At 34.6% G+C, this 53,850-nt stretch overlaps 5 protein-coding genes across 6 annotated transcripts; 2 read left to right on the top strand and 3 right to left on the bottom strand.

The window, feature by feature from the left end:
• Positions 1-19,930: 19,930 nt before the first annotated feature.
• SWA1 (transducin family protein / WD-40 repeat family protein) lies at positions 19,931-22,519 on the top strand. 2 transcript variants are annotated; one of them, XM_086656582.1, is made up of 2 exons: positions 19,931-21,858; positions 22,271-22,519. In XM_086656582.1, the coding sequence occupies exon 1, from the start codon at positions 20,246-20,248 to the stop codon at positions 21,827-21,829; it is 1,584 nt and encodes a 527-aa protein (XP_086512708.1). In that variant the 5' UTR covers positions 19,931-20,245; the 3' UTR covers positions 21,830-21,858; positions 22,271-22,519. The 2 variants fall into 2 exon arrangements, 1 of the variants encoding a protein (XP_086512708.1); XR_015231373.1 differs by having other exon boundaries at positions 20,170-21,901.
• A 1,153-nt stretch (positions 22,520-23,672) lies between these two features.
• On the bottom strand, positions 23,673-32,994 carry SCC3 (sister-chromatid cohesion protein 3). The gene is made up of 22 exons (XM_086656576.1): positions 32,674-32,994; positions 32,336-32,546; positions 31,311-31,423; positions 30,918-31,010; positions 30,625-30,788; positions 30,279-30,515; positions 30,047-30,191; positions 29,540-29,718; positions 29,310-29,446; positions 29,080-29,207; positions 28,736-28,909; positions 28,259-28,420; positions 27,966-28,169; positions 27,753-27,890; positions 27,465-27,668; positions 27,240-27,384; positions 26,894-27,000; positions 26,328-26,468; positions 25,287-25,549; positions 25,072-25,196; positions 24,478-24,777; positions 23,673-23,897 (listed from the first exon to the last, which is right to left on the bottom strand). Exons 1-21 carry the CDS (start codon positions 32,716-32,718, stop codon positions 24,506-24,508), a joined length of 3,387 nt encoding a protein of 1,128 aa, XP_086512702.1. The 5' UTR covers positions 32,719-32,994; the 3' UTR covers positions 23,673-23,897; positions 24,478-24,505.
• A 1,555-nt stretch (positions 32,995-34,549) lies between these two features.
• On the bottom strand, positions 34,550-37,064 carry LOC147570011 (Peroxidase superfamily protein). Its single transcript, XM_086656583.1, has 4 exons — positions 36,609-37,064; positions 36,331-36,522; positions 35,809-35,983; positions 34,550-35,307 (listed from the first exon to the last, which is right to left on the bottom strand). The coding sequence occupies exons 1-4, from the start codon at positions 36,942-36,944 to the stop codon at positions 34,907-34,909; spliced, it is 1,104 nt and encodes a 367-aa protein (XP_086512709.1). The 5' UTR covers positions 36,945-37,064; the 3' UTR covers positions 34,550-34,906.
• A 1,381-nt stretch (positions 37,065-38,445) lies between these two features.
• Positions 38,446-41,035, top strand: LOC147570010 (protein FAR1-RELATED SEQUENCE 5-like). Its single transcript, XM_086663722.1, has 3 exons — positions 38,446-40,623; positions 40,707-40,835; positions 40,916-41,035. Exons 1-3 carry the CDS (start codon positions 38,446-38,448, stop codon positions 41,033-41,035), a joined length of 2,427 nt encoding a protein of 808 aa, XP_086519848.1.
• A 3,708-nt stretch (positions 41,036-44,743) lies between these two features.
• On the bottom strand, positions 44,744-47,014 carry LOC147570009 (peroxidase 27-like). The gene is made up of 4 exons (XM_086672537.1): positions 46,641-47,014; positions 46,334-46,525; positions 46,047-46,212; positions 44,744-45,378 (listed from the first exon to the last, which is right to left on the bottom strand). The coding sequence occupies exons 1-4, from the start codon at positions 46,878-46,880 to the stop codon at positions 44,963-44,965; spliced, it is 1,014 nt and encodes a 337-aa protein (XP_086528663.1). The 5' UTR covers positions 46,881-47,014; the 3' UTR covers positions 44,744-44,962.
• Positions 47,015-53,850: the final 6,836 nt, after the last annotated feature.

Here is a 53,850-nt window from a genome sequence, read left to right as displayed (position 1 = left end):
ATATTGCTACAAACTTCGGTTAGAAATTGATTTTCAATTTCTTTGATTTTTAGTTTTATTTCTGGGGAGTTCAATTTCTCGGAAATATTCAAATTATGTATTTCTTCTTGTAAGAAGTTTAAATGAGCAGTTTTAGAATTAATTAAATATTCTAACTCATTTAAAGTCCTGGTTTCAGGGCTAGTAATAAATTCAAAATGTATTTTATGATTCTGAAAACTAGCATATAATCCGGTTTCATCTATCTTGTCATAAGGGAAAAATAAATTAATAAATGGAGTTCCCAGAATAACTTCTTGAGATAAATTTCGGATTAAAATAAAGGTTTGTGGAATACAGATTCCTTTATTACAAATATAAGCTTCAGGTAGCTTATAATTAATTGGCATTCTATCTCCACTTGCAGAATGTAGAGATTGTACGGTTTTTTCGAAGTATTTAGTCGGAACTAAACCTTCTCTAATACAGTTCATGTCAGCTCCGCTATCCACCAATGCTACTGCATTAGTAATGGTATATTCTTTGTTGATAACAATATTAATACTTATATACCATTTCTGATAGGTAATTTTCTGCATAGTATTTAAAAAGATAAGATTATTATCTAAAATACTAGATGGTTCTGTGTTTAGAATAGCAATCGATTTATCTTTTGATTGATGTTTTTCAGCTAGACTTTCTAATTGAATAAGTCTGATATTCTGGTTATCTAACTCTTTTCTGATGAGTTTTATTTCAGATTTAACTATATTTACCTCACTTCTTAAATCTTGAGAAGTAGAAGGTTTTAAAGAAGTTTCTGGTTTTCCTTCAAGTCTTTGAAGTACTTCTTTCATACTGTAATGTTTAGTAATATTCGGTTTCTCAAAGGAACTAGGAGAGTTTTTTGTCTGTTCTAAGCAAAATTGTAATATTTTACTTTTTAGCAGAGGGTCTGTTACTTTATCTATCATAGATATTATTTCTGATTGAGTATCCGTTAAAACATTAATACTCAAGCCATTCATTTCTACAATGGCTTTCCAATAGTCTTGGTTTTTAGAACATTGTCCTGCACAAGGTTCCTTTTCAGATATATCTTCTGATTGGCTAGAAGATAGAAAGTCAATTTCATTAACATCCTCAGAGTCACTAGAAGATGAAGATTCTTCTTCAGTATTAGAGGTCAGGAAAACTTTGCTTAATTCAGCTTTTAGATTGTCATCAATTTTTAATTCATTCAGTTTTCTTTTTGTAGAACATTTATTAGCATAATGCCCTATTTTTCCGCATTTAAAACAAGTTTTATTACTTGTTTTTTGTCCTGATTTTGTTTCAGATTTATTAGGAATATAATTTCCTTTAAATCTTTTCTTATGTCGAGGCTTCTGATAATAAATTTCTTTATTCTGTTTGTATTTTCTTCTTTTCTTATAATAAGATTTTCGAGAATACTCTTTCGAATCTCTAGAATTCCTTTTATGAGATTTTGGATAATCAATTTTCATATCATATGCAAATTGACTACAGAATTCACCAATTTCTTTTTTCCCATGCAAATTCTGTTTTTTCAATTGGTATTGTAATTTCATATCATTACAAATTTCTAATCCAGTTTGAACACAAGTAGTAATTATATGTCCATAAGTTAGATAACTATAAGAGATGATGTTTTCATTATTTTGATCTCTTAGTCTTTGTCTAACTTTTTCAGCAAAAAGAGGAGGAAGTCCATCAATGAACTTAGCCTTCCAATATTCAGAATTAGCATCATTGCGTTGCATAACTTTACAGATAAAGACATCTTTATACCATCTAAAATGGGTTAAAGATGGACATCTAAGGTTCTGTAAAAGTTCTCGACTTTTCTCTTGCCTTTGAGGATGACTCCCCACAAAATGCAAAAGAATAGTCTGAAGTAAAGTATAAACTGCATCAGGTTTAACTTGTGCAGTATTTGGTTCAGGTTTTGTAGCTGTGAAAATTTCAGTCTGCTGGGCAACAGTGAGAACATTATCCCACCATCCTTTTAAGGCACCAACAAAACCAGTAACAATGAATTTAGCCACAGCCGAATCATCATTACCACTAGCTTTGCAAATGCTGGCATACATTAACATTTTATGAACAACTTCATAAATTTGATATTCTGAAAGACCATCAATATTCCATTCATAAATGGAACGACCATTATAAGAATTCTGATTTTGATAAAAGTCTTCCTCAAAGAGGAGATCTTGAGGAGTAGGTCTTTTATAATAGGTCTTAAAACCTGTATTAGGTTCATTACCAAGTTTATATAACATGGTTTGAACTTTACTGATATCTGGTCCAGACTCAAGATCAGAGTTTTCAGTACTAGAATCTTGGCTAATAATATTAATCTTTAAATTTTTCATTCTTTCAATGATTAAATTAGCAAAGTCTATATCCTGTTTATCAGACAGTTTAAAGTCTTTGATTTCTGGACTAGGTTTAACATCTACTTCAACAATTTCTTTGTCTTTATTTTTTGAAGTGGATTCAACCTTGGTAGATAAAACTTTAGGTGTATCCTTAAGTTTTTCTTCAATACTACTCAATTGATTATGAATAGTATTTTCAATTCTGATTAATTGACTACCAATAGTCTGAAGACTTAGATTGGTATGATTGTGCTGTTTTATGACGGTAGTTACTGATTCACTAGGTATAGCATATGGAACTGCTTCTAGTGCTTTACTTTCATTGTCATTTTTAAGAGTCAAGGCTTCAGGTGGAGGATGAATAGAATTAATCTTAGTTCCATCACTCTTAGTCCACATTTTTGTATAATCTTCTATAACATGGATAGTTTTCTGATTAGGGTACCAATTATGAAACCAAATAGTAAAGGTTGTCATTTTTTGATCCCTTTCTAACTCTTGATAATAAATATTTTTAATATTTTCAAGAGTCCTACTATTAAAGGCTGCAAAAAACCAATTTCGGAAAGCTTCATGTTTTGTCATCATGAGCTCCTGATTAAGCCACTGTCTAGGTATTGATCCTGGACTATAATCCATAAAATTTTATAAATGGAAACTCATTTCAGATTGAGTCGGAGAAGTCCTTTGTTCTTTCTCCTGTTCAGTTGTCTGTTCAACATAGACTCCATGTGGAATTTGTTGATCAGAAATCTTTAATCCTCGGATGATCTGCTCTTTAAGTTCATCATTTGATACAGAGTATCTAGATAAACTACTAGGATATGAGACTTTATAGTCTTCTATCCTTTTGGCGGAAGAGCTTCTAGTTAAGCTTAGTTTACTGATTTTATTAGGGGCAAATGTTATTTCAACATCTCCCTCAGGTGTTTGGGTTATTTGATTTAAATTCCTGTTCATAATATTGACAGGTGGTACAGCATCCTGTACAACCCATTCATGTGGAAAGTCAATTTCTTCCCATTTAATTAACTTCGGAATTGCAATATTAGTAGTCAAGCAATTACTATCTATTACTATAGTCTTGCCTGGTTCACTACGCAGTATTGCGTTAGGAGTCAAGGTATTCATTACCTTATAATGAATCCTATATATTACTGATATTGTCTCAGATCCAGGGAGATAATTATATCCCTGTGTTTGAATATGCAGGGACACTGCCTCAAACAGATTTCTATCTGTCAAAGATAAGGTCAAATTCGGGTAAACATTAAAATAAACCGGTCCATGGCATAAACTAGTTTGGATTATTCCCATTAAAGATTGTAAGAAATCCAAACACCTAGCATCTCGCAAATAGGATAAGATACTGGCATTTAATCCGGCCAAAGTCAAAGGTTTGAATGCTATTTGAATGCATCCAACGTGCAGGTAGTTGTATTTAGATTTTAAATACTTTTCAATATCTTTAAGACTCAAAAGTCTAAGGGTTTTGACTTCTTGGTCAAGTCCGATTGACTGTTCAAGAGTCTTGATATTATTTTGACTAATGAAATCAAAAAATCCTTTTTTATAGATTTTATTTGATTTTATTGCGGGTATGGTCCATTGATTTAATTGTTTAGTTTGGTCAAACTCTTCAATTACGGAGTTCTTTATAGAACTTTCAGTTAAGTCTCGAGAATCCAATTGATTCATTGAATTAAATTAGAGGAAATCATATAGACTTAGCATAAATAGCAGATTATGATTTTTAGTAATTTCCTTTAAAATTATATTCTTAAAAATATTTATATATAATTATTAAATTACACGTCTGTCAACGGTTTAAAGGGTATCAAACGATCCTCAACGCCTACCCGGCAACAACGGATCTAAACCCATACGCGACTTGGGTGACGTACCATAATTCAAGGATTATAATAAATTATTTTTAAGAACAAATTTCTAAAAGGAAATTTCTAACTATCATAATTTGGATTTAGTCTATATCTACATATTCTCCTCTAATTCGGATTTAAGCTATCATGGCTCTGATACCAATTTTAAGAAGGATCGTTTAACATAAGAGATAAAGAGAAAACTTACAAAGATGGGAGAGCAGAAACCAGACTTAATCTTCAAAATACCGATAAAGAGAAAACTTACAAAGATGGGAGAGCAGAAACCAGACTTAATCTTCAAAATACTTCGGCTTTATTAATCTTCTAGCTTTAATTACAAACTACTATTACAGAGCTTGACAGAGAAAGAGAGAAGAAACTAAAAACTTGAAAAGGAAAAACTTAGAAGAAAAAACTTAGGTTCAGAATGAACCAACATTCGGAATTTATAAAAATTTTTAGATGACCGGAACAGTTCCGGTTTCCAGGTCTACTTTGTCGTCTTCTGATGAATAGTGAATAGTAAAATTGACTTTTACTATTTGCCTTTTACTATTTGTCACAGTAAGCCGCCATCTACTGTTGGCACAGTAAGCCGCCTTCTATTGTTGAGAATAGTTCTTGACTCTTCCTGTCGAAATAGTTCTTGACTCTTCCTGTCAAAATAGTTCTTGACTCTTCCTGTCGAAACAGTCTTGACCTTTACTATTTAAGCTGACAATCACTATTTTGAATAGTGTCTTCTAGATGCTGATACTGTCGAATAATACTGAAATACGGATTTACTGTACAATTGTACAGTAACTGTAGCAAACTACTGATCTTTTTGTTTGCCTTTTGCAGATTTTAGTAACTTCTGAGAATGCACTTCGATGATAGCATCCCAGTAATCTGCCATTGAGGTATCCGATTTTGCTGATTTTGAGTCATCGAAATCCTCATTCGGATCTTGGCTTTCTCCAGCCAATACAGCATACTGATTTTCTTGAGATGACGAGTCATCTAGAATTTCAGTCTCTATATCTTGCTTCTGATGATGAGCTAGGAATTGATTTTTAATTATTTCCATAGCTTTAATCTGTTGATCTACAGATGAAAGGTTCGGATATTTTTTCTGAATATCATCCAATAAAAATTGGAAAATATTATCAGAAGGTGAAATAGATACGGATTTTTGAGTAGCCTTATAGGCATTTTCATACTCAATTACAGTTTGACAAATGAGTTTATGGGTATCTGTAATAGGAAATCCATCCCACCATTTGTAATGAAAAGTTCTGCTAATACATGGAATTAAGAGATCATCAAAGTGAAATTCTAGATCCCATCTCCATATCCATGGTATTTTGAACTCTGCCATATAACAGAGTGCTGATAACCCTTTTGGGGTTTTTTCTGCAGTTTTTCCCTTGAGCTTTGGATGATACTCATACCATTTTAGCCAAGGGTCTTTCAGTGTATCTGGTAAGAAACTCAGTTCTGGACCGAATTTCTCCCACCAATGCAGAAACCAGAGAGGGAAACCTTTTCCTTTAACAATTTCAGGGTTAATACTGATAAACCAGGAGTGTTTCCTGATCGGATTCTGATAATAGAACATGAATGACCATGCCAAAACATAATCCCAATAATTATAGTTTTGACCATTCAATTTCAGGCTTCTGGGTCTTGAGGGGTCAAGAGCCCATTCTGTTATATGTAAGACTTTTACTATATAACACTTAGAATGTGTTATAGGAGACTTACTGTCTTTCAGATTATAATGGTGGTGTACCATTTGTACAGATTCTGTTTCATTCAAAATGGCTTCATAGATATATCTATGCTTGCCATCTTGGATAGGATAGTTTTGTACTCCTAAGTACCGTTCTTTGATGTGCCATGGATCATGTTTCCACTGGACATCTTCTAAGGATACAGATAGAATTTTTTCAGTTATTAACTTTTTAGCATAAATGATTTCTTTTTTTAGGATATCTTTAGCAGTTAGTTTCGGATTGGGTTTATCCTGAGAGGATGATCCTACTACAGGGAATTCTGATAGAGAAGAAAACTTCCCTTTTTTCTGATTTACTTTCTTCGGATATCTAGATCCTCCTGCTCCTTTATCAGGTGGTTCCATCTTTATCCTGCAAAAATTCACGGGTTAAAAAATCAGGAAGAGAGTTCTGATTTCCTTTAATATATTCAATTTTAAAATCGAATGCAGATAATTCAGATTGCCATCTTGCAAAAATTTGTTTAGAAACTAAATTTTTAACATCCTTTTGCAAAATATCTTTTGCAGCACTACAGTCAATACGGAGTAGAAAAGATTGATTTAATAAATCATCTTGAAATTTAGAAATGCATTTGACTATTGATAACATTTCTTTTTTGATGGTGGAATAGTTTTTCTGAGCATTCTTCCACATTCCAGATGCGAATCTAAGTAATTCATCTTTATTAGTAGAAGGGTTTTTCTGTTTTAGAATACCTCCATAACCAATATCAGAGGCATCCGTTTCAACAATTTTGAACCATTGAGGGTTTGCTAACCCTAGACATGGTAATTGTTTTACTCTAAGTTTGATTTTTCGGACTGCTTGGGTATGCTGATCATCCCAAGGTAATGGATTCTTTTTAAGCCTATCATATAAAATAGCACTATCCATTGCTATATTCTGGTAGTAGTCTGCTATATAATTAAGACTTCCTAAAAATCTTTGCAATTGATTTTTGTCTCTAATTTCATCAGGAAATTTAGAGGCAAATTCAATGCTTCTGTCAATAGGGATTATTGTCCCTTGACTAATATTCTGTCCTAGAAATCTAACTTCAGTTTGAAAGAGTTTCATTTTAGGTGCAGATATGACTAAACCATTTTTTCTGATAACATCTTTTGTAATTCTAAGATGTCTAAAATGTTGATCTATATTAGATGAAAATACTAATATATCATCTATATAGACAATAGTAAAATTTGAATACTGAATAAAAATATCGTTCATAATATTTTGAAATTCTGAAGGGGCATTTTTTAAACCGAATGGCATAACATTCCATTCATAATGCCCAAAGGGTACAGTAAATGCAGTTTTATATCTATCTTCTTCAGTTAGTTGAATCTGATAGTATCCAGATTTAAGATCAAATTTAGAAAATATTTTTGCAGAATGCAATCTATCTAAAAGATCTTTTTTGTTTGGAATAGGATATCTAATCCATTTCAGAGCATCATTCAAAGGTTTGTAATTTACTACAAGCCTTGGAACACCTCTTTCCTTTTCAGCTGCTTTATTCACATAGAAAGCGGTACAACTCCATGGTGAATAACTTTTTCTGATAAGCTTCTTTTCTAATAAATCTTGAATTTCTCTCTTACAAAGTTCAAGATATTCAGCATTCATTTGACTAGGACGAGCCTTAGTCGGAATCTGAGTTTTTTCATCAAATTCAGGTTTATAAGGTAAAGATACAATATATTTTTTCCTTTCCCAAAAAGCATTGGGAATATTGCTACAAACTTCGGTTAGAAATTGATTTTCAATTTCTTTGATTTTTAGTTTTATTTCTGGGGAGTTCAATTTCTCGGAAATATTCAAATTATGTATTTCTTCTTGTAAGAAGTTTAAATGAGCAGTTTTAGAATTAATTAAATATTCTAACTCATTTAAAGTCCTGGTTTCAGGGCTAGTAATAAATTCAAAATGTATTTTATGATTCTGAAAACTAGCATATAATCCGGTTTCATCTATCTTGTCATAAGGGAAAAATAAATTAATAAATGGAGTTCCCAGAATAACTTCTTGAGATAAATTTCGGACTAAAATAAAGGTTTGTGGAATACAGATTCCTTTATTACAAATATAAGCTTCAGGTAGCTTATAATTAATTGGCATTCTATCTCCACTTGCAGAATGTAGAGATTGTACGGTTTTTTCGAAGTATTTAGTCGGAACTAAACCTTCTCTAATACAGTTCATGTCAGCTCCGCTATCCACCAATGCTACTGCATTAGTAATGGTATATTCTTTGTTGATAACAATATTAATACTTATATACCATTTCTGATAGGTAATTTTCTGCATAGTATTTAAAAAGATAAGATTATTATCTAAAATACTAGATGGTTCTGTGTTTAGAATAGCAATCGATTTATCTTTTGATTGATGTTTTTCAGCTAGACTTTCTAATTGAATAAGTCTGATATTCTGGTTATCTAACTCTTTTCTGATGAGTTTTATTTCAGATTTAACTATATTTACCTCACTTCTTAAATCTTGAGAAGTAGAAGGTTTTAAAGAAGTTTCTGGTTTTCCTTCAAGTCTTTGAAGTACTTCTTTCATACTGTAATGTTTAGTAATATTCGGTTTCTCAAAGGAACTAGGAGAGTTTTTTGTCTGTTCTAAGCAAAATTGTAATATTTTACTTTTTAGCAGAGGGTCTGTTACTTTATCTATCATAGATATTATTTCTGATTGAGTATCCGTTAAAACATTAATACTCAAGCCATTCATTTCCAATGGCTTTCCAATAGTCTTGGTTTTTAGAACATTGTCCTGCACAAGGTTCCTTTTCAGATATATCTTCTGATTGGCTAGAAGATAGAAAGTCAATTTCATTAACATCCTCAGAGTCACTAGAAGATGAAGATTCTTCTTCAGTATTAGAGGTCAGGAAAACTTTGCTTAATTCAGCTTTTAGATTGTCATCAATTTTTAATTCATTCAGTTTTCTTTTTGTAGAACATTTATTAGCATAATGCCCTATTTTTCCGCATTTAAAACAAGTTTTATTACTTGTTTTTTGTCCTGATTTTGTTTCAGATTTATTAGGAATATAATTTCCTTTAAATCTTTTCTTATGTCGAGGCTTCTGATAATAAATTTCTTTATTCTGTTTGTATTTTCTTCTTTTCTTATAATAAGATTTTCGAGAATACTCTTTCGAATCTCTAGAATTCCTTTTATGAGATTTTGGATAATCAATTTTCATATCATATGCAAATTGACTACAGAATTCACCAATTTCTTTTTTCCCATGCAAATTCTGTTTTTTCAATTGGTATTGTAATTTCATATCATTACAAATTTCTAATCCAGTTTGAACACAAGTAGTAATTATATGTCCATAAGTTAGATAACTATAAGAGATGATGTTTTCATTATTTTGATCTCTTAGTCTTTGTCTAACTTTTTCAGCAAAAAGAGGAGGAAGTCCATCAATGAACTTAGCCTTCCAATATTCAGAATTAGCATCATTGCGTTGCATAACTTTACAGATAAAGACATCTTTATACCATCTAAAATGGGTTAAAGATGGACATCTAAGGTTCTGTAAAAGTTCTCGACTTTTCTCTTGCCTTTGAGGATGACTCCCCACAAAATGCAAAAGAATAGTCTGAAGTAAAGTATGGGTTTAGATCCGTTGTTGCCGGGTAGGCGTTGAGGATCGTTTGATACCCTTTAAACCGTTGACAGACGTGTAATTTAATAATTATATATAAATATTTTTAAGAATATAATTTTAAAGGAAATTACTAAAAATCATAATCTGCTATTTATGCTAAGTCTATATGATTTCCTCTAATTTAATTCAATGAATCAATTGGATTCTCGAGACTTAACTGAAAGTTCTATAAAGAACTCCGTAATTGAAGAGTTTGACCAAACTAAACAATTAAATCAATGGACCATACCCGCAATAAAATCAAATAAAATCTATAAAAAAGGATTTTTTGATTTCATTAGTCAAAATAATATCAAGACTCTTGAACAGTCAATCGGACTTGACCAAGAAGTCAAAACCCTTAGACTTTTGAGTCTTAAAGATATTGAAAAGTATTTAAAATCTAAATACAACTACCTGCACGTTGGATGCATTCAAATAGCATTCAAACCTTTGACTTTGGCCGGATTAAATGCCAGTATCTTATCCTATTTGCGAGATGCTAGGTGTTTGGATTTCTTACAATCTTTAATGGGAATAATCCAAACTAGTTTATGCCATGGACCGGTTTATTTTAATGTTTACCCGAATTTGACCTTATCTTTGACAGATAGAAATCTGTTTGAGGCAGTGTCCCTGCATATTCAAACACAGGGATATAATTATCTCCCTGGATCTGAGACAATATCAGTAATATATAGGATTCATTATAAGGTAATGAATACCTTGACTCCTAACGCAATACTGCGTAGTGAACCAGGCAAGACTATAGTAATAGATAGTAATTGCTTGACTACTAATATTGCAATTCCGAAGTTAATTAAATGGGAAGAAATTGACTTTCCACATGAATGGGTTGTACAGGATGCTGTACCACCTGTCAATATTATGAACAGGAATTTAAATCAAATAACCCAAACACCTGAGGGAGATGTTGAAATAACATTTGCCCCTAATAAAATCAGTAAACTAAGCTTAACTAGAAGCTCTTCCGCCAAAAGGATAGAAGACTATAAAGTCTCATATCCTAGTAGTTTATCTAGATACTCTGTATCAAATGATGAACTTAAAGAGCAGATCATCCGAGGATTAAAGATTTCTGATCAACAAATTCCACATGGAGTCTATGTTGAACAGACAACTGAACAGGAGAAAGAACAAAGGACTTCTCCGACTCAATCTGAAATGAGTTTCCATTTATAAAATTTTATGGATTATAGTCCAGGATCAATACCTAGACAGTGGCTTAATCAGGAGCTCATGATGACAAAACATGAAGCTTTCCGAAATTGGTTTTTTGCAGCCTTTAATAGTAGGACTCTTGAAAATATTAAAAATATTTATTATCAAGAGTTAGAAAGGGATCAAAAAATGACAACCTTTACTATTTGGTTTCATAATTGGTACCCTAATCAGAAAACTATCCATGTTATAGAAGATTATACAAAAATGTGGACTAAGAGTGATGGAACTAAGATTAATTCTATTCATCCTCCACCTGAAGCCTTGACTCTTAAAAATGACAATGAAAGTAAAGCACTAGAAGCAGTTCCATATGCTATACCTAGTGAATCAGTAACTACCGTCATAAAACAGCACAATCATACCAATCTAAGTCTTCAGACTATTGGTAGTCAATTAATCAGAATTGAAAATACTATTCATAATCAATTGAGTAGTATTGAAGAAAAACTTAAGGATACACCTAAAGTTTTATCTACCAAGGTTGAATCCACTTCAAAAAATAAAGACAAAGAAATTGTTGAAGTAGATGTTAAACCTAGTCCAGAAATCAAAGACTTTAAACTGTCTGATAAACAGGATATAGACTTTGCTAATTTAATCATTGAAAGAATGAAAAATTTAAAGATTAATATTATTAGCCAAGATTCTAGTACTGAAAACTCTGATCTTGAGTCTGGACCAGATATCAGTAAAGTTCAAACCATGTTATATAAACTTGGTAATGAACCTAATACAGGTTTTAAGACCTATTATAAAAGACCTACTCCTCAAGATCTCCTCTTTGAGGAAGACTTTTATCAAAATCAGAATTCTTATAATGGTCGTTCCATTTATGAATGGAATATTGATGGTCTTTCAGAATATCAAATTTATGAAGTTGTTCATAAAATGTTAATGTATGCCAGCATTTGCAAAGCTAGTGGTAATGATGATTCGGCTGTGGCTAAATTCATTGTTACTGGTTTTGTTGGTGCCTTAAAAGGATGGTGGGATAATGTTCTCACTGTTGCCCAGCAGACTGAAATTTTCACAGCTACAAAACCTGAACCAAATACTGCACAAGTTAAACCTGATGCAGTTTATACTTTACTTCAGACTATTCTTTTGCATTTTGTGGGGAGTCATCCTCAAAGGCAAGAGAAAAGTCGAGAACTTTTACAGAACCTTAGATGTCCATCTTTAACCCATTTTAGATGGTATAAAGATGTCTTTATCTGTAAAGTTATGCAACGCAATGATGCTAATTCTGAATATTGGAAGGCTAAGTTCATTGATGGACTTCCTCCTCTTTTTGCTGAAAAAGTTAGACAAAGACTAAGAGATCAAAATAATGAAAACATCATCTCTTATAGTTATCTAACTTATGGACATATAATTACTACTTGTGTTCAAACTGGATTAGAAATTTGTAATGATATGAAATTACAATACCAATTGAAAAAACAGAATTTGCATGGGAAAAAAGAAATTGGTGAATTCTGTAGTCAATTTGCATATGATATGAAAATTGATTATCCAAAATCTCATAAAAGGAATTCTAGAGATTCGAAAGAGTATTCTCGAAAATCTTATTATAAGAAAAGAAGAAAATACAAACAGAATAAAGAAATTTATTATCAGAAGCCTCGACATAAGAAAAGATTTAAAGGAAATTATATTCCTAATAAATCTGAAACAAAATCAGGACAAAAAACAAGTAATAAAACTTGTTTTAAATGCGGAAAAATAGGGCATTATGCTAATAAATGTTCTACAAAAAGAAAACTGAATGAATTAAAAATTGATGACAATCTAAAAGCTGAATTAAGCAAAGTTTTCCTGACCTCTAATACTGAAGAAGAATCTTCATCTTCTAGTGACTCTGAGGATGTTAATGAAATTGACTTTCTATCTTCTAGCCAATCAGAAGATATATCTGAAAAGGAACCTTGTGCAGGACAATGTTCTAAAAACCAAGACTATTGGAAAGCCATTGTAGAAATGAATGGCTTGAGTATTAATGTTTTAACGGATACTCAATCAGAAATAATATCTATGATAGATAAAGTAACAGACCCTCTGCTAAAAAGTAAAATATTACAATTTTGCTTAGAACAGACAAAAAACTCTCCTAGTTCCTTTGAGAAACCGAATATTACTAAACATTACAGTATGAAAGAAGTACTTCAAAGACTTGAAGGAAAACCAGAAACTTCTTTAAAACCTTCTACTTCTCAAGATTTAAGAAGTGAGGTAAATATAGTTAAATCTGAAATAAAACTCATCAGAAAAGAGTTAGATAACCAGAATATCAGACTTATTCAATTAGAAAGTCTAGCTGAAAAACATCAATCAAAAGATAAATCGATTGCTATTCTAAACACAGAACCATCTAGTATTTTAGATAATAATCTTATCTTTTTAAATACTATGCAGAAAATTACCTATCAGAAATGGTATATAAGTATTAATATTGTTATCAACAAAGAATATACCATTACTAATGCAGTAGCATTGGTGGATAGCGGAGCTGACATGAACTGTATTAGAGAAGGTTTAGTTCCGACTAAATACTTCGAAAAAACCGTACAATCTCTACATTCTGCAAGTGGAGATAGAATGCCAATTAATTATAAGCTACCTGAAGCTTATATTTGTAATAAAGGAATCTGTATTCCACAAACCTTTATTTTAATCCGAAATTTATCTCAAGAAGTTATTCTGGGAACTCCATTTATTAATTTATTTTTCCCTTATGACAAGATAGATGAAACCGGATTATATGCTAGTTTTCAGAATCATAAAATACATTTTGAATTTATTACTAGCCCTGAAACCAGGACTTTAAATGAGTTAGAATATTTAATTAATTCTAAAACTGCTCATTTAAACTTCTTACAAGAAGAAATACATAATTTGAATATTTCCGAGAAATTGAACTCCCCAGAAATAAAACTAAAAATCAAAGAAATTGAAAATCAATTTCTAACCGAAGTTTGTAGCAATATTCCCAATGCTTTTTGGGAAAGGAAAAAATATATTGTATCTTTACCTTATAAACCTGAATTTGATGAAAAAACTCAGATTCCGACTAAGGCTCGTCCTAGTCAAATGAATGCTGAATATCTTGAACTTTGTAAGAGAGAAATTCAAGATTTATTAGAAAAGAAGCTTATCAGAAAAAGTTATTCACCATGGAGTTGTACCGCTTTCTATGTGAATAAAGCAGCTGAAAAGGAAAGAGGTGTTCCAAGGCTTGTAGTAAATTACAAACCTTTGAATGATGCTCTGAAATGGATTAGATATCCTATTCCAAACAAAAAAGATCTTTTAGATAGATTGCATTCTGCAAAAATATTTTCTAAATTTGATCTTAAATCTGGATACTATCAGATTCAACTAACTGAAGAAGATAGATATAAAACTGCATTTACTGTACCCTTTGGGCATTATGAATGGAATGTTATGCCATTCGGTTTAAAAAATGCCCCTTCAGAATTTCAAAATATTATGAACGATATTTTTATTCAGTATCCAAATTTTACTATTGTCTATATAGATGATATATTAGTATTTTCATCTAATATAGATCAACATTTTAGACATCTTAGAATTACAAAAGATGTTATCAGAAAAAATGGTTTAGTCATATCTGCACCTAAAATGAAACTCTTTCAAACTGAAGTTAGATTTCTAGGACAGAATATTAGTCAAGGGACAATAATCCCTATTGACAGAAGCATTGAATTTGCCTCTAAATTTCCTGATGAAATTAGAGACAAAAATCAATTGCAAAGATTTTTAGGAAGTCTTAATTATATAGCAGACTACTACCAGAATATAGCAATGGATAGTGCTATTTTATATGATAGGCTTAAAAAGAATCCATTACCTTGGGATGATCAGCATACCCAAGCAGTCCGAAAAATCAAACTTAGAGTAAAACAATTACCATGTCTAGGGTTAGCAAACCCTCAATGGTTCAAAATTGTTGAAACGGATGCCTCTGATATTGGTTATGGAGGTATTCTAAAACAGAAAAACCCTTCTACTAATAAAGATGAATTACTTAGATTCGCATCTGGAATGTGGAAGAATGCTCAGAAAAACTATTCCACCATCAAAAAAGAAATGTTATCAATAGTCAAATGCATTTCTAAATTTCAAGATGATTTATTAAATCAATCTTTTCTACTCCGTATTGACTGTAGTGCTGCAAAAGATATTTTGCAAAAGGATGTTAAAAATTTAGTTTCTAAACAAATTTTTGCAAGATGGCAATCTGAATTATCTGCATTCGATTTTAAAATTGAATATATTAAAGGAAATCAGAACTCTCTTCCTGATTTTTTAACCCGTGAATTTTTGCAGGATAAAGATGGAACCACCTGATAAAGGAGCAGGAGGATCTAGATATCCGAAGAAAGTAAATCAGAAAAAAGGGAAGTTTTCTTCTCTATCAGAATTCCCTGTAGTAGGATCATCCTCTCAGGATAAACCCAATCCGAAACTAACTGCTAAAGATATCCTAAAAAAAGAAATCATTTATGCTAAAAAGTTAATAACTGAAAAAATTCTATCTGTATCCTTAGAAGATGTCCAGTGGAAACATGATCCATGGCACATCAAAGAACGGTACTTAGGAGTACAAAACTATCCTATCCAAGATGGCAAGCATAGATATATCTATGAAGCCATTTTGAATGAAACAGAATCTGTACAAATGGTACACCACCATTATAATCTGAAAGACAGTAAGTCTCCTATAACACATTCTAAGTGTTATATAGTAAAAGTCTTACATATAACAGAATGGGCTCTTGACCCCTCAAGACCCAGAAGCCTGAAATTGAATGGTCAAAACTATAATTATTGGGATTATGTTTTGGCATGGTCATTCATGTTCTATTATCAGAATCCGATCAGGAAACACTCCTGGTTTATCAGTATTAACCCTGAAATTGTTAAAGGAAAAGGTTTCCCTCTCTGGTTTCTGCATTGGTGGGAGAAATTCGGTCCAGAACTGAGTTTCTTACCAGATACACTGAAAGACCCTTGGCTAAAATGGTATGAGTATCATCCAAAGCTCAAGGGAAAAACTGCAGAAAAAAACCCCAAAAGGGTTATCAGCACTCTGTTATATGGCAGAGTTCAAAATACCATGGATATGGAGATGGGATCTAGAATTTCACTTTGATGATCTCTTAATTCCATGTATTAGCAGAACTTTTCATTACAAATGGTGGGATGGATTTCCTATTACAGATACCCATAAACTCATTTGTCAAACTGTAATTGAGTATGAAAATGCCTATAAGGCTACTCAAAAATCCGTATCTATTTCACCTTCTGATAATATTTTCCAATTTTTATTGGATGATATTCAGAAAAAATATCCGAACCTTTCATCTGTAGATCAACAGATTAAAGCTATGGAAATAATTAAAAATCAATTCCTAGCTCATCATCAGAAGCAAGATATAGAGACTGAAATTCTAGATGACTCGTCATCTCAAGAAAATCAGTATGCTGTATTGGCTGGAGAAAGCCAAGATCCGAATGAGGATTTCGATGACTCAAAATCAGCAAAATCGGATACCTCAATGGCAGATTACTGGGATGCTATCATCGAAGTGCATTCTCAGAAGTTACTAAAATCTGCAAAAGGCAAACAAAAAGATCAGTAGTTTGCTACAGTTACTGTACAATTGTACAGTAAATCCGTATTTCAGTATTATTCGACAGTATCAGCATCTAGAAGACACTATTCAAAATAGTGATTGTCAGCTTAAATAGTAAAGGTCAAGACTGTTTCGACAGGAAGAGTCAAGAACTATTTTGACAGGAAGAGTCAAGAACTATTTCGACAGGAAGAGTCAAGAACTATTCTCAACAATAGAAGGCGGCTTACTGTGCCAACAGTAGATGGCGGCTTACTGTGACAAATAGTAAAAGGCAAATAGTAAAAGTCAATTTTACTATTCACTATTCATCAGAAGACGACAAAGTAGACCTGGAAACCGGAACTGTTCCGGTCATCTAAAAATTTTTATAAATTCCGAATGTTGGTTCATTCTGAACCTAAGTTTTTTCTTCTAAGTTTTTCCTTTTCAAGTTTTTAGTTTCTTCTCTCTTTCTCTGTCAAGCTCTGTAATAGTAGTTTGTAATTAAAGCTAGAAGATTAATAAAGCCGAAGTATTTTGAAGATTAAGTCTGGTTTCTGCTCTCCCATCTTTGTAAGTTTTCTCTTTATCGGTATTTTGAAGATTAAGTCTGGTTTCTGCTCTCCCATCTTTGTAAGTTTTCTCTTTATCTCTTATGTTAAACGATCCTTCTTAAAATTGGTATATATATATATAATTTATGTATATATAGTTATATATATACATTATATAATACTATAACTTAATTATAATTACTTAATATGGATCGTAAACTGAGTAATCGATTTTTTAGGTATTCAAATTGTAATAGTTTAAAGAGTGAAATTGAATTTTAACTTTCATTCTTCTTACTTAAGTTCATTGTTTTTATGTTTGATTTTGTTAATTGAGTTCGACCGGACCGACCAATCGAATTCAATCGAGTAAAACCAAACCGGATCGAAAGAAGTCGGTTGACGATTTAATCGGCTCGGCTTCGGCCGATGATTTAGTCAAACCGTCATTGATTGGTTTGACTTCAACCCGACCTTAAATGGTCGGCAACCGACAGCTGCTTCCCCTACTATTCTTCTTCTCTTCTTCGTTTGTTATTCTCTCTCTTCAAATATCTGTGCTTGCTTCGTTTCTTCTTCTTTTCTACCGGAAAACCCAAATCAAAATAATGTATAATCTTAAAAATGAATTAGAAAAATCGAAAACGAAGAACTCTAACTTTCGAAAGGCAGGGTTGTGACTGAGAACATGGGGACTTGTGCAAAATTTGAACCTGGGCTTTTCGTGCAATAAAGTTGCAACGAGAATTGAATAAGATGCAAGATAATGGGTAAATGAAAGCTATATGTGATTGCAATTGCATATAGAAAAAAGTTGTTGTAGGAAAAAAGTTTCATTTTGAATTTGCATTTTTAATACTCAGTAAAAGAATTAGTTTAAGAATCCCCAATCACTTGTGCGCAAAAGAATTTGTTCATTCTGTATTAGAATATAACTTTATACCTACAAATAACATAACGAGATTTTAAACTTTTATGGAATTTTAAGATCTTACTATATTATCATTGAATATTCAGTTTTGTCACTTATCAAACTTGACTAGGAGTGGCAGAGTGAAGAACACATTTAGTGAGCGTGGTTAGCCTAAAATGATAGAAAGAAGATAAAATTCTTTCTACAACGTATAATTTAGAATATAAAGAAGATTTTTTTAATGTGGTATATTTTATATCATGATTTTCACACACACACACATATATATATATATATATATATATATATATATTTATATATTGTTGGAAACTATTTAAGAACTCTTAGATATTTATTACTTATAAACACTTCAAAAGATGAAGAAATGCACCCAAAAGTAACAAAATGTCTACAAAAAGTGTAACGGAATATAAATAAAGATTCATTTAACAATTGGACTTTCTTTTTTGAATTTTGATACAATGGTCATTACAAACGCATTGAGTGCATCGATACGATGTGATAAGCAAGATAGTTGCTGAACTACTACTAGCCTAAAGTTCGACGAAATTAAACGACCTAAAGGCTGACGAAATTAAATGGCCTAAAATCCAGATAAACTACTTTATTTACACCCAAGTTCAATATTCCTAGATTTGCACTTCCATGAGATCGAACCTGAGACCTCATCACTGCGAAGTAGATGCACATACCAATTGGGTTACCAATTGTTGGCACAATTGGACTTTCAACCTTAGAGCAACTCCAACCCTAGCTTGTCTTAAGAAGAAAAAACCACTTTTCACCCAAAATTTCCAGTCCCAGTTCAGCCTCAAAAATTCAGCTGAAACTCCAGCCTCTCTTAAGGCCGAAAATTTGTGGATGTGGAAAACGCGTGTGTGGATTTTTTGTGGGTTTGCGAAAAACGTTTGTGATCTTGTGTATGTGTCAAACATGTGTTTGAACTATCTTCGAAATAATATTTTTTTTCAAAGTTAGAGAATTATTCGGGGACCGACACGTTAGTGAGATGTATTTTAATTACTAATGTGTGAGTAACAATCGTCCTTAAAAAAAGTAACTAAATTAGGATAAGTATTAAACAAAATAATAATAATTTGAACCGTGGGATGTGATCCAACGATTGGATTTCATCCCCAACACGACTGTTGGGATGTCTCCACCGGTCATGTTGGGGACTTCAACCGATCCTAAACCCTGAGTGGGATGAAGTGGTCGGTTGGGACTGAACCCCAATCGACACAACTTGGACCTCCTCCGACTGAGGCCAAAATTTTGGCCTCAATCGTCGGAGGATGGAGATGCTCTTACAAAAACAGAGAAAGCCAAGGGAAATTATAAAAACGCCCCATATAGCTGTTTTTTGCCCCAAATAAGTTTGCCTCTTAAGAGCGGGCAAAAACTAAAGAATGTAAGGTTGAGCATCTTGAACTTGCGTCCATGGCATGAAACTCACATTCCTTACCAACTAAGCCAATACCAATTTGTGTTTAAAGGAAATGGACTCCTCGTGGTCGGCCAAACTCATTCTCCTTGTGGTGACAGGCCGAATGAGGGCGGCCTACTCGCACCCCTCACCGCACACCCATATAGAAAGGTAAATTAACATTAAAGGGAGAACGTGGGAGGGACCTCAAATTTGAAAAGAACCCTAACCCAAAGTGGAACCAAAGAGAATTAGCGGTTAGACCCAAAACTAAACTGTTAACTGATAGCTTAAGATGAACGAGAGAAAAAGGATAAAAAGACAAAATGAAAGGCAGATGAAAACCCAAAACCGAAGAAGATTAGACATCTCATTAGACAAAGGTAGAGAAGATGAACTTGACAATGGATGAGAAATGAACGAGAGAGATCTATACGAGATAGCTTGATCTGAGCTTGAAGATGAGACTTGAGGGGTCCGACTTCCGAGATCCTCATACTGGTCGGTCCGAGACCCTCAGACTAGTCGGTCCGAGTGGGGGGCGCCTATAGGTGGCAAGAATTGCCTAATGGTCAAATACTCTTGGGTCCCTATAACAATTTTAGGGTGCGCCTATAGGATGCACACTAAACCTAAACCCTAGTTTCTCACAAGACGAAGAACATAAAACCTTGTTGTCTCTCTCACAACCATAAACCCTAATTTTTCAGTAGAGGAAGAAGAACGTAAACTTTTTTTTTGATTTCAATGGAAGAAAATCAGATAGGTAAGACTTTTCCTGTAAAATCAAGACTCAAACCAAAATCAAAGAAACCCTCAAAAACTCCAGAATCGAAGTACTGGAGATCTTTCAAAACCCAACAAATTCCTAACCTAATCTACCCAGTCACCTCCATTGATTTCTCCCCTTTATCTCCAAATGATTTTGCTGCAACTTTTTCAGCTTCAGTAACTATCTACAACTCCCAATCATTTGAACCCAAATCTAAAATCTCCTCATTCTCCGATATTGCTTACTCCGCCACATATCGTCCCGATGGAAAACTTCTCGCCGCCGGTGGAGAATCAGGTCTTGTTCAAGTTTTCGATATCAAAACTCGATCTTCTCTTCGAAAACTAAGAGGTCATTATCGTCCAGTTCGATTAGTTAAGTACCCTAAATTTGATAATCTTCATTTATTTTCTGGTGGTGATGATTCTCTTGTTAAGTATTGGGATGTTGCTTCTGAAACTGAACTTTTGAATTTTCAAGGTCATAAAGATTATGTAAGATCTGGGTCTCCTTCTCCTATTAGTTCTGATTTGTTTGCTACTGGTTCTTATGATCATACTGTTAAGTTATGGGATTCTAGGGTTTCTTCTATGAATAATGTATTGAATATTAATCATGGAAATCCTGTTGAAGATGTAATTTTTATGCCTTCTGGTGGATTAATAGCTACTGCTGGTGGTAATACTGTTAAGATTTGGGATGTAATTAGTGGCGGTAAACTTGTTTATTCAATGGAAACTCATAATAAGACGGTAACGTCGATTTGTGTTGGGAAAGTTGGGAAAAATGGGATTGAAGAGTCTGATCAATTTAGACTTCTTAGTGTTTCATTAGATGGGTATATGAAAGTTTTCGATTATTCAGCTTTAAAGATAACACATTCAATGAGGTATCCTGCTCCATTATTATCTATTGGTTTTTCGCCGGATTGTTCTGTTAGGGTTATTGGTACTTCTAATGGTATCATTTTTGCCGGTAAAAGGAAGAAGAAAGGCGAGGATAATGGTGGTGAGATAGGAGGAATAGTGGGTTTCGGTTCTTTGGTAGAACCACGTACGCGAGTTTTAAGACCCACACATGTTCGTTATTTTCAACGAGGCCAAACTGAAAAACCTTCTGAAGGAGATCATGTGATTAAGGAACGACGGAAAGTGAAAGTAACAGAGCATGACAAACTATTGAAGAAGTTTAGGCATAAAGAAGCTCTTGTATCTGCATTGAGTGGGAAGAATCCACAAAGTGTTGTGGCAGTCATGGAGGAGCTAGTAGCAAGGAAGAAATTATTGAAGTGTGTGACGAATTTGGACGACGAAGAACTAGGGTTACTTTTAAGTTTCTTGAAGAAGTACTCTACTGTGCCTAGATACTCTGGGTTCTTGATTGGATTGACGAGAAAGGTTCTCCAGTCACGAGCTGATGATATCAGGAGTTCGGATATCTTGAAAGGACATGTTAAGAATCTTAAGAGTGCAATAGAAGAGGAGTTACGTGTACAACGTTCGTTGCAAGAAATTCAGGGTATCATTTCTCCTTTGCTTAGGATTGCTGGAAGAAGATGAATTAAATGATCGTCCCGTTCTTATATGAGGTACTTCTTTTGTGCATCTACCTAATAAGGGAAGATTATTTTCGTGAGTTTGCTTTCTGAACAGTCTTATTTGTTTCTTTTGTGTTTCATTATCTACTTGTGATCAACTAGTTTAGAAGATTTCGACAAAAAAAACTAGTTTAGAATTTTTCATTTTCTAGCTTGCTTAGATTTTAGTTAGATCTAGGTTGTTTGTTTGTTCAATTTTCAAGTAGATAAACCGTAATACCACCCCACAATTTTGACACTCTTTTACACTATTAGCAACCTTTATAGGTAATGATAGATCTCAAGGAAAGGTTGGCCTCTGTACAAGGAAGCGTATCCCGTTGAAATACTAGTCTGAGTATAGTTTGTCGTTTCAAATTGTAGAATAGTACTTCTGTAACTTGTCGAATATTTCATTTTGCAGGACCTATTTGGAGAAACTGTTCTGGTGACATAAGGATGCCCTTTTGTTCGACAAAGAGCTCGGGTTGCTCAGAGATTAGGAGCTAGAAGATGTTTACCTTAATTTTTGTAACAAATATGTAGGGCGAAAGTCATCGCCAATGAGTTTATTAATGCAACTCTCGACTTGGAGAGGTTTTGCAAACGTGTTTTATTTATCCGAAACGGTTTTTTCTTAATTTGATTAATGTAACTCATAAGTTCCTTGTTAGTTACCAACCTCGGCTTTCTTATATCAAATTGGAAACATGGGATTTTAAAGAAAAACAAATTTGATTCACAGACTTGTAGAACTGGATTTTAATGTTAATAAAACTGGATTTGTTGGCCACCTTTGAGGGTTAATCTTCTCATATACCCTAGGAGTCCGCAGGTACCAATTATTTATCTTGTCGGTGAAGACCAAAGAGGGGCTCAGACTCGGATTAGTTGGTGACTTGGTGAGCCAATAACTTACTAAGGTGTTTTGTTTAGGGGGAATTTAACGACACCCTCTCACCTTTAATGTCCAATTGTAGTCTTTTTTTTTTTTTTTTTTTAATTGAATATAAGTGAGCCCTTTTTGTATGTTCAAGTGCGAAATAGCTCTACATTTATTAATTTTTTTATATAGCCGACATAGCAATCTAATTTCGTTTTACCCATGAAATTTTCTATCTGATGTGTAAGTCCATGACTAACAAAACACTCTAATTTTGGTCTTTCCATAAATTTTTCTATCTAATTTAGAAGTTCAATTAATAATTTCTGTTCTAACTTTTCAATTTTCGTTCAATTCATGATTCCAATTTGCATTTGTATTTTGTGAATGTATACGAAATATAACTAATGGAAAGAACAACATATGTCAAGAGGTCTTCTTCAAATTGGTTACCGCTGGAAACGTCAATTTTAACGTAAAACAAAAAACAATTTAGAAGTTCAAATTTATTTTTTGAATTTTACGATTTTTTGCAAATTGTTGTGATTTATTAATTTAAAATTTTCAATAAATATTGTTAGTAAAGTAGAAAGAAGATTGTTAAGAGAAAAAAATATACATGTATGAGAAATGAAGATTCATTGGCAAAGAACACAAGATATCCAAGAAAAAAAATAGCAAAACAATAACGTTAAGGGTATTTCCGTACTTTTAAGTGCAAAAAAAATGGAGTTTCACTACTATCGAATTAAAAAGAGGGTATCTCTAATTGGACATTGGTGGTGAGAAGGTATCACTAAATCCCCCTTTACTTTTTTGTTGTCTTCCCACTATGGTCTGATTCGCCTGAATTCTATATGCCCAAATTCCACTTGTCTGAATTGTAGATGTGAATCGTCTGATTCAAGTGGACCTAAATGTCCAAATGAACAGTTTAAAGATATTGGACAAAAACCAGAAACAAGCTTACATTAAAAGTTAGAAATAGAACCTGTACAGAAATAAGTTGGTGCAGATGAACAAAAGGTGCACAGCACAGATTGAGAAGCAAATATAATTCATCATGTATTAACATATGATAAAACTAACTTATAATTCATCCGTCTTCTACCTGCAAGATCCTAGGTATTACCTGCAATCCGATTGAAGGATCACAAGAAGGTACTACCTGCAAATTAAACAAGACTGTAAGATTCAAGCCCATGTTTATCTTCAAGATCGTAATCTAGTAATGTCTGATTGTTTCAGTTATGCCTTAGCCATGTATTTGGAGTAACATGCAAGGAGCTACCATGAGAAAGCGAAATTTGTTAGCAGAATCAACCACAGTCAAGAAGTTCAGTTACTCGGCCACTGGCATCAAGAGAGTTTGGTTCTCGCCCTCTTATTAGGGTTGTGAGATAACTTTGACTGATTGTTATTGTGGTAAAAAATATTTTGGAGTTGACAGTATACCCGTACCGCTGTGTCGCAGGTGAATGAATAGAATCCTCACCCTCTAAATGAGGAAAGGGCTAGCTCAAGTACCAAAATGTAAAAAATGCAACCATAGATTGCATTTAACTCCAATTAGTCAAATTGAAAGTGTATCAGAAATGATAGGTCAATTTGAGGCACAGCCATTAGGGGTAAATATACAATACGATCAGACTATATATGTCTTAAATAGTTTCATATCTCAAATATGAAAACATCCCGTTCAGGATTAACTAAAGCAAAGTAAGATGAAATTTAAGGTGATTTCGTACCTGACATTCTAGAGCTAGATAAATCATTTTAAGTGGCTTTTCCAGAATCCTTAGACCTTGTCTCCCCTTTCTTTTCCTGTTGTTGAACTCTCAAAGACCTCAACTTGGCTGCAGACTTGAATGAATGTATTAAAGGAGCATTCTCCTCCTGATCCTCATCTTCTTGAGCTTCCTGGTCCGATGCACTAATAGAATCCTCTTCTTCGGATGAATCTTGTTCATCAAACAATTTCTTTCCCTGTATATTACGCCTCTTAGGTTGACGTCGTTGGCCACGTGCAGCAGTTCCCTCTTTCTCATCTGAGAATAAGAGCCCTTATTAGCTCTTCATATACATAGACTAAAAAACAAATTTAATTAACGTCCTGATCAGCACGTGAAAGACCGAGTTAGAAACATAACTACAATTAATACCCAAAGATAGTAATAGTAATATGTCGCTTCGCCATAGCATCTCAAACACAAAATCTTAGCATTAAATTAGGGCACTGATATCAGTTGTGTATTAGAAAGATTAAAGAAAGACAAGGTGCTTCAGAAAATATGCATTCACAGTAAGATGTTTATGAAATGAAAGCAAAGTTTCAGTAGTACCATCAAGGCCGTCATTCTTTGCATATTTCTCGCGTAAATAATCAACAAAGGTGTGATATGGTCTCCACCCTGTAGGGTCTTCATCGGTGTTCATATTCCCTATTCGCTTCTGCACATCCTTCAGACTGCTCACAAAAGAAAGAGATTTTACAGAATGCTTTTGCAATTGCTCGCCAGTAAAATGTTTAAATATCATAAGAGAGAAGTTGCCTTACATGTCTATGTTATCAGATGTTGGAAGTTTAGATACAAACTGCAGTACAGATTCCAAGAAGTGTAGTTTCTCTGGAACCTCTTCAAACGCAAAAGCTATGCCATCCTTGACAATCTTAAGAATATCCGACCGATGCTTTTTCTGGGTGGCACGTGGAAATGTTCCAGATAGCCGAGAAGCCAGATCCTTACACTGTTCAAGAGGCTCGTTTGTCGAGGATTCATCGTCACCCCTAGAAGCTTCCATCATATACCGATTGTAGGCCTGATTTCAAACCCAAATGAGAGAGGGTCTAAATACTTCATACCAACTAAGTAGAAAAAGATTACTTGAAATCTGTCAAGACTTTGTGACCCACTAGAGTGTATCCTCATTAAGCCTAATATTAGCATAAACGAAAGCCAATAAATACTAAAAGATGGACGCTACCCTTGCTGCCACACATACGTTTTCATAGATATGGTTATCATAGGTTTATAATCTTGTCTTCAGGACAATCTAGTCATAACTAACATTACTATACAGACTTTTGTGGTTTGCGTAAAGGTAAGACGTTTTAATGGAAGGCAGAGTGGTAAAAATTAGAATTACTGTGTATTAATTATTCCAGTGAACAAGAAAGAACGTTCTACCTTAAAGTGCTCGCAAACATATATTATTTATATGGTCATTTCAATATTCAGTCCGTAAATTTCGGATTTCAGTAGCAACTAGTGTTCAACAAACTTACGAACAGACATGAAACACCCAAAAAAGGAAGAAAATATTAGAGGAGTATGCACAAAGGGAACTAACCAAACTATACATCTGACACTAATTACATGTGATTAGTAGTAATTTAGAGAACTTTCTGTCAATAGAGGACCATAGGCCAGCTAAAAGTATCCACGTTTATCACGCTACAGTGGACGCAATCATGGAAGGGATCACTTAAAAACATAGTACATCAGAGTTACATATAGTATAAGTTATAACTCCTAAATAACGCGAGGATTTCTTTTTAGCCGCTTGACGATAATGAGAGAATGTTTAGAATCCATACCCTCTTTAGTGCTTCTAGAAATATATCAGGAACATCCTCACTCGTAGTTTTCTTTAGATGAGTAATCAAATGCTTGATGGTCTCCCCCACATGTGCTCCATGCATCGCAAAATGTGAAATTATCTCTGGACCAAGATAGTCCTGCATGACTTGTTATCAATAAAATTGCAACTTCCCTCAAGGGCAGTTCTCTAGTAAACGTTATAGTTTGTAACATCTATTATAGTGAGAAGCGACTCAAAGGGGGATGCTGGACGAACTCCAGCGAATTGAGGAAAACAAAATTGATATACTTCATCAACTTGATATACTTAGGAAGAATTAAGAAGGAAGAAAGCTGTTTAAGGAATCAAAATTCTTAGGACGGGCAACACCTAATTTCGGGTACCACTTTCACACTTTATGCGTAAGACATAAAAAAGGTATGTCCTGTGCACAAGTCTAAGAAGCAAACATACAATTGGAACACGTCAAAGTAAGGTCTACCCTGAAGTGTGCTCAAACAGGCTCTAGTAATAATGTGATAATCAGTCGTACTCCATTCATAGCATAGAAAACTATCTCACCTTAGGAACTGTATTACTTGCAACCAACTTTGCTGCTGCAATCAATACTGCCTCTCTATTTGTTTCTTCAATATACTCTCTGTTTGCATCTTCATCTTCAGTTTCATCTGCAAATATATACGTGTCATTACAGGGTATACAGTATAGACATACATTCTCGTGGAACTGTGGAAAGATATATGGAGTTATGGACAGTAACAAAAAGGAAGTAGTTAATGGCAGAGATTGTAATATCAAACCTAAGAGACCCCCTAGCAAAACATAACCTCATTGAATGATCACAAGTTCACAAACATTAGAAACTCAAGTTGAATCATACATAAGGTCTTTTGCCAAAAGAAATAACCTGAAATATCTAGTTGTTGTTCACAAAGTGTCCAGAACTTCTGAAGAGTGGGAGTGTCTGGAGAACATCCTAATCTTCCCAGCTCTGTTGAAGCAAAATTAGACTTCCTGAACAAGCACCATAGCTCAGAAAGTATAGCACATACCTAGGGAAAAAGTAAATCCACGCAGTGGTTAATGAGGGATCATTCAAGCTCAAAACATATTCAAGTTTGGAGATGCTTACTCTACAAGCAAGTAGCCTTCCTTGTTTCCCTTCTTCCTGGACTTCAGGAGGGGTGTTGAGATAGTAACTGAGCTGCTCAAACAACGCAGAACGTTTGGACACAAGCGAATCTAGGGATTCTTCAGTAATATTTTCACCATCAACAATAGACCGCAGGGACCAGGCTACATGCAAATACATGTTGAGAAGCAGAAACCCCATGACCTAGAAATATGCAAACATGTAAGAAGATCTGGAGAGAACGTCAAAGACCATTTACATGCAAAAATGCCAAATTTCTTCACGCACCTCATCATCCAAATTTCTGTAACTTTCAGAAATACTGACAAAATCCTTGTATAAGTCTTCAATGGGTACAGATTTTGCCAATTGAAGTTCATAAAGACGTTTCAAATTTACAAGGAGAGAGTACTCATCATCACCCCCCTGAAATTTGAAATACATCACAGCATATTGGTGGAAAAAAAGTAACAAAGGGAAAGGAAGTGTCAATATAAATACCGCCACTTGTTTCAATGCAGATTTAAGCTTGGCTATAAGCTCATTCTCCAGCTCCTTCAGTGAATTTTGTGCAAAATCTTTGAGTGCTCCTCCGCTCTCAGTAGCAGAACAGAAAGTTATGGCCTTTACACAAGATCTCAGAGAATCCTTTTCTCCATGTTTGAAAAAGGCCTCTTTAACGAGTTGGAGAACAATTTTAAAGTTCTGTAAGGGAAGCAAGTAAGCACACAACTTGTCACTGGTACTGCAGACCAATATATTTGCGTAGAATGTGAAAAATATTATGGACCTACCTCATCCTGACTTTTCAGTGAATAAAGCTCGAGGTCCAAATGCACAATTATCTCTACCAGGGATGCCACATTTTCCTTGTCGCTCATGAATTTACGCAAAAGATGTGGATAATTCTTCATCATGGCAATTGTTATGGCTTCTCTGTTCTTTTCCAATGCTTCCTGACAATTGACATAAAACAGGACCCAGAAAGGAAAACCTTGCATTACACCGGTAGAGCCTCTGTGCAGGTTGGAGGGTCCAAAAAAGGAATAAAATGGTGAAGTAAATAAAATCTGGTACGGTTATGGTGGAAATGGTCTCTAATAGTTCAGAACTCTGTAGGTGCTACACTTCCAAAAACGCAAGAGCATTTAGCACATGACACAAGGCAGAAGATATACTACTGTAGCCTATAGGAAATAGGGTGAAATAGCAACAGAAGTAAAATTAAGAATAATGGGTAGAACTAAGCATTAATATCAGGGCATGAATACCTTTTGAGCTTTATTGTAATATTGTTTTCGGTTATCAGTAGCTGGTACTATTCTTTCTCCAACAGCCTTCTTTGCAGATGCATGAAGTAGTCGAACCAAGTTTGTAGCATCCACATCTGTAAGCTCAATAAGAGGATTCTCATCTAAGAGCATAGAGATAATGCATTTCCAATCCTGCAGATAGATATGTGTTATGATTCTTTCTATACCTTTTCCCTTTCCAAAATAAGATGATGTTAGCATCGGAAATATTCCTAATTTAGTAGGTTCATCTAACTTATGAATCTGATACACCTATAAGGAGGCTAAAATAAAATGTCACAACTTCGACAAAATGAACATACTTTCATAGCCTTCATATAGTCCCAAATATCATCAATAACATAGGTAATTAGAATGGGATCTGTTGAAAACTCTCTCAATATTTGCAGCATTCTTCCCAGAAGAACTTCCGAAGAGTCGTCATCATCCCCTAGAAATTGTTTCACATAGTATCAGTGTAGATGACTCAGAATTCATGGGCATAATTATATAAATTACAATAACTCCTAAAAAAAAGTAATACATGTCAAACCTGTTCGGGAGCTGCTAAATTTCTGAGCAATCAAGTGATCATACACCAGTGCTCCTATTGCACGCCTGATCTCGGGCGGTTCATCAATCAGCAAATCATATAAAGGTCCCAAGTCATCGTCAGAGAGGAGCTGATGTCTGCAACATTGACAAAAGCTTATTGTCGTCATAACAAAAACAAAATGTGAAGGAAGATAAAACCAGCATTTCACCAGAAAGGCAGACAGCTACCTTAATAATTGTTTTAGAAGTCCTATGGAACATACGGCCACAGAGACATCAATATCATCAGCAAGTTCAATCATTCGGGCTGAGAATCTTACAGTGAAAAGTCCAAGAGATGGCACATTGTCATCCCCCTCATAGAGATTTTGCAAAGCAAGAATTGAACTTTTTCTAACACCAGCATCCTACAGATTCCATTAGAAGATGGGCCAGTAAGATTTTTAGAAGGAAAAAGGTTAATATGGGCCTCCATAGTTCATGATCCAAAGATGCATTTCCGACAACTAATTCAATAGTCAATACTAAGGCTAATCAATATTTCCATAGCATCCAAGACTATTTTAGGGATTACACTAAATCATGCAGGATTTAATGCTAATAAATAAAACTAGCAGTGGATGTTACGTAAGATATCAATTAGTTTAGGTGTAAACAAATTGTTGTAAGCATGTTTTTGGATCACGGTCAAACTGGCCTGAAAATCAGATTCCACGCTTAAGTTCAAGAATATACATTGTCATTTAGTGTCCATCCCAGGTACTTTAAGTATAAATCTTGCAAGAATAGAGATGGGTATGACAGAATCCAAACACCAAGAGACTGAATGCATTCCATACGGATATTAGCATCCACATCACGGTAGCGATGCACAAATAACCTTCAAAAATAAGTAGCGATTTGTTAGGAGCAGTTCATAAAAAAGACATTAGATTACTGGAAAGGAAGCGTCTAAATGAATTCTCACCCTGTAAATAATTTGCGCATCATATCCTCCATTACAGTGATCTTCTCATGAGTTGTAGACAACCTCTTGTTTAGTGATTCCATACGAGGGCCCTCATTTTTTTTCTTCTTTTCAGTATTTAACTGTCGTTGAGTAGTTTCACGCTGTGAACCCAGCATGTTAGCGATAGTGATGAAAGATGTGACAAGCTGAAGGCCAATTAAAGAAGCAACTTGGCGATAAACTCTTGGAGGAGAGCTGTAGTGTATGGCAAACGAACTAGTTCAACATAGGTCCACATGGACAGTACCAAAGATGGAAAGAACATATACAATTAAAGCTGAGTTCAGAGTTCGCGACATCTTACCACGACAGTGCGGTAACGTAGTCGATGCACTTCTGAAACAATATCTTGTCAAACAGAGGCCCATTTTGACACTCAATGACCAAAGTGTCCCAGAAAGAGACAAGGTTCTGTTTGAAATTTTTTAATTCTTTCGCTTTTGAACTGTAATAATCTTCTACTTCCCCCTGAGAATTAAAAGAGTTATATAGCAACAACAAGCAAAGAACGGTTGATGAAATAACCAAGAATTTGGAGGAACAGTGGTCTAATAAGAGTGCCCTTAAATCTAAAAAGAAACAGAAAAATGTTTATACTTCTCGGGCGAGCTTGACCAGTTCAACCACCACCTCATCGATGTCAGTCTCATCCAAGGGATCTGCTCTGGGACCATATTTAGCTCCACATGCCTGTTCATTTTGTATTACATTAAACAGGGAATCTTAAGTGTGTGTATCGCGTCATTGAAGAACAAAGTCATAGTGCAGAAAAGAGTAGCAACAATCTGTTTATATTTAAAACTACAGCCTCAATGTGTATATCACGTTGTGGAAGAATAAAGTGTGGTCAACGTGTGTATTTCTTCTTTGTGAGCTTTCTCTTCAGATTGCTTCTTTCAGCTACTTTTCCTCTATGTTTCTTTTTACTAAAATCATCATCTATACACGAGAAATGGAAATTTAGCCATTGAAAGCAAATGGCAATACTACCTCGAGTAGCATCATGAGGAGTTCAACAATCGCAGATTTTGGATTCTTTTCATATTGTTCGACCCAATGCTTGATAACATGAGGAATGAGCTTTCCATTGCCTTTGACAACATCTGCAGAAAGATACCCACCAAACCATTTTCAGAATTACTAGAAAAAAGAGTATTTGATATTTAAATTTTAAAGAAGAAAAACAATCCAAAACAACAACATTATATATCCTGGATTTTACAGCATATATCCATCACGGCTTGGCTCAACTGCTCAAGAGTCAAGACAGCTAAATTTCGGAAGAGAAAATACATGAAAATTTATCGAAAATACTCGAATCCCAGCTCATGTTACAAGCATGAAGCACAACCATTCACCGACTTAAGAAACTATAGTTGGTGGGTGGTTACAGTTCAAAGATAACAAAGATTGATTTCTCTTATATGAGCTCAGGCACTGTTCCTTTGAGACCCGGTTTTCAGAAACAACTTCTACCCAGGGTAATAACTAACTAGTACTAAACTAACCCACCAATCGTTATGGATGACAGGATGAGGCAATTCATAAACTATATATCAAGTCGCATTTCATCGGCTACAATGATTGTGTGAAGCCACCACTTTTGCGATAGTGTCAACATAGTAGGTTGTTGTGAACCTTAGCTTCAAAATGAAGGTGGGATGTTGAAATCCGACATCACCAAAATCTCGTGGTTGCTTTCTGAGCTCTTTGGTACCCTTATCGCAAGGCGGTTTAAAGGGTAAGTGTCCAAAAGGTTCATAACTTCATATCAGTTGGACTATCACTAAGATTATCGTCGGTGACATGCTTCTACAGCACAACTGCCTATAAAAAAGTTCTAGTTTTCAAATAAAATCACATAATGCACTATATTGGAAGAAGGTTAAAGCAACACTCAAGTACGAGCACAATTATTTTTGCTATAGAAAATGCGAGAAAAAGGGTTTAATGGGTTGGGAGAATATACAAGATAAAGTCTATCAATTAAACAATATACTGAAACAATCACATACCAATTAAGCTCTGGTCATCAGTAAGTACCGATGGAACCCTAGAATTTCGCCTTCTCTTACTCCGTGGAGCATCTTCTTCAAAATCATCGGATGACTCATTTTCATCAGACTCTGGACTTTGGTAACTCGGACCACTAATCCGGTCAGGCTTATCTCCAGTTGAACCATCCCCCTTTTTGCCGTCGGTCTTAGCCGAACCCCTTGTCCGCTTCTATCAATTCAAAAAATGGAAAAATTAGGTCAAATAACAAACGAAAGAGACACTGCAAAATCAAAATATACAAAAACGAGAAAAAAGAAGAAGAAAAGTTGAAGAGAGATCGAGATCTGAGACTAACCGGGCGCAGGGTCGATGTTTCAGTAGTTACAGTTGCGTTCTCCATTGATTTGAGTGTTTCAGACCTAGAATCTAGAGAGAGATAGAAATAAGGGGAAAAGATTATAGAAGAAGTTTCTCAAAAGGGAAACGAAATTTATTGATCGCCAGGCTCCCGCCAAAATGAAAGTATAGATGGTGCTCGAGATTTGCAGATTTGCTAGACCACTATTATTGCACGCCCTAGTTTCTTTTCTATGTGGGAGGCAAGTGTCACCGAGTAAAAGTCTCGCCCTTATACTTTTTATACCGCGCGGCTTTTACTGTCACGAAGTAAAAGTCTCTCCCTTATACTTTTAGCACCACCCGACACTTACTGTCACAGAGTAAAAGTCTTGCCCTTATACTATTAGCACCGCGGCGCTTAATGTCACAGAGTAAAAGTCTCGCCCTTATACTTTTAGAACTGTGTGAACTGTGTGGCACCTGTGTTAGCTTCCCTTTATATTACAAGTCGAGCCTTCGCTTGCGCCTACTGTAACCTTGAGTAGCTAGATCAAAGTAAGCTCCAAGAGAGTTAAGCTCAAAGTATGCAAAGTACTATTATAAGAAAACTTATGCTTTATTGATTTGAACTCAAAGTATACAATTATGCCTAGTACATTCCCAAGTTGCTCCAACTCTAAAGCTCTCAATCCTCATTTACAAGTTAATTAGTCTTATTTAGGCCACTCGGACCACTTTTTGGCCTAAATAGCATTTTCCAGTAATGAATAGGGTTCACAATGGGTCATGCTAACTCGAGAAACAAGCTTGATCACACAAGAAATGATAAATGTTCTTTATAAATAAGACAGACCTTGCTGTTGTTTAATTTGATAATCGCTAATTGTGGTTAGTATCATATGAAATACGTATCAATTATATACTATGCGTCATCTGTAAATAATAAAAGTGGTCGCTTCCAGAAAAAGATCATTTATGACTGGATATCCGAGAATATTTGTCACGAGAGGGAAAGGTATCCCAAAAGCACAGTAACAACTATATATGAGACTGGCGTACTCTCACGTTTGCTACTAATACTAAGGATTGAAAGTACCACAATGGGATATAGGGCAGAATTCCAAATCTATGAATAGCTGCAGGTAAGCACCTTTAACAAGTAAGTAGCTAGCTTCCACCTTTCTTAACAGCAATGCACGAAGTAATTCGCCTATAAAACACTCCTTTAGCACACAAATACGCTCTCACTAGTACAAAATTAAGTAAACAACCTGATCTGCTCCTTTGCCCGTTGTTCGCACAATGGAAGTCCTATGACCAAGGCCAAGCTGCACAATCTAGCTGCTGAGATAATTCCCCAGTCGTGGGTGCAAAATGAACATGTATTCAGTTAGTTTGGAAAAAGACAGCCCACTCTTGAGGTGACTTTTGGGATGAGAGAAGCCTAAGACCACTCAACAGTGGCACCGAACTCATAACGAAAAACAATGAGATGAAAAGTCAATTGAAGTTAAGCCAATGTACGAGGGGAGTAATTGTTAAGATAATCCCGTATTAGTCGTGTGGATCGAAGCGGCAGGTGGTCAATTCATAAGTGGGAGAAAAGCCTCATATGATGAGCTAGCTTTTAAGGTGAGAGAGGTGGATGAAGACTACCGAGCTTTGGCGTCATAACTCAATATAAAGCCTCAGATGTTTTCGAGGTGACGGAGGCACAAGACCACCCAACACTCACTCATTCTCGTTAGTCTTGAATTTGATGCACAACCTGCACATCTAGTTGATCAAAAGTTTGTATGCCCTTTCTTGTTCTTTTACTTTCTTTTTTGTGGTCAGTTTTTATATGTTCTTATTTAGTAGAGAAATGTTGTTGATTCAAACAAAAAGAAAGATAAGAAAACACATGAAGAAATTAATATATATCGATCAGCGGAACTAAATAGATCAATTTACCTTCACACAAGGTTACAAAACAAAGTAAAAAATGAAACACAAATTACCAATCTTACTACTTTGTTGCTAATGTGCAACATACTCAACATACCATCGACCCCTAACAACACAATTTGATTGCCGTTTTCGTGAAATGGCACAATGGATTTTACAAATTAAGGGACGGGGGCCCGAGCATAAACCTTCACGACCAAGATAGCGAAGCCTGCTAGCTAGCTCTTGGGCGTTGTAAAAGACAGATACACATGTTACCACCTTACCACAGTAGGCCTCTGAAATGTAATCAAATTTACGTCTCAGTTAACGAAGTGACAGTTCTTCCTAATCTCTCCATCTTCGCCAGTAAGTACTTGCATGGCTCCCATATTCTTCATTGAACTACCGAATAAATCGAAGAACAAAAATGGATTCTCTAACGACTTAGCTAATATTTTTGCACTTGGATTTGTAAGAAGAGCTGCATCTGACTGAAACAAACCTTTCTTTTGATTCAGATTTCGATAGTAATGGCTGTCAAAGGAGATTGAACTCTCAGGGTCCATCTCTACTGCTCCTGGGTTTGGTGGATTTGAGCATTGTGATTTCAAGAACTCTGCATAATCTGGATCTATAGATGGATCTGTATCTCCTTTTCCGGTAAAATTGAATAGTCTTCTCGATATCACCACACATCGTGCAATTCCGATAGTATGTGCACCTGCATATTTGTCCAATAAATAGATATAATGAAAACGGGTTTACCAACGGTTTCACAAATGAAGAAAAAGGTTTACTCACTTATGAAATAAAAGAGTTTAGCCACAGTTTTATCTTGTGGTTAAATATGAATGTTCATTCATATCTTATAAAACTTAGGTGGTGGTGTTTTTTCTCGTTGCGTGAACTTGAATTGTCTGATTCAAATAAACTTAAAATAAGTTATTCAGACGAATCTTACGTATTGTAACAAACATTCTGAAACCTTACTCGAGTTAAGTCAACCGTGTTTCAAATGTGAGTTGGAAAAAAAAACAAATACTACCTTAACCACCACACTTTAGTTAATTAAGAAAAGTAACTTTAGTGATATCTATAGTTAAAAAACATGAGATTTTATCTCAATTATAACATTTTACGAAAAGTGTAGGGAAATAAATCTAAAACAACAGTTTTATTACTTAAAACTGTGGCTAAAAGTAGTTTATTAGTTCTTTCTTACCTGACAGTACTACAAGGTCTGTACTATTAAGACCTTTCCTTTCAAAGAGGTTTAGGAGAGTGGTGAAGTTTGATGAGGCTGAAGGTAAGTCTTTAAGGGCTTCTGTTTCAAGAGAAACTCTTCCATCTCTTCTTCCAGTGAGGACTTCCCACAAATTTGGTTGACTATCTCGGAACTGCATCGACAACATTACAAATTTTATCATCTACATTATCAAGCCAAGCACGACCGATTTAATCAATTTTCACTATATCAAATGCATGCATTAATCGATGATACATCATACAAAAATATCCAACCGATATAATTCAAGTCTGCCTGACATGTTTGAATATGACTTATGGTACATTTGTCTCATCATCTGCAAATTATCTCTGACGATGATTGCCTAGTTTAATTTAGACTTACTTCCACGAGTTAAATGCCATTAAAACTTAGAAGAAGAAAATACTTTGCAAAAACACACGGACACACACACACACACATAAACGCCCTAATTCGTATGATTATATGTATTATTACCTCAAATGAGACAGCATCACGAGCTGCTAAGGCAACAATATCTGCACATGAAACGGTATTAGGGCATTTTTGTTCGATCTTTGTCTTGATTTCATCAATAACTTCATGACCTGTTAAAGATAAGTTTGGTCTTGCTTGTTTCTCTGCTTTGCTAGTATTTGTCGACTCCAATAGTAAAGACGCGTCACAACCCTAAACGAACAAAACAAAAAATTCATCATATATAGTATATTCACATAAAATACCTATATATATATAGGGTGTGTAATGTTACATACCCTAACAAAGCAGTCATGGTAGTGAAGTCTGAGCAACCTAGCACCCATGAATGGATCAGCTGCTGAGTGACTCCATGTGATTTCCCTTACAAGACTTTCTGCTTCTGGGCAGCTCTTCTGGTAGAAGTTCATTTTCAGTACCTCATCATTTGTATATTGACCATCAACATCAGTCCCATCACCCTTACCATGACCAACTTCTTTCCCATGACCAACTTTTTTCCCATGACCAACTTTCTTCCCTTTCAGTTGACCATTATGACCTTGACTACAACTAATCCCAAGAACAAGAAATGAAATCATAAAAAAGAAAACACAACTTTTGATTGAACCCATTTCTATAATTTCCCAAATTAAGAATACTAGTACTCCCCAGATTAGTGATTAAAAAGATCAAGAGCTGAATGAATAATCTTAAGCTAAAATGGTCTTCCTTTTATAGGCATCATGATCTTCAATTTTTCTTCATGTTTAATTCTTGGAATAATGATCAACCCAATTTTTAATTAATCTTAGTTTTGAAGTCAAATCTCTTGATTGATGATCATGCTTATCAATATTGAAAAAATATGCATGGCTTTAGCTGGTTATATCAATAATGATTCATATATACATGCATGATCCTATCTTTTGGGGATCATACAATGTATGATTAGATCATGATCATGTTCATCTAATTTTCACGATCAACTTAATTAGTGTATACATATATTATATATATGTGTGTGTGTAAGAATTATTATAAGGATATGGAGTAATAGATCGAGGCATAGTCAACCCGCGATGGACTAGCTATAACAAGTCCGACAAACTTACATATTATCTGAAAGGGACGTATGTAGTGTCTTTCCAGGCGATTAATTGTCTGTATCTGTGAGAATAGTCTCACATAGAAGAAGAGCGGTCTAGCAACCAATAATATAATGACTAGGTCATCCTACTCATTGTCAGTTAGTTTTGAGTTGGATGACCACAAATTTAGCATGGTATCGGAGGTATGGCTGGCTACACATGATAGGCTTAAAAACCATCTCACACGTGAAGAGGCGTGTGAAAACAGTTCCACATAAGAGAGATCCTTTCCGCCCATTATCTTTGCGAAGCCGATAGGGTTACCATGTGGAATTACCATCTCGTTGACCGTATGGTGAGGTGTCACAAAAAGACAAAATCAATTTTGAATGTGGGCTTTTCTGTTCAGACGAATTTCACCATTAACACTCAAATCCTCACGTTCTCCAATGTAGGTAGATTTTATCTTTTCACACTTAACTATCTTTAGTAGCTAAATCTTAGCCGTTTAAATACCCTAACGTGTGAGATTAAATTTTAAATTTACTTATCCACATACTGCATTTATTAGAAATATTAATTTCCCACAACCAATTAACATCAATTTAAGACAACTATTGTACCAAATTTTTTACAGTAATTTTTTTCTTTACCATCTTCACACAATTTTTTCTCTTCAACTTTTACTCCGCAATTCATCTTCTCCAACAAGTGAATCATCTTCTTCACCAAGCAAAGGTATTTTTTTAGACTTTAACTCTTTATTTGTTATTTTTTACCACTAGGTAGTTTATTTCTTGTTCATAAATTTTTTTTTTTTTTTTTGACAGAGGTAGTTTATTTCTTTTTTTTTTTGTTGAAATAGGTAGTTTATTTCTTAGTTCAACAAAAAAAAAGGTAGCTTATTTCTTAGTTCAACAAAAAAAAAGGTAGTTTATTTCTTGAGATGTAAACAATTTTTTTATATATCTTGCAAAAGAAGATAACTTCATAAGATATACGATATATACAAATCCTAATATTATGTTTGTTTTATAAAATAGGTATGGGAGATATACGTGGAAAACAAATACTTTTAGAAGAAGATGATAATGATGATTTAGAGGTAGAAGAGGATAATACCTTTGATGAATGTGAAAAAGAAGTTGACGGTTTAGACATTAATAAAACAAATATTGTAGAATCGCTTGCCATTGGAACACAATTCAATGATCTTGATGAGGCATACGAATGTTTTAGAAAATACGGAGTAGTAATCGGATTCCCTATACGAAAAAGAACTAGTAGGAAGGATTCTAATGGAGTTGTCAGATATGTTACTTTTACTTGTGGCCGAGAAGGAAAAAGGACTAGCACTTCTGCTAATATATTGAAACCAAGACCACAATGTCAGACAGATTGCAAAGTCAAAATCAGAGTAACTCTTGGGTTAGACAATAAATGGAGAATAACTTCTTCATTCCTTGATCACAATCATGTTCTTAGTCCTACACAATCTCGATTTTACAAGTGCAATAGAGTCATCAAGGCTTCTGTGAGAAGAAAATTAGAATTACATGAAAGAGCGGGGATTCGACCTTATAAGAGTTTTGGTACAATTGTTGAAGAAGCACATGGTTATGAAAACTTGCCTTTAAATGAAAGAGATGCGAGGAATTATGTAGATGAGCTTAGACGAGGTCGTCTTAAGGAAGGTGATGTTGTAACAATACAACACTATTTCTTGAAGATGAAGGCAGAAAATAATGATTTTTTCTATCGTATGGACCATAATGAAAATGGTCATTTGCAAAATTTATTTTGGGCAGATGGAAGAAGTAGAAAATGTTACAGGGAATTTGGAGATGTCATTGCGTTTGATACGACCTATCTTACGAACAGGTATGAAATGCCTTTTGCCCCATTTGTTGGAGTAAATCATCATGGTCAAACAATCTTACTTGGTTGTGGTCTAATCTCACATGAGAATATAGACTCATTTGTTTGGTTATTTGAGACTTGGCTTACTTGTATGCATGACTCACCTCCCATAGGAATAATCACAGACCAAGATGCGGCAATGAAAGCCGCTATTGCAAAAGTTTTCCCTCAAACTAGGCATAGATTGTGCCTGTGGCATATTCTTAAGAAGTTACCTGAAAAATTAGGCAGTAGCAGAAATTATGAACATATTAACCATACAATGCATAATTTGGTATATGATTCACAGTACATAGGTGAGTTTGAACATGGTTGGTTTGAGATGCTTAACAAATATGATTTGCATCAACACAAGTGGCTTACTGAAATTTATGATGTACGACATAGTTGGGTACCAGTTTACCTTAAGACTACTTTTTGGGCTGGTATGTCAAGTACTCAACGTAGTGAGGGTGTCAATGCATTTTTTGATGGTTACGTTCATGCTAAAACATCTTTACACCAATTTGTTGAACAATATGGTCGTGCGGCAAGAGATAAAGTAGAAAAAGAAGCGCAAGCTGATTTTAGATCGTATTCACAAATGATACCATGTGTGACAAGATTTCAGATGGAGAAACAAGCTCAGGCAGTCTATACTAACAAAATATTCAAACAATTTCAAGAAGAAATAACTTCATTGTTATATCTTTATCCTGCTTGTACTCGTCAGATGCACATGTATGTAGATTATGACATACGAGATCAGGTTTTGATTGGAGCAAAAAATCGTAAGACGATGATATTCACAGTTTCCTTTAGTCAACCACATCAGACAGTATCGTGTACATGTTGTATGTTCGAATTTAAAGGTATATTATGTAGGCATGCTATGTTTGTGATGATAAACAATGGTTGTGACTTCCTTCCAGAAAATTATATTTTACGTCGATGGAGAAAAGATGTAAAAAGAGCACACACGAAGATGAAAGTTGGTGGTGGGGAGTGGGGATTAAGTGACGATCTTATTCGTTATGATCAACTATGTAGGGCATTTGAAGAAGTTGCTGACTTGTCATGTGACGATGATGAAAGATGTCAGAAGTACATTAACTGGTGTGAAAATGAAAAGAAATGTATACCCATTTATCGGTCAAGTGTTATTCCAACTGGAACATCAAGTGTCAATGCAAAAACTCCTTCAAGTGTTGACAATAATGGAGTTCTATTGCGTGATCCACATTGTGTTAGGCGCAAGGGGAGACCTAAGTCTACACGGTTAAAATCTACGCGCTTCAGCCAATCGTCAAAAAAGAAAAATACGGTAATGATTTTAGAACCTTGTTTCTTTAATTTATTTTTGTTTTCACATGAAAGTAAATAGAGTTTTGTATCTATCAGACGCAGGGTGGGGCAGGACCATCTGAGATACCGTGCACCCAAGAAGGCGATGTTCATTATACACCATCAACTCAAGAAAATGATTTTTTTTATCAAGCACACGGTCATTATGCTCAGTTCATGGCACATGGAAGTGTATGTGTTTCTATCCTACTTCTATAGCATACTGTTACCAACAATATAATATTAACTTAATGACATTTATATCATTTTAGGTTAACACAAGCGAAGAACATTATGAGAACGTGTCGAGTACATCAGTTCCGCCATATTTTCACTATGCAGACCTCCTAAAGCAAGTTGATCAAAGATACGACAGTCTAGATCAAAATTAACGAGTTGTTATATTTACTTATATTTATTTATGGATGTTAGTTTTCTGTTATGTATGAATGTTGGTTTTTAATTATATATGAATGTTAATTTTAAATTATTTGAGTACTCTTCAACTTCGGAACCATAATTTCAGTGAGAGAGATGAAGTGGGATGAGGACTCCTGAAGTGAGCCCTCAAGATGCTTCCATGAAAACTTTAATTAATTTCTTAGTTGAAAAGAAAATGTTAGATAAATGTGGCACTAACTATGAGCAGAATATGATTTAATTTTCTTTTAGATCAAGGGGTTATATTGAAAAGAAAAGTTAAATTAGTGGTGCCACCTCACCTTTGTTCCTTCAAAATGCTTCCCTTACTAAAATTGCCTGCCAACTCACCAATACGGTGAATGTGATGGTCAAAAAGATGGTAAGGGAAGCATTTTCCTTATCTTTGAGTTCGAATAACAACAAACTTAACAATATCACTGTATAATGTCTTTTCATGGCGATAATTGTGTGTCTCCCTTCAACCACAAGTATGTAAAACAAAGTCATCAGGGGTAAGATGGTCATTCTGATAAAGTGACCTTATATTTTATAGGAAGTCAACGGATCTGACCGTAGACAGACATATCTAAAACTTGTCAGATCTTGTTTTCCTTTGGTATTTACAAATGGAGTGGCCAATTCAGAGGATGGAGATAATGCCTAGAGAACAAAGTGAAAGAAATAGAATTTCCTATACTATTTAAAAATGGTGTGGCCAATGCAAGTAGGAAGATGATGCCTATAGAACCAAGTAAAAGAAATAAGAAAGATGAATCAATAATTTTTATTTTCTTACTTCAAAAAAAAGGTAAAACTTTATAAGTGATTTAAGCAAAAGGTCTAAAATTTCATCAAAAAAAAAAGCAAAAGGTCTAAAAATATATGATCACTAAGGGAGAAATACTCACAGAAAAATTAGTGATAGGTCCAAAAAAGTTAAGATTAATTGACAAAAAATGCAACATCATCGAACATTTGCAGTATAAAAAGTTGTCTGTTGTGGTAAACAAAAATGTACAACAACATATTCTTCCTTATACATGACAATACATACAATGTGAAACGACATATTTCTACAATGCATAGTACATTTGTAAGCGTCTTTCCTTCATTTGGTGCGCACAACACATAAATCCATAAATCCATGCACTGTACATTTTCAATGTCTTTCTTTTTATTTGGTATTTTGTACATTGCCAGAGGCGGAGCTACTGGTGGGCTGAGCCGGGCTGCAGCCCGGGTCTTCCCACCAGTAACTTGTAATTTGTAATGAGTTTCGAAACAAAAGACTCAATTACTATAACTTAATTCCAAAAGACAAGGACTAACTTAAATTCTTTCAACTATTAACTTCAATGACTATAACTTAAATACAATTTCTTCATTATATTAAAGTTTGATTCTTAATTTTTTATTTTTTTTGGACAAAGATTCCTATTAGTATTAAACACAAATAATGTCTATTTTACTCCAAAAAAATAGATATGGATCCAACATTACACTGAATTTGTGTAGTTTGGGCAAAAATTTTAGACTACCACTATGATTGTGATCGTTTATATAATTCGTCTTTTTACACGACATTTTTCAGGTCCACGAATATTTGTAGTTACTTTTTTTTTTGTTGAACTAATAATATTTGTAGTTACAGAAATTTAGAAATCTTGTGAACTTTTGATATAAATTTAGCCCGTCCCTACTCAGATTCCTGGCTCCGCCCCTGTACATTGCATAAATCAGTGTACAATATATTTGAAATTTCTTGTAAGTAATATAACGTTTTCGCCTAACATAACCCATGTACACTTGACGTAGGCTATGTGCGTCTGACACATCTCATGTGCACCTTATTATAACCCATGTAAACTCGACACAAACTCATACACTTTTTTTTTTTTATGAAAAACCTCATACATAATACATTTAGTTTATGTTTTTGCCCTTTGAGATGTGTCGGATTGATTTCATACTTTTTCATACTTGTCGTTGATGTGAATATTTTTCTTATCAAAGAATTACTTTTTGGACCAAAGGCTAATTCTCGGAAATAAACCCGTCGGTGCTAAATTTTAAATACAAAGCAGTGTTACATTTGTCACATAAAATATCATAGTATATGGTCGATCATTGTCACTTTTAACAGGTTACAGCTCGTCATTTGATTATTAGCTTATGATGTAATCCCGATAATGTTGGAGAAAATAGAGGAAGAAACATTAATATTTTAAATTAAGCAGATAATTTAGTTTTAAATAATGAAGTGTGAGCAATAAAAGTGCAACTATGTAGGCACCAGTCAAAGCCAACTTAACCCTAACACCTCCATCCGTTTATCACAAAATCAAACAAAATCTCGTCGGACGGACTGAACCAGTCCGAGCCTTAAGAGGACCAAACGGATCAGCTAATCCGGGACCTAGGAGGGCCAAACGGATCAGCTGATCCGGGACCTAAGAGGACCAAATGGATCAGATGATCCGGGACTTAGGAGGACCAAATGGATCAGCTGTTCCGGGACCTAGGAGGACCAAACGGATCAGCTGATCCGGGACCTAAGAGGGCCAAACGGATCAGCTGATCCGGGCCTTGAAAAACATCCCAATCTTCACTCTCTTTCTCGTGAAGTCGACCATGACCAGCTCCTCTGCTACTTCTCGCAAGGTTTTCTTCATCTTCCTCTCTCTAAAAACCCTTATTCTCATCTCTCTCTCTCTCTTTACCTTTCTGAATGTTGCAATCTTTCTTCTACATTTACAAAGGGGATATGGAAGGGATGAGATGAACATGAGAAGGAAGAGGAGAGAAAATGAGTTTATTTTGTGGATGAAATTTGGTGAAGAAGGAAGAAGAGAGTGGACCCATTCTTTTCAATTTTGTGTATTTACTAACAGGAATAGAAAGTAAATAAGAAAAAATGAAATTTTTTTTACTTACACTATCTAGATGAGCACACATGATTTTTGTTTTGGAAAAAAAAATGAATTGGTATTCTTTTTATTTTGGAAGAAGAAGATGGAAGAAGCAAATGAAGGTGAATGTCACCCACATTAAAAGCCGGTGCTTATAGAGAACTCGGGTCAATGGCTATTGACCCGAGTCAATAAAATTTCCGGATGCTAATAGCATTTTGGCATGGTGCCTTTAGAAGCACCCTTTTTTTATTTATTTCATCAATATAACTATAACTGGAGAATACCATTATTATTTATTGATCCCACAGTGGCTAACATAATTTATCACAAAAAATGATTAAAGTAATAATATAATTCTAAATGAGAAATAAATTAGGTCGAAACCCAATTTAATCTTCTTTTAAGTTAAAAAGACAAAATATAATTTTTTTTGTTAAAGTTTATACATTTGTAATTTTGTTTGGTTAAAAGATTCACGTATTTATATTTTGTTTGGTTAAAATTCCAAATGCTGTGTGATTAACAGAAATATTTGCTACATCTGTATTTTTGGAAACGAGTTGTAATCTTTTTGCAATCAGTTGCAAACCTTTTAATACCTAAAGAGCTTAAGATTAGGAAAAGTCAGAGTCATTTTTTTCACCAAAGTAAAATTTGTATATATAGAGAGTTTTGGCTACATTTTTCAACATTCTAACCCCACTTGAGTTGAGTGTGGTTGAAAAATAAATACTATTTTTATAATTTATGACCAATTTAAAATTTAAAAATCAAACACACATGACATTTATTTGTAAATGTAACAAAATATTACAACCATCATCTTAAACAATTGTTTTTCAATCAAACAAAACAGGAATCATCAAATAACTTGAAAGTCAAAAACATCATAGAGTTTTCTCACACCACCAAAAGCAATGAATGAAATACACTCGAAAATCATTAAAAAAATTCAAAAATAAAAGTGCTTGCTTAAGAAAATACTTAATATTTGTTAACAGCACTGCATTTTCTCCTAATTTCTCCTGATTTCCCGGTAAGAACTTCAACCTCGCTCAACTTCCTCATCGAACGACTGAACTCCTTGAAAAAAGTTTGTTGGTGAAGCATTTGGTTAACGATCGCTAATGAGTGTTTGTTGGTAAGAAGAGTAGCGTCGGACGTAAAAAGACCCTCATTTCGCTTTAATGCGTAGTAGTAGTTGTTGTCGAATGAAAAAGAACTTCCGGGATCCATTTCTACTACACTCTTAAAGTCGTTAGGGTCGTTCTTGCACCTTTTCTTTAAATAGTCTGCGTATTTTGAATCTATTGAAGGATCAGTATCTCCTCTATCAGTGAAGTTGTATAACCGTTTTGACATAACAAAACAATGACCGATTCCAATAGTATGTCCTCCACCTACAAATAAATGAAATGAATAAATATATCGTCATGAACATAAATTATATTGGACTATCATAATGTTATAAATCTCATATGACCGAAAGAAGTTTTAATCACTGTGTCAAATGGTTGTTAATAATCAAGCGTGGTTTTTGGATGAAAAATAAAATTCGATACACTTCTATCGATATGGTACTTGTTATCATGGTGAAGAAAAATAACTAAATTATCATAACATCATAAAGCACACGGCGACACAATAAACAAAACTTTTGACGACGGTGTTAACCAGTTGTTAATACTAAAATGTGTAGGCTTTAGGCTTACATTAAACCATCCGCTAATCCTTTTTTATATTGTTATGTAAAAGTGTCGCTTGAAATAATAAAAACTATGGCTAAAAGTATGAGTTGTCAATGATATTGTTTAAGACGCGTAAGTTATATTTGTTGATAAACCGTCATTAAGAAAATTAATTGTACATAAATATTTATATTTTAGTTACAAGCGCGAAGACAAAAATAAATAAATTTAATTACTTATTAATTAAAGAAATATATTAGAATTTGTATTTAATTATAATAAAATATTATATAGCTTCAAAAGCACTATGAAAAATGGATATCATATAAGGTAAAAAATATTTGAACTTCTAATTAATTTTATAATTGAACTGTACTTACCTGATAAAACAACTAGGTCGAGGAGATTGAGCCCTTTGCTCTTGAATTGTTGCAAAAGTGTGGTAAAGTTGCTACCAGGATCTGGGAGCTGGAAGAAAGCTTCCTTCAACTTGGACACTTTTCCGTCTCTCCGACCAGTCCGAACCGTCCATAGAGGTCTTTGGAACTGCAACCATTTCATAGTATAAAAATGACATAATCACATTTTTAAAGGGCAACAGTTTTTTGCTTCAACCCGTTGCGATACGTTTTAGCAAATAAAAATGTAGTTATATATGTATCATTACATGGATAGAGACAGCATCTCTAGCAGTCAAGGCAGTGATATCGGCACAAGAAACGACTCCAGGGCATCGTCTTTCAAGTTCTGCCTTAATTTCGTCGATGACATCAAAACCCTCCAAAAATGAATTTTGAATGGCGTCTCTCTCAGCTTGAAAATGTTTGGTTGAGTTCAACAATACTGACGCATCACAACCCTGAAAAACATAATTTTAAACGAGACCAAAAATAAGATCACTAAAAAACGTCATTATACATTTATACGTGACAATGATCTAAGTACTGATTATCTCTATTTACTTACGTACTTACCCTAATAAAACAATCGTGAAAAATGAGTCGAAGGAGTTTAGCGGGCAATACAGCTTTCCTAAGGACATGTTTCTTAGTAATTTCATAGACAACTTTTTCGGCCGATGGACAGGTTTTCTTGTAGAAATTCTTCTTTAGATGGTCACTACAACCATGAGAAACGGCTGCAAGAACACCAAAAACTAATACGGAAACGAAGAGGAGATTAAGCAGAGAAGATTTACTACTAATGATCTTCATCTTTTGCTAATCTCTTTGTTAGTTATGAAGATATGATACTCCACAAAAACATTCCTCATTTATACAGAATTTTGGAAGAAATTTTCAGAGGAATAAAAAATTAATTAAAAATACACTTTGTTTTTGTCTTAATTAATCAGCCAAATAATTGTTTTCCATATTATTTTAGCACCATAGGGTTATTATTCAAATATATTAGTGGCCGTTAATTGTGGCTAGTCCTAGGCACGTCAATTTCTTAAAATAACATTATTTTTAACCACAATATTTTGCTCCCCGGTTCTTTTTTTTTTTGATGAGAGGTATTTTGCTCCCCCGTTACCGATATATAACTATTACAATAGAGTTATCTATTTATTATGTAATTATTTATATACTTTTCGAAAGAGAGATAATTACACATCTCATGTCCATTTAGATTATCAACATTTTTAGACAGGTATATATTACATTATTACTTTCTATTCCAAAACTCATCCCATTCCAATACTTATTTAGGGGTTCATAGTTGATACCATCACGACGTTGGTTGGTTGATCGTTTACAGTTTGGAGTCTCACATTGCCGAATAGATAATTCAAGCGATGGATTAATTATTAAAAGAAAAAGAGTAGTGGTACAAATACAATTTGACAATTTGAAAACGAGACCCAACTTTTAAGTAACAACTAACGTAAATGATACTATTTTATTTTAGGGTTAGTTTTGTCAATTGATCGAATGACTCCAAATCTGAAGCTCCCTCTGGTTATTGTTCGAAGATATTTTCTCTTCCAAATATTTTGAATTGTATGTGAAAGAAATTATAAAACTAGTAGAGAAAAATGAAATAAAGACATAAAAGTAGGAAGGAGAAAAGTTTTGAACAACCTGTTTAACATAATCAATTTCAGAGTCAACTTGTTCGCTAAAATGTTAATGGACTCGGGGTTGACTGAGGAATTCTATTTTTTTATTTATTTGTAGCGCGTTTAAAGCTGGCAAGACATTCAAAACCTTATTCATAACTAAACATGTAATGTCATTATCTCTTAATCCAACAGCCAAAACCTATTACCTAATCTCAAAGAGATCACCTCAACTGTTTGAGCCGTTGGATCCAACTCATTCAATGACTAAGATTACTGTGTTAGGTAGAATGTTTATTTTATGTACTCCAACATTCCTAAGAAGTGTCAACAACCCTTGGTTAGAGTGGTAAGAGGTATAATCTTCCACCCTAGAGGTCAAGGGTTCGAAGCACGCTAATCCATTAAAAAAAACATTCGTAAGAAGTTAAGGCATAAGACCTAACACTATATTAAATAAATATTTGACCTTCCCATAGGCCTTTTTTTGTTCTAACGAGAGTCTCCTCCAAACTAGAGGATTATCCCAAGAAGAAGAATGAGTCAATCTTTCTCACAAAAAAAAAGAAAATTACTTCTTCAACAACACCATAAGATGTATATGAAAGCATTAAACTAATCTATAATAGAAATGTTAATTTGGAGGTCAAAATAGAAATTTGTCAAAATATGTAGGCCAAAAAAGTGAATTGGTTACAATAATGGGCTAAATAAGAATTATCTCATGTTAAATGCAACAAAGATATATATATGTTTGAGATGTAAGGGAATCATTCATCCAACTGAATGTTCTTCCCCACATATCACTTATACGATTCATCTGATTAATAGCATTGAGAATTATGTCCCACTTACACCCTAGGGCTTTAACTTAAATCTTTAACGTGAGTTTTCCTCCATTCATGTAAAAAAATAACTATATCTAGAATTTGATACTAAGAATATCTCCAATATGACACTCTAACAAACACTCTAAAAATCTAGTTGTCAAGTGTTAATGAAGATTCTCTTTCCTAGGTGTCAATATAGAGACACTCTAAACATTTTTTGTCTCCACTGGAGAACTCTAAAATCTCTCTACTAAATGCACATGTCACTCTTAAATTGAATATAAAAAAAATAATTTTTTTTTGTTGAAAGATATAGAAAAAGTAGTTGAAAATAAAAAGTTTCTATTAGTTTAAATTTTAAAGTTACACTTAGAGAGTCTCAAACAGACACTCTAGTTTTATAGTTTATAAATGTGTCCACCTCATAATAGAGTGTCTAACAAAGTGTCCCATTAGAGATGGTTGTTTAACAAAAACTCCAAAAAATCATATGTTGCACTCTAAATGTTAGAGATTGAGTGTCCCATTGGAGATGCTCTAACACCTCCCAGTATTTCACGAAGGGAGGATGCCATACATATTTTATGAAAACAATGTATAGTTTTATGATTAAAAAAAGTCAAAGAAGACATTAAGATTTTTCTATGTAGCATAAGAAATTAATTTGATGTGGTCATATACTTAGTTTTTTTTTTGAAAATGAACTTTGGTTATACTCTAAAAGTGTTTTTGAGGATTGGATTGAGACAAACTGCAATAACAAAAACAATAAGATTCAGTCAATCTATTCTTTTTTTTAGAGAAGGTAAAATAAATTCATTAAAGAGGAGAACAAAAGCACAACAATGGTGGAAACTAAGATGGTTAACCAACCGAGGCACCAACACAACAACAAACTAAAGGAAATTACATTAGGCCCAGAGTCTGTTCAAGACATCCCAACTCCTAATATATAGGCTAAAAGGAGTTGTACTACTCCAATCTTGATTACAAGCCCAATAATGTATCAAGCTTTTCACTTGTGGAGTTATATTTTCCATAGAAGCCTCTTTATCATAATCTTTCTCCATTAATCGGTTGTTTTGCTCTACCCAAGTGGCACATACAATGGCAGGAGGTATGCACATACGAATGAAACATTTCCTATCTATTACCTTCTTCGGATTCCAGTCTGTCAAAACCTGAGAGATGGATCGGTTGCTAGTAATAAGATGTTGATCAGAGGGATTAATCGACTCCCAAATTTTAGAGGTGAATGGGCATGTGATGAAGAGATGGGTTGATGATTCCCAATTAGACTTGCAGAGAGGGCATCTATTAGGAGCCGTGCAGTCTTTCTTGATGATGTTATTAATGACGTAATCTTGGAAAGAATATATTGGCACTACAATCTTCCAAAATACTTAGATACTATTTGTAATTAGGATTAATATATTTCTATCTTTGTAATTATATTTCCCATTCATATCTTTCTAATTATGTTATTTTCTCTTCATGTAAAGTCTATAAATACATCTTCTATAATCAATAAAGAATACCTTTTGATCTCAATTATTATTCTTGTGCAACTATATAATTTTCACATGGTATCACGAGCATAAGGTTTTTTTTTCGGGACTTGTTATTCGTCAACAAAGTGCTCAAGGATTCTTAATTTCTTATTATTATCGATCATCCCACTTCAAAAGGTCAGTTATTTTGATGGTCCGACAGATATCTATATTCTTGTCTACGTAGATGACATCATCATTACAGGCAATGACAACAAGGAAATTGACTCCCTTCGACAACGTCTAGAGAAACGATTTTCTCTTAAAAATCTCGGACGACTTCAATATTTTTTAGGCCTAGAAGTATCTAGGTCCCCTAAGGGTATTTTCCTCTGTCAACGGAAATACACTTTAGACATTATCCGTGATTCTGGACTTCTCAGAGCCAAACCGAGTTTATTTCCTATGGAACAACACTTGAAATTATTACCTACAGATGGTACACCTTTAGACGATCCCACTTCTTTTCGGCGTCTAATTGGTCGACTTCTCTATGTCACTGTAACGAGGCCTAATATCGCTTTTTCAGTGAATTATTTAAGTCAATTTATGCAGCATCCCCGTTCAACACATATGGACGCTGCGACTCGAGTGCTAAGATATTTGAAGGGGACCCTCGATCATGGGATCCTCCTTTCGTCTTCTAGCTCTTTGACACTTTCGGGTTTTGCTGACTCTGATTGGGCCAGTTGCCCCATTACACGTCGTTCCACCACCGGCTACTTCACAATGCTTGGTGCGAGTCCGTTGTCTTGGAAATCTAAGAAACAACCTACAATCTCTCGATCATCTGCTAAGGCAGAATATCGTGTTCTTGCTTTTCTTACTGCCGAGCTCCAATGGTTGAAATACCTATTTCAGGATCTTCGGATTTCCATTCCAGAACCTTTTCAGGTTTTCTGTGACAATAAGGCGGCTATGTGTATTGCTGCTAATCCAGTTTTTCACGAACGAACGAAGCACATCGAACTCGATTGCCACTTTGTTCGCGAGAAACTTGAAAGTGGTCTTATCCAGATATCTCATGTTCGCTCTACAGATCAGGTAGCTGATATTTTCACAAAGCCTCTTGGTTCTGACCAATTTCATCGGTTAACTTCCAAGTTAGGCTTGACTCAGATTTCTTCCCCACCTCCAACTTGCGGGGGGGGGGGGGGGGGGGGGGGGGGGGTAATGACGTAATCTTGGAAAGAAGATATTGGCACTACAATCTTCCAAAATACTTGGATACTATTTGTAATTAGGATTAGTATATTTCTATCTTTGTAATTATATTTCCCATTCATATCTTTCTAATTATGTTATTTTCTCTTCATGTAAAGTCTATAAATACATCTTCTATAATCAATAAAGAATACCTTTTGATCTCAATTATTATTCTTGTGCAACTATATAATTTTCACAGTTATCCATAGTTAATAGGATACATTACATAAGACGGACCGAAAATAGGAGATCCGGCGGTCAAAGATAAGTTGCAGAAATAATATACGTGTGTAACACGTGTATGTACGTGACGGATCGAGAAGACGAGATCCGACGATCAAGAAGAATTCAGAATATTGAAGATATATTGAAGATATGTGAAGATTTAGTTTCTTATATTCAGAATATCTCTTGTAACTATCTAATGGTAATATTGAAGGAGTTGAAGGAGATGTCCTTCGACCAAGGTGACAATGCGAACAATTTGTCGGATAGGACAATTGATGTGGAAGATCATCAAGTCCGATTGATTTAGGGATCGTAGAGTTGTAGCTAGAGACCAACTACGATCGTCGAATTACAGAGTAATTCGCGGCTAACTTCGATCGGATCCTACAACGGGTTACACATAAGAGTGACAAATTGATCTAGGATATGACTAGTGGGAGTGAGATATAATCATGGGAGTGTCCCATAAACATACCTCATAGGCCTAAAAGGGAATTAGACAAAGATAGTACAAAAGGGCCAAAAACAGGGTTTTTGGGCCTAGACCGGTTCGGGTACTTCTAGGACTCAGATTGGGCTGAATTTTGGAGGGTTAGTTGCTGATATAATAAAAATTATATCTGCCAATTTTCGTGGTGTCTGGACACCTCCTCCTCAGGGAATTGAGAAAATATCAATAGTTGCTATTTTCGACTATTTCCCTAAATCTTATTCTAAAGGGTGTTTTAGGAAACCTAAAAGGAGGTGGATTCTTATTAGGGTTCTATATAAACACTCTTAGGGCAGAGAATAAGGTGTGGAATTTCTCTCTAAGCTTTCTTACTCTACCACATCAAGTAGAGAGGAGAAAGTGAGCTAATTCCCATTAACTATCTATCTAGTCAAGAAGAAAGGAGTTCTTCTTCCAACCACCATTGGTGTGCTAGCTATACAACAAGGTGGGAGATCAAATTGTTTGCTCGTGTCCCAAGTAGAGGAGCTACACTTGAAGCTCTTGGTCTTCTCATAAGCAATTGGAAAGGTTCGAGGGAAAACTAGCGAACAAGGTATTTATCTTTCTAGTTTTAATTAATGATTATCATAGGTTTATGCATGTGATCCTGGGAATACTAGTGTAGACATTAGATGTCTTAATTCCGCTATAAACACTAGTAGAAGGGTGTAAAACCCAACAGTGTTATCAGAGCCTCTTGCAATTAGCCTATCTTATCTAAGTTTTGGACCAATTCCATGCTTTCCTAGATAGATTATTGTGTCAAAAGATTTCAAAACCTAAAATTTTGATCCAAATTGGTTTGATTAAAAGAGTTGTTTTTAAGTTTTTTGGAAACTTGTGAAAAACAAAATTTGGAAATTTAGAATAGTTCTAAAAAGAATTTGAAATATTTTAGAAGTGTTTCAAATTTTGGAAAAAGCAATTTAAAATTGCAACACAAAAAAAAAAGGGAAACTATTGAGTTTTTAGAAACTCAATAGGTCCGGCCAGGAAGCTTCCTGGCCGGACCAGTAGCCTGGAGGACGCGTCCCAGATTACTGTTGGATGCGTCTGAGGACGCGTCCAGCTGCTCCAGGTCGCGTCTTCCAGACGCGACCAGTAGCTTAACCAGGACGCGTCTGGAAGACGCGTCCAATAGCTACTACCAGACGCGTCTGGGGTCCTGGGTGTCTCGGACTAAGTCCGAGACACCTAGTGCTGGTCCGGTCCAGCACCAGATGCGTCTAGGACGCGTCTGGTGCTTGGACTAGCATCCTGGCTCCGGCCAGGACGAGATCAGGCCTATTGGCCTCGGCTCGGACATGCCGGCCCTATGGGCCGTGCCATATCCGGACCTTGTCCAAGCCCTTTTGTGGGCTTGGGCCGGGACTTGTCTAGGACTTGTCCCGGGTCTTTTCAAGGCTTTTCGGACCACGAAAAGGGACCACTATTCGAGTGGGAGTTTTATCCAAATTTTCTCCCAAAATTCCAATCCAAATATTTCCGAAATTAACCCGGGCCATTCAAGGCCCAAACGGAATTTCTCTTTAAAATCAAATTTTAAAATCAAACCAAGACACACCATTAGTCTAATCTTTTGATGTAGACTTAAGGTGCGTACATGACATACGGATGTCGACAAAAGTATCTCCCGGATATACATGCATATATAATTGATAGCCTTGAAATATATTATATGATTGCATGTGATGTGAATGCGGAAACTAGTATGGCCATAGAATTTATTTCTTATTCTTGTTTTGAGCACGGATGGGTGCATGTTTTGTAATAATTTTAATTTCAAGTTTACACGATCTGCGAATCGTTTGAGTC

Source organism: Eschscholzia californica, unplaced genomic scaffold (assembly GCF_041429995.1).
Source record: "Eschscholzia californica isolate CP2 unplaced genomic scaffold, dmEscCali1.0.p SCAF_1, whole genome shotgun sequence".
NCBI lineage: Eukaryota > Viridiplantae > Streptophyta > Magnoliopsida > Ranunculales > Papaveraceae > Eschscholzia > Eschscholzia californica.
This window is presented reverse-complemented; position numbering and strand designations above follow the sequence as displayed.

Bases quoted from the DNA above. Each gene is read 5' to 3' on its own strand.
- SCC3 (XM_086656576.1), bottom strand. From the start codon at position 32,718: ATGGAGAACGCAACTGTAACTACTGAAACATCGACCCTGCGCCCG. The intron at 27,669-27,752 runs GTGCGTGAAGAA...GCATATTTCTAG, and splicing joins ACAGAAATTTGGATGATGAG to GTCATGGGGTTTCTGCTTCT. The intron at 25,550-26,327 runs GTATGGATTCTA...GTTTGAAATCAG, and splicing joins TTCTAGAAGCACTAAAGAGG to GCCTACAATCGGTATATGAT.
- LOC147570009 (XM_086672537.1), bottom strand. From the start codon at position 46,880: ATGAAGATCATTAGTAGTAAATCTTCTCTGCTTAATCTCCTCTTCGTT. The intron at 46,526-46,640 runs GTAAGTACGTAA...TATGTTTTTCAG, and splicing joins TTCACGATTGTTTTATTAGG to GGTTGTGATGCGTCAGTATT. The intron at 46,213-46,333 runs GTAATGATACAT...AAATGGTTGCAG, and splicing joins GAGATGCTGTCTCTATCCAT to TTCCAAAGACCTCTATGGAC.
- SWA1 (XM_086656582.1), top strand. From the start codon at position 20,246: ATGGAAGAAAATCAGATAGGTAAGACTTTTCCTGTAAAATCAAGACTC.
- LOC147570010 (XM_086663722.1), top strand. From the start codon at position 38,446: ATGGGAGATATACGTGGAAAACAAATACTTTTAGAAGAAGATGATAAT. The intron at 40,624-40,706 runs GTAATGATTTTA...TATCAGACGCAG, and splicing joins CGTCAAAAAAGAAAAATACG to GGTGGGGCAGGACCATCTGA. The intron at 40,836-40,915 runs GTATGTGTTTCT...ATATCATTTTAG, and splicing joins AGTTCATGGCACATGGAAGT to GTTAACACAAGCGAAGAACA.
- LOC147570011 (XM_086656583.1), bottom strand. From the start codon at position 36,944: ATGGGTTCAATCAAAAGTTGTGTTTTCTTTTTTATGATTTCATTTCTT. The intron at 35,984-36,330 runs GTAATAATACAT...TTGTCGATGCAG, and splicing joins GTGATGCTGTCTCATTTGAG to TTCCGAGATAGTCAACCAAA. The intron at 35,308-35,808 runs GTAAGAAAGAAC...ACAAATATGCAG, and splicing joins AGACCTTGTAGTACTGTCAG to GTGCACATACTATCGGAATT.